Here is a 72,089-nt window from a genome sequence, read left to right as displayed (position 1 = left end):
ACAAAAGATCATCTGGAGGCAACTCCATCCCCGATCTCAAACTAAACTAAAGAGAAATACTATTAAAAACAGCATGGTATTGGCATAGAAATAGACTAGTGGATCAATGAATCCTAATAGAAGATTCAAAAATAAATGCACATACCTAGGAATATTTGATTTTTGACAAAGAAGACAACATCATTCATTGGAAAAAAAGAGAGCATCTTCAACAAATGGTGATGGTCCAAATGAATGTCTACATGCAGAAAAATGAAAATAGATCCATACTTATGACCCTGCACAAAACTAAAGTCCAAGTGGATCAAAGACTTCAACATAAAACAAGATACACTTAATTGATTAGAAGAAAAAGTGAGTAAGACATTGGAACTCATTGGCACAGGAGACAACTTCCTGAACATAACACCAACAGAACAGGCTCTAAGAGCAACAATCAATAAATCAGACCTCCGGAAACTGAAAATCTTCTGTAAAACAAAAGACATAGTCATCAAAACAAAACTACAGTCTTCAGACTGGGAAAGAAACTTCACCAAACTTATATCTGACAGAGAGCTGATACCCAGAAATTATAAAGAGCTAAAGAAGTTTTAAAAAAGCAGCAAATAAAGCAATCTGTTTAAAAATTGGGGTACAGAGCTAAACAGAGAATTCTCAGTAGAAAAATACAGAATGGCAGAGAAACAATTAAAGAGAAACAATTACATCTCTCTGATGACATCATTAGCCATCAGAGAGATGTAATTCAAAACGACACTGAGATTTCACTTTACACCCACCAGAATGGCTAAGATTAATAACTCAAGTGACAACACATTCTGGAGAGGTTGTGGAAAAAGGGGAACCCTCCTCTATTGCTGGTTGGAATGCAAACTTGTACAACCAGTTTGGAATTCAATCTGGTGCTTTCTCAGTCAATTAGGAATTGGGCTTCCTCAAGAGCCAGCTATAGCACTCATAGGCATATATACAAAAGAGTCTCAAGTACACAAGGACATTTGCTCAACCATGTTTATAGCAGCTTTATTCCTAATAGCCAGAACCTGGAAAAAACACAGATGTCCCTCAGTTGAGGAATGGATACAGAAATTGTGGTACTTTTGCAGAATGGAATATTATGCAGTAATTAAAAATGAGGAAATTTGCAGGCAAATTGTGGGACCTAGAAATGATCATCCTGAGTAGGGTATCCCCAAAGCAGAAAGAAACACATGGTACATACTGACTTATATATTTCTATAGGATAGGATAGGATAAACATAATGAAATCTATACACCTAAGGAAGATAAACAAGAAAGAGTACCCAGGGTATGATGATCAATACTCACTTAGAAAGACAAATGGGATGGACATTGGATGTAGGAACAAACAAGTAACAAGACAGGAGCCTACCTCAGAGGGACTCTGAAAGACTCCACCTAGCAGTGTATCAAAGCACATATTAAGAATCATAATCAAACCTTCAGCAGAGTGCAGATAAGAAAAAAAAAAGTTAGGGGGGAATTCATATAACTTGGAGAGGACAGTAGTTCCACAAGGACCAAATATATTTGGGTGCAGGGGTCTTTTATGAGACTGTTTCTCCAAACAAGGACCATGTATGGATGCAACCTATAACCTCTGCTCAGATGTAGCACTTGGTATCTCAGTATCTAAGTGGGTACACTAATAAGGGGAACAGGGAATGTTTCTGACATGAACTCAATGGCAGGCTCTTTGAGCTCCCCTCCACTAGAAGAGAAGCCCTGCTTGGCCACAGAAGAGGACTTTACAGCCATTCCTGAAGACACCTGATGAACCAGTATTAGATAAAAGGGGATGAGGTTCTCCCCTATTATTAGACTTGTAAAGGGGCAGGGAGGAGATGAGAATAGGAGGATAGAATTGGGAGGGAAAGAAGGAGGAAAATACAGAAGGGATACAATGTTAACAAACTGTAAATATTAAAAAATAAAAATTAAAAAAAACAAACAGAAAAAAAACTGAGTTCATCATTGTTGCACCCTGACACCATCCCTAAGAAGAAGCCAGCAGTCCTAAAGAGATATACTTCATCACCTTGATCACAGTTTTTCTTATGTATTTATTTATTATGATTTGTTTACATTGTATCCCTGCTGCTGTCCCCTCCCTCTTCTCTTTCCAGTGCCACAGGCCCTCCTTCTACGCCTATTCCTTCTCTCTATTTCCCTGATAGGTGAGGTCCAACTTTTCTTTCTGACCCTAGTTTATCAGGTCTCAACAAGGCTAGCTGCATCTTCTTCTTCTGCAGCCTATTTCCAGGGCATTGTTCTCCTGATATCCTCAATTCCTTCTACTTATGACACTCTACCTGCCTCTTTTTCCTGCAGGCTTCCCAGAGCTCTGAGGGGATGGAGAATTTCAGAGGGAAATCTTATTTAGAGCTTGGTGTCTTAAGTTCTCTCTCTCTGCATAGTATCAGACTGTGGGTCTTTATATGCAATTCCATGTAATGCAGAAGGATACATCCAAGACATGACACTGATCTATTATTTGAGGGCACAAAGCAAACAGAAATTTGCTTTTATTTCTTTTGTTGTAATAAAATATCCTGTCAATAAACAACTTATGGGAGAAAGTGTTTATTTATCTTATAATTTCAAGTCATTGACTATGATTGTGTGGAAGTCACAGATGTAGGAGTCTGAGGCATCTGCTCAGATTCACAGTTGAGAGCAGAGAAAGATGATCAATCATCCTCACTTTCTTGCTAGTGATCAGATTTAATTTTCCATTTGTATAAATCTCAAACCCCCTGATTTGGGAATGCTATTACTCTCAGTGGATTGAACCTTCCCACATCAATTACCTTGTCAGTCTCCCCTAGATTTGTCTATGGGTCAATGCACTGTAAGTAATCCCTCAAGATGGTCCTAGGCTGTGTCATGTTGACAAGTAAAGCCAATCCTCTCAAATACAAAGTCTGAAAATGGTGTGTGTTTTATTCCCCTTGTTACACCTTAGGTACATTGAAGTATTTACAGTGTCAATATGAGGGAAATGACCAATGTCATTATTTCTTAAATAATACTTGAATTAAACTTTTCTTGTTGGAACATTAAAAGGTAAATTAAATATTTCATGAAAATTAGTTAATTAGTAAATTTAAAATTTTATAAGTAATTATTTATAAGTACATTTCACTGGAACTTTCCTAATCTTATGCTTAGATTTTCTAAGACTGAGAAATTGTGTATATTATTTCAGTTAATTTGTGTTTTTTTTAATTTTTATATTTTATATTACAGTTTATTTACTTTGTATCCCAGCTGTAGCACCCTTCCTCATTCCTTCCCAATCCTACCCTTCCTCCCTCATCTCCTCTCTACACCTCTCTAAGTCCACTGATAGGAAAGGTTCTCCTTCCCCTCCATCTGACCCTAGCTTATCAGGTCTCATCAGGACTGGCTGCAATGCCTAAAAAGCATTTGACAAAGTCCATCACCCATTCAAGTTTAAAGTTTTGGAGAGAGCAGGGATACACGGCACATACTTAAACATAGTAAAGACAACAAGCCTATAGCCAACATCAAATTCAATGGAGAGATACTTAAATTAATCACATTAAAATAAGGGACAAAACAAGGCTCCCCACTCTCTCCATATCTCTTCAACATAGTACTTGAAGTCCTAGCTAAAGCAATAAGACAATTTAAGAAGATCAAAGGAATACAAACTGGAAAGAAAGAGTTCAAAGGGTCACTATTGGAAGATGATATGTTAGTCTACATGATTGACCCCAAAAATTCAACCAGAGAACTCGTTCAGCTGATAAACACCTTCAGCAAAATGGCAGGATACAAAATCAACTAAAAAAAATGAGAAGCCATCCTGTATACCAAAGAAAAAAGGGCTGAGAAAGAATTCAGGGAAACAACACTCTTCACAATAGTCACTAATAACATAAAATACCTTAAGGTGACACTAACCAAGCAAGTGGAAGACCTGTTTGAAAAGAACTTCAAGTCTCTGAAGAAAGAAATTGAAGAAGATATCAGAAGATGGAAAGATCTCTGGTACTCATGGGTTGGCATGATTAACATTGTGAAAAAGGCCATCCTGCCAAAAGCAATCTACAGGTTCAATGCAACTCCCATCAAAATGCCAACTCAATTCTTTACAGATCTTGAAAGAAAGATTCTCAGCTTCATATGGAAAAAAACAACAAACAAACAGAATCTCCAAAACTATCCTGCACAACAACAGATCATCTGGAAGTATCTCCATCCCAAATCTCGTGCTGTACTACAGAGCAATAGTAATAAAAACTTCATGGTATTAACATAAAAACATAAAGGAGGATCACTGGAACCAAATAGAAGACCCAGAAATAATCCCACACACCTATCAATACTTAATTTTTGACAAAGAGTCCAAAACCATTCAATGGAAAAAAGACCGCATCTTCAACAAATGATGCCGGTCCAACTGTCTACATGCAGAAAAATGAAAATAGACCCATATTTATCACCCTGCACAAGACAAAGATCCAAGTGGATCAAAGATCTCAACATAAAACCAGATACTCTAAATCTGTTAGAAGAAAAAAGTGGAGAACAGCCTAGAACTCATTGGGACAGGAGACAACTTCCTGAACAGAACACCAACAGCACAGGCTGTAAGATCAAAAATCAATAAATGAGACATCCTGAAACTGAAAATCTTCTGTAAAGCAAAAGACACTGTCATTAGAACTAAATGACAGCATACAGATTGGGAAAGGATCTTCACCAATCCTATAACTGACAGAAAGCTGATATTCAGCATATATAAGAACTGAAGAAGTTAAACAGCAACAAATCAAGTAATCCAATATAAAAAATGGAGTACAGAGCTAAACAGAGAATTCTCTGTACAGGAATATAGAATGACAGAGAAACACTTAAAGAAATGCTCAATGTCTTTAGCCATCAGGGAGATGGAAATCAAAACGACCCTGAGATTTCAATTTACACCCATCAGAATGGCTAAGAGAATAACTCAAGTGACGACACATGCTGGAGAGGTTGTGGAGAAAGGGGAACACTCCTCCATTTCTAGTGGGATTGGAAACTCGTACAACTACTTTGGAAGTCAATCTGGTGCTTTCTCAGACAATTAGGAATAGAGCTTCCTCAAGATCAAGCATATACCCAAAATTTGCTGAACTACACAAAAAGGACATTTGCTCAACCATGTTTGTAGCAGCTTTATTTGTAATAGCCAGAACATGGAAACAACCCAGATGTCTCTCAATGGAGGAATGGATACAGAAATTGTGGTATTTTTACACAAGGGAATACTACTCAGCAATCAAAAACGAGGAAATTCTGAAATTTTTAGGCAAATGTTGGGGATCTAGAAAAGATCATTCTGAGTGAGGTATCCCAGAAGGAGAAAGACACACCTGGTATATCCCCACTCATATAGTCCTATTAAGATAAGATAAACATAATAAAATCTATACACCTAAAGAAGATAAACAAGAAAGAGGGTCCAGGGTGAGATGATCAATCCTCATGTAGAAAGACAAATGGGAGGTGCATTGGACGTAGGAGAAAACAAGTAATAGGACAGGAGCCTATCACAGAGGGCCCCTTTAAGACTCTACCTAGCCATGTATCAAAGCAGATACTAAGACTCATAACCAAACCTTCAGCAGAGTGAAGGGAACCATATGAAAGAATGGGGAGTTTGTATGACGTGCAAAGGATAGGAGCTCCACAAGGACCAAATATATCTGGGCATAGGAGTCTTTTCTGAGACCAACACTCCAACAAGAACCATGTAGGGATATAAACTAGAACCTCTGCTCTGATGAAGTCCGAGTTAGCTCAGAAACCAAATAATTGCCCATAGTAAGGGGAACAGGGACTATTACTGACAGGAATTCAATGTCAGTCTCTTTAACCTCCCAACCTGCAAGAGAGAAGCAGTCTTGCTAGGCCACAGAGGAAGACTTTGCAGCCAGTCCCAAAGATAGCTGCTAAAACAGGGTCAGATGAAAGGGGAAGAGGTCCTCCCCAGTCAGTGGACTTGGAAAGGGCCAGGGAGGAGATGAGGGAGGAAGGGAGGGTTTGGGAGGGAATGAGAGAGTGGGATACAGCTGGGATACAGTGTTAATAAAATGTAGCTAAAGAAAACAAAAGAAAGAAAGAAAGAAAGAGAGAGAGAGAGAGAGAGAGAGAGAGAGAAAGAAAGAAAGAAAGAAAGAAAGAAAGAAAGAAAGAAAGAAAAAGTAAGTAGGAGAAAAGAAGAAACAGGACAGGAGTCTACCACAGAGGGCCTCTGAAAGACTCTACCTAGCAGTGTATCAAAGCAGATGCTGAGACTCATAACCAAACTTTGGACAGAGTGCAGGGAATCATATAAAAGAAGGGGGAGTTAGTAAAACCTGGAGAGGACAGGAGTTCCACAAGGACCAAATATATCTGGACGCAGGAGTCTTTTCTGAGACCAAGGACAAAACATGGATACAACCTAGAACCCATCTCAAGGGTAGCCCATGGCAGCCCAGTTTCCAAGTGGGTTTTTCCTAGTAAGGGGAACAGGGACTCTCTCTGACATGAACTTAGTGGGTGGCTCTTTGACCTACCTCCTCCCCCACAAGGGAGGAACAGCCTTACTAGGCTACCTAGGAGAGAAATATATTTTAATAACAACAGCTTGGGTTGCTTGAAAATTTCAATAAGATGGCCTGGCCCAACAACTCAATTAACTGCCACAAAACCCCCCTATTGGAATATGGACCATATTTGTCTTTCTGCATTTTAGTTACTTCACCCAGGATGATCTTTCCGGGTTCCATCCATTTGCCTGAAAATACCATGATGTCATTTCTTAGCTGAATATTTCTCCAATATGGAAATCCAAAGGATAGTGTCAGTCCTGTACTTTATATCTTGGAAGTTGATGGGACTTTAATCATTGTATTTAATTACAAACTGTAAGGATAACTAAATTCTTTTACCCTAGAAACCCCTGCATCTTCTTCTACTTACTGGTGATTTGAATTGCAAAGTCCTCTTGAAGATCATTTATTTACATTTATTGTCCCTAGAAAGGAAATGTCTGGGAAGGGTTAGGTCGTATGGCCTAGCTAGATAATAAAATTTTGAATTGAGTTATATCATAGGAGAGTGTAGTATGTGGTTGATATGCCAAAGAAAGTGACCAGACAGAATGGAGTCTCTGTCTCTCTGTCTCTGTCACTTTATATCTTTGTTTCTGTCAGTCTTGGTCTCTCTATTTCTGAATCTTTCTCTCTAGAACTTTCTCCCCAGTGAGTAAATGTCTGGTAATGTAAGATTAAGGGGAATGTACCGAATCACAAGGTGGTCTCCTACTGTGGTCTTGGATCTGAAATTTCCTAGGTTGTGACCTTGAACTGAGCAGTTACTGATATTATGACTAAATGTACTTTCACATTCTTTTTGATATACTAGTCTGGCAGGGTCTAGGGTTCCCTGGGGTATCCAGTTTTTATAAGCAGGGAAAAGAGAAGGTAACCTGACAGTCCTGCAGGCTAGTCTAACAGGGTTCACCTGAAAGAAGGAGTGTAAATGGGGGGATAGAGACTATAAGAATGGAGACAAGACAGAATCCTGTTCAAGTCTCAGTTTACTGAAAGTGCAAACAACACTTAAAAAGCAAAGGGTACAAGCAATTTTTTTTTCACAATAGCAACACATCTGTGCCCCCTGGCAAGGAATTCACTCAAGGTTACACCAAGTTTGCAGTCTGGTTTCCAAGTTTTCCGGGAGCTTGCTATCTACTTCTCAGGCTCAGAAGAGCCCACTTGGATAGAATGCCAAGTACAGTCTCTGAGACATGGAAGTTAGATAAGACCTGCATTTGGCAATGCCATGAGGTAGAATGTCAGTTACCAGACTCCTTCAGTTCCTCCTTCTTTGTTTTAGGGAGAGCCTGTCTTAAGTTGTCAAAATATGCATTTTTCATTACTCATAATCAAGGTCTTGGATGTGAATTTTACAAGCCTCTGTCTTAGGTTGGAAAAACCACAATTTTACTCTTACACATCATTGACTTACCTCCATATCAAATTGGGTTGTTAGAGATCTTTAATTCAAATTTATGTGACTGTACTTGCATGCATTCAATTTGTTGATGAAGGAACTGTAGCACACAAGGAAGGCAGGCACAGTCCAACAAATCTATAACCACCAGGCCTACAAGTGTCAATCCCCACTTAAGTACCGAGTCAAAAGATGAAAATGCCTCTTGAGGTTAGGAAATATATCCCAGGCTGTACTGGCCAATTCTAACCTAGGTTTCTTAGCAGATTCTATGTCATGGATCATATTTCTCATTTTTAACATCTCCAATGATAAGTCTTTGCTATACCAAATTCCAGCAAGGTGATTATGAACCTGACTCCAATTAAATTCTGTTTCATCATATCAAGAATCAGAAACCCTAACAGGAATCATAACAAAAGCAGGTTGCTTAACAACTAATTCTGAAAATGCAATAAGAATAAGAATCATTGAATTGAATAAGAATCATTGTTCTTAAAATGTCCTCCTACAATGTTTCCAATTAGAAATAAATAAGGAGAATTAACACATACCAAAACAGAAGCATACTTGATTAATTTAGGAAAGCTATTTGCTTTCCCAGAGAGAATGCCTATATACCCCAATGAAGCCACACGTTTCCATACATAGTTTTGCCAATTTTCATTAGAAGTTCTCCAATATCCAGCAAGCACAAACTCCTTTTCCTAAAACAAAGAAAGTTTGACTGACTTTAACAAAAGTCAAGTTCTTAATACAGTTAATGATAGACCAGTCCAGTCCACGAGTGCAAATGCATCATCATTGTCCCAGGAATAGATGGTGGGCATTTCTCCTATGTATCTTGTTCAAGGAACAATCAGTTGAGGACAACTGCATTGATCCCCTTTCTCACAGGGTGGGTAACTCATTAGAGATGTAAGACTGTCATTCTTAACTCCCTTAGGAATGGACAATAACATCCCTCCAACGTTCCACTATGCCTGGTTTCAAAGGGAGGCTTCACCTGCCACTCCAACTTTAGAGTAGTAGGCATTCCAACCTATGACCTGGAAAGGGGAGACTTGTAAACTGTCCTGATGAATACTCACTCTCGTATTGATGACCTCTTTCTAGTCCTGAAAATTTAAGAGTCTGTTTAACTTGCATTCCTTTAAAAGCAGGAAAACCCAGCAACCAAGTATTGTTGACATAAACAAGGGCTTCTGCATCATCCCATGAAGCTGGATGCAGTAGAGGTGAATAAGGAATGTAATCCCACTTAACAGTCATCTTAACCAGAATGGTCTTCATTGACATTATTATCATTGTCAGAAGAAAACTCTTCAACCACTTGTCAGACCAGACTTTCATGTAGCCATGAAGCTACATCATTTTCCTATGGAAAATCACAGACAGATCCTCATCCCCATATGACTACAGGGTTGGGTCCATGCCATTGATTTGTTAAAGGATCCCTCCATTTTATTTAGCAAAACTTTTCTTGGGTTCTGTATGCCAAAATATATCTACTGAAGATTTACTATGCTTATCCAAATTTTAAAAATTCCAAATAAAAAGAACATGATTAAGATTAATCTTAGGTGTCCAGGGAAGTAGCTCCCCATCTTTGTTTTTTGAAAATAAATCTTAATTGTTAAGTGGACATGCTTTGCTATGTCTTGTCCTTGAGGATTGTAAGGTATTTTAGTTATAAGAGAAGCTTGAAAATGTTGACAAAATCTTTTAAAAGACTTGCTAGTATCTTTTATCATTGTAAGTTTTATATTAGTTAGAAATTCCTAGAACATTAAAAGCCTGTAGACAAGGAGCAATAACATTCCTTGCAGCTTTTGCCAGTTGAGGAGTGGCAAAAATAAATCCAGAATAGGTATCTATGCAAACATGTATATATGTGAATTGTTTACATTCAGTAATATGAGTAATATCCATTTGTTAAATATGATTTGGAGCCAATCCTAGAGGATTGACTCCCACATGAGGAACAAGCTGAAACTGATGACAAGTACTGCAAGCTTTGACTATGCTATGGGTGTGTTCCTTAGTCAATCCATATTTAAGTCTCAAAGTTTTACTGATAAGATGATGCATATTATGGGCATTCTGGGCTCTTTTTAACTGTGAGCAGTAAAATTTGGTGATTTTATCTGCCAATGCATTACCTTTAGACAGGGGTCCTGGCAAATTAGAATGAGCCCAAAAATGTCCGATAAAAAAGAAACAGCTTTTTTTTTTGTATCAAAATTTGAATTTGTAAAGATAAAATTCAAGCTGGAGAAGATGTCTGAATTTGACCTGCAGTCTGTAACCCAGGCAAAGACTGAGCTACATACTCACTATCTCTAAAAATGTTCAAAAGACTGTTTATTAAAACTTTGAAACACAGCCAATACTGCAGATAACGCTACTATTTGCACAGATGTGTTAGACACTTGAAAAGATATTGTTTTTTTTATAACCATAGGCAGCAACAACAGATAAAGAACCATCAGTAAATACTCTGAAAGTATCATCCATTGGGATAACTTTTGTTTTAAATGGAAAAACTGTAGTTTGAACTTATAAAAACTAAATTATTTTTTTTGTGTCCCAGCAGGTTGGACTCTTTTAATAAGCTTACACATGTTAAAAATCCACATTTATGAGATATCTGACTAAGTCTGAGGGTCAGCATATTTGAGCTATATTTTGTCTACCTTCATCATCTGCTCTGAATTTCATCCTATTAAACAGGATGTTATAGTCACAATTTTGGCATATTTTTCAAATCTATGTTTTAGAAACAAATTTTAGGTAGATCTATACAGGTAACTTCATGGTTTCCAACTTTAGATTAAACCTTAAAATAATAAATAACCTAAACAAAGAGTCTAGGTAAAAATCAATCTTGTACTCAACTATAATCTTTAGCATAAGGTTAAATCTGCTCTTTTTAAACTGAAATCAAAGCAAAGCTTTTAATTAAACATAATTTATAAAGTGGCTAACAAATCTTATTAATCCTTCCATATTGTATTAAAACTTAAGAGCAAAAAATCAAACGACAAAAGTTTTATTTAACATTAAACATAGAAGTAAATATAGCCTATAGCCCTCAGCAAAAAAAAAAAAAAAAAAAAAAAAAAAAAAAAAAAGGACTATTCTGGCCATCACAAATCTATAGGCCAGAAAGAAATAGCATTAAATCATTTATTTAGGTACTAGCAGCCAAGCATATATTTTATATAATGGTCAACAATGAACTGAATATAACCCTGCATAACCCAGGGCAAACATGGAACTATAGTCCTTTTTTTCCCCTGTAATATAGCATAAGCAAACATTTTGCACTGAAAAGTCTCCAGCCTTTGAAAATGAAGAACAACATAGATTTTTTACATGATATATTGTAATAACTACAGTTTTTGTTTAATTGCCTTAAACAGCATGGTTTGGTTTTACTTTGTAAAATTAGTAAAATAAATACCAAGATTTTTTTCTTCCCCCAAAGGGTTGAGAAACTGTTTTAAGTTCTTTGTTAATCTACCCAAGTGTTATTATTTTAAAATACCAGCTAATTTTTTAAATGTTTTATAGAATTTAACTCTGATTGTCCAGAACGAAACTCAGAGGTATTGATTCAAATTGTCTGATGTCTAAACATATCCAAGTCTACAGATAAACATACAAACACAGAGAGATACTTAAGGAACATAGAAATACAACACTGTCACCTTGGAATAACCAGAATACCCAAATACAAGGACTTAATCAGCCTCTTCTGGACACAAGGCCTACAGATTCCAGAAGGATTGAACCACCTCATGGGTCTCCTCCACACACATAGATTCTAGAAGGAACAGAACCCCCACAGCCTTTTCCACAGCTTCCAGATGAAGAGCAGGCTCCAGCAGCCCTCTTATTACACAGAATAGGGTCCTAGAGACCCTCTCTCCTGGTTGCAAATGGAGTTGAACCTTAAGGGGCCTCTTCTGAGGAATTAGAGCATCCTCCAGATTCCCTCCACCATATTGGAAACATTCCAAGTTTCTCAGACCTTGGGAGCAAAAACAAAACCAGAAACCAAAACAGAAGCCAGCAGACAAAAACAAACAAACAAACAAACAATAAAACAGAGACAAAGATAATAAACAACCACATCTTCATAGAATGAGTTTAGTAGTTTTCCTTCTTCTTCTACTTTGTGTGTGTGTGTGTGTGTGTGTGTGTGTGTGTGTGTGTGTATGTGTGTGTATGGAATAGTTTGAAGAGTATTGGTGTTATTAGTGTTAGGTCTTCTTTGAAGGTCTGGTAGAATTCTGCACTGAAATCATCCGGCCATGGGCTTGTTTTGCATGGAAGACTCTTGATGACAGCTTCTATTTCCTTAGGAGATATAGGACTATTAAATTGGTTTACCTGGTCTTCATTCAGCTTTGGCATGTATAATCAGTCAAGAAAATTGTCCATTTCATTTAGATTTTCAAATTTTGTAGCATATAGACTTTGGAAGTAAGACCTAATTATTATTTGGATTTCTTCAGTGTCTGTGGTTATGTCCCCTTTTTCGTTTCTGATTTTATTGACTTTGATAGTTTATCTCTGCCTTTTAGTTAGTTTGACTAAGGGTTTGTCTATCTTGTTGATTTTCTCAAAGAACTAGCTCTTTCATTGATTCTTTGATTTGTTTTATTTGTTTCTAATTGATTGATTGTAGCACTGAGTTTGATTATTTCCAGCTGTCTATTCTTCTTTGGTGTGTCTGCTCCTATTTTTTCTAGGGTTTTTAAGTGAGCCATTAAGTTGCTTGCATGAGATGTTTCGAATTGCTTCTTGAAGGCCCTTAGTGCTATGAACTTTCTTCTTTGTACTGCTTTCATTGTGTCCCACAAGTTTGGGTATGTCATGCTTTCATTTTCATTTAATTCTAGGAAAACTCTAGTTTCTTTATTTCTTCTTTGACCCAGCTGTCATTTGTTAGCAAGTTGTTCAGTTTCAATGTGTGTGTAGGCCTTTTGCTATTTTTGTAATTGAGGTCCAGCTTTATTCCATGGTGATCAGATATGATACAAGGGATTATTTCATTCTTCTTCTATATGTTGAGTCTTGCTTTGTGACCAACTATATGGTCTCTTTTGGAAAAGGTTCCCTGAGGTGCTGAAAAGAAGTTAAATTGTTTTGGTGAAAGGTTCTGTAGATGTCTGTGAGGTTCATTTGATTCATGAATTCTGTCAGAGTTATTGTTTCTTTGTTTAATTTCTGTTTTGTTGACCATTCTTTTGTTGAGAGTGGAGTGTTGAAGATTCCCACTATTAATGTGTGGGGGTCTATGGGTGTTTAAGTTTTATTAAAGTTTTGTTTACAAGTGTGGTTGCCCTTGCATTAGGGGAATAGATATTCAGGATTGTGATATCGTCCTGGTGGATTTTTTCCTTGATGAGTAGGAAGTGTCCTTCTCTATTTCTTTTGATTAATTGTGGTTGAAAATGCTCAACCTCATTAGCCATCAGGGAAATGCAAGTCAAAACAACCATAAGATTTTACCTTATACTGACCAGAATGTCTAAGATAAAAAACATAAAAAAAACCATATTGTGGTATATCTTCACAATGGAAAATTACTCAGCAATAAATAAATAAATAAATAAAGGAAACCAGGCAGGGCAAGATGGCAGTGCCGGGAGGACTCTCATTCTGAACAGCAGCACAGCAGGACAGGCATAGTGACCAGCAAGCAGAACTCGCGGCCATAAAACACAAATGATTGTGTTTCTCAGGTGAGAGGATACCCCATGGTGGGGGATTCAATCAGCTTTAACTCACCCAGTTAAACCATGGAAGAGACCCTGGTTCCTCCAGGTGCTTGTTCCCCAGCCCAGAGCTACACACCAGCATGATCTGGTCACTGTCCCAGACTGAACTGTGGGCCCACGACATCACAGACTGAATTTTCCAGTCGAGAGATAACCCCACAGAGCAGGAAAGAGTTGGTACCGACCTTAGGTCACCCAGATATCCCCTGGAAAAGACTCCAGTTCCAGTGGCACCCCAGAAGCCAGCCCGGAGCCAGACCTGGGGACCCAGGTGCCAGCACAGAGCCCTGTCAGCACGCCTGATTCGCCACCTCATAGAGAACTGTGGGCCCCAGGGCACAAGAGACTCAGTTTCACCATTGGGTGCAAACCCACAGGGAGGAAAACAGCTGGTCTGATCTCAGAGTACCCAGCTGATACCACCACCACAAAAAGGTCTCGGGAAAATTACCAAGTTTAGGCAGATGGCCAGGATCGCAATGGCCAGAAAGATGGAGCCACAGGCAGGCGTCTGTGCCTGTGGGTTCTACTCGCTGCCACCCCAGACAGAACGGCAGTCCCCAAAGCAAAGACTGGGTGTCCCTGGCAGGAGGAAACCCCCATCAGGGGGATCATTAGGTCTAACACTCAGGACACCCAGCACCAAAAGACTTTTTCGATTCACGCAGACTCTAGGCTCTAGCTTTCTAATGCAGGCAGGAGTGCTGTGCTCAGCTGCCATTATTGAGTACCCCTAGGGCACTGGGGCACACAACTGCATCCTCAGACTTACAAAAGCCAGAGAGCCATTACAGCAGCCCTAAGATACTGTGCCAAGGATGAACCAGTTACCCCTAGTTAGACTGACAAAACTGTGGGAACCCCTGCTCCTTCAAGAGGGATGTACCCATAGCATCTGGACCAGAGCAGTGCCTGCAGCCGACATCTCAGACAGGGACACACAGCTTCTGATACAGACTGAGGAACCCAGCCTCCAGACCAGAGCAGCACCCCCAGGTGCCAACTCAACCTAGGTGCACATTCTCCAGGCCCAGAGCACAGCACTCAGCCTCTGGCCAAGAGACTTACTGGGTGCTCCTCTCACTTTCCTGGACAGAACTGTGTGCCCCAGGATAACAGACTGAGTTTCCCTGTTGGGAGAAAACCCCTCAGCTAGGGAATCAGCAGGTTCTTCAAGAGGACTGTACCTGGAAAACTGTAACAACAGCAGCAGCTCACTAAATTTATAATTAGGAACCCAGCAGTGGGGCAGCTGTCTTAAAAACTTCTATGGGTAAGAGAAGAGCCCCCTGCCTAACAAAGACCACAGCTACTACTCAGGGATATACACCTGAGGTGAGCAGTGGAAATCCCTGAGAAACAATGGCCATACAGTGACAATAAACAAAAAGCAGAGGAGGACTCCTTCAGGAAAAATAATCTTCTAGCCAAGGGGATTCTCCCTACCTCAAGACTCCAGGAAGCACAGAAATTAACAGCCAACACCTAAAACAGCCCAATGGGTAGAGGTCAGCATAAAATCTCAACCAACAAAATACAGAGCAATATGGGATCTCCAGAACCTAGCCATCCAGGGGCAAACAGCCCTGGACAATGCAGCATAATAGAAAATCAAGAAGATGACCTTACATCTATGCTGATGAAGAGGATAATAGAGGATACAAATAAAATACATAAAGAATTAAAGGAAGATGAAACCAAACAGATCACGGCTAATTGTAAGAAATGGAGGAAGTTAAAGACAAGCAGATTTTGGCCATCCGTGTAGAAATACAGGAAGATGCAGCCAAACAGTTTGCAGCTTTCAGAGAACAAATAAATAAATCACTGAAAGAAGTAAAGGAAATAGAGTTGAAGGAACTAAAAGAAAAAGAGGAAAATACAATCAGACAGGTAAAGGAAATAACAAAAAAAATCAAGATCTGAAGATAGACTGGAAAAATTAAGGAAAACAAAAATGGAGGAAATAATGGAAGGGAAGAATCTAGGGTAGAAAACAGGAACTACAGAGGTAAGCATAACCAACAGACTACAAGAGATGGAAGAATCTCAGGTGTAGAAGATACAATGGAAGAAATCAATGTATCTGTCAAACAAAATATTAAATCCAAAAAATTCCTGACACAGACATCCAAGAAATCCAAGACAATATGAAAAGACAAAACCTAAGAATAATAGGTACAGAGGAAAAAGAAGACTCCCTTCTCCAAGGCCCAGACAATATTTTCAAAAAAATCATTGAAGAAAATTTTCCCAACTTAAAGGAGAAGCCAATAAGAATACATGAGGCCTACAGAACACCCAACAATTTTGACCAGAAAAGAAAATCCACCCGCCACATAATAATCAAAACAGTAAGTATACAGAACAAAGAAAAAATACTAAAAGCTGCAAGGGAAAAAGCCAAGTAACATATAATGGCAAACCCATTAGAATCATACCTGACTTTTCAACAGAGACTATGAGAGCCAGAAGGGCCTGGACAGATATCATGCAGACTCTAAGAAACCACAGATGTCAGTCCAGGCTACTATACCCCGCAAAACTCTCAGTCCTCATAGATGGAGAAAACAAGATATTCAATGAAAAAAACAAATTTTAACAATACCTACGCACAAATCCAGCATTACAGAAGACACTAGAAGGGAAAATACAACCCAAGAAAATTAGCTTTTATCAAGAAAACACAGGAAATAATTAACCTTAGTACAGTAAAACAAAAAGCAACCAAGCCCACAAACTTATGACCACAGCCAACATCAAACTCAAAGGATCTAACAGCCATTGGTCATTAATCTCTCTCAACATCAATGGAGTCAACTCTCCAGTAAAAAGACACAGATTAACAGAATGGATACATAAACAAAATCAAGGGGATACAAATTGGAAAGGAAGAAGTCAAATTATCACTATTTGCAGATGATATGATAGTTTATATGAGTGACCCCAAAAAATTTACCAGGGAACTCCTACAGCTGATAAACACCTTCAGCAAAGTGGCTGGATACAAAATTAACTCAAAAAACTCAGTAGCACTCATGTATACAAAAGAAAAAAGGGCTGAGAAAGAAATTAGAGAAACCACACCCTTCACAATAGCCACAAATGACATAAAGTACCATGGTGTAACCATAATGAAGCAAGTCAAAGACTTGTATGAAAAAAAATTCAAGTCTCGGAAGAAAGAATTAGAAAAAGATATTAGAAGATAAAAAGATCTCCCATGCTCATGGCTTGGCAGGATTAACATAGTAAAAATGGCCATCTTACCAAAAGCAATCTACAGATTTAATGCAATTCCCATCAAATTGCCAACACAATTCTTTACAGACCTGGGAAGAAAAATTCTCAACTTAGTATGGAATAACAAGAAACCCCGAATTGCTAAAACAATCCTCTACAATAAAATATCTTCTGGAGGTATCTCCATCTCTGATCTCAAGCTGTATTATAGAGCAACATCCAAAAAAAACTGCATGGTACTGGCATAGAAACAGAATGGTGGATCAATGGAACCAAACAGAAGACCCAGAAATAAACTCACACACTTATGGACACCTGATTTTTGAGAAAGATGCCAAAACCATGCAATGGAAAAAATAGAGCATCTTCAACAAATGGTGCTGGTCTAACTGGATGTCTACATGTAGAAAAATGAAAATAAATCCATAGTTATCACCCTGCACAAAACTGAAGTCCAAGTGGATCAAAGATCTCAACATAAAACCAGACACATTAAATCGGCTAGAAAAAAAAAGTGGGGAATACCCTAGAACTCATTGGTACAGGAGAGAACTTCCTGAACAGAACACCAACAGCACAGGCTCTCAGAGCAAAAATCAATAAATGGGACCTCATAAAATTGAAAAGCTTCTATAAAGCAAAGGACACAGTCATCAAAACAAAGCGACTGCCTACAGATTGGGAAAGAATCATCACCAACCCTTTAGCTAACAAAGGACTCATATCCAGTATACATAAAGAACTAAAGAAGCTGAAAAGCAGCAAACCAAGTAATTCACTTAAAAAATGGGGAACAGAGCTAAACAGAGAATTCTCTGTAGAGGAATACCGAATGGCAGAGAAGCACTTAAAGAAATGCTCAACCTCACTAGCCATTAGGGAAATGCAAATCAAAACAACCCTGAGATTTCACCTTACACCCATCAGAATGGCCAAGATCAAAAACACATGCTGGAGATTGTGGAGAAAGGGGAACCCTTCTCCACTGCTGGTGGGAGTGTAAACTTGTACAACCACTCTGGAAATCAATCTGGCGCTTTATCAGACAACTAGGAATAGTGCTTCGTCAAGATCCAGCCATACCACTTCTAGGCATATACCCAAAAGAGGCTCAAGTACACAAAAAGGACATTTGCTCAACCATGTTTGTAGCAGCTTTATTTGTAATAGCCAGAAGCTGGAAACAACCCAGATACCCCTCAACTGAAGAATGGATGCAGAAACTGTGGTACATCTATACAATGGAGTATTACTCAGCAATGAAAAATAAGGAAATCAGGAAATTTGAAGGTAACTGGTGGTTCCTGGAAAGGATCATCCTGAGTGAGTTGTCCCAGAAGCAAAAAAACACACATGGTATATACTCACTCATATAAACATACAACATAGAATTAACCCACTAAAAGCTGTACATCTAAACATACTAAGCAAAAGAGAGGACCCTAACTAAAATATTCAATCCCCATCCTGAAAGGCAAAGAGGATGGATATCAGAAGAAGAAAACAGGAAACAACCTAGGAACCTGCCACAGAGGGCCTCTGAAAGCCCCTGCCATGCAGACTGTGAAAGCAGATACTGATCCTGATGGCCAACTGATGGGCAGAGTGAATGGAATTTTAGGTAAGAACTGGGAAATAGTAAGAGCTGGAGAGGACAGGCACTCCACAAGGAGAGCAATAGAACCAGAAAATTTGAACACAGGGAACTTCCCAGAGACTCATACTCCAACCAAGGACTATTCATGGAGATAACCTAGAACCCTGACAATGCAGCAACAGAAAATCTGAGCAGCGGGGTTTTTCCTGAGACTGATACTCTAACTAAGGACTATGCATGGAGATAACCAAAGACCCCTGCACAGATGTAGCCCATGGTAGTTCAGTATCCAAGGTTGTTCCATAGCAGTATGAACATCGACTGTCTCTGACATGAACTTATTGGCCTGCTCTTTAGTTACCTCCCCCTGAGGGGGAAGCCGTATTACCAGGCCACAGAAGAAGACAATACAGCCACTCCTGATGAGACTTAATTGAGTAGGATTAGAAGGAAGGAAAAGAAGACCTCCCTATCAGTGGACTTGGGGAGGGGCATGCATGCAGAGGGTGGAGGAAAGGAGAGATTGGGACTGGGATTGGAGGAGAGAGGAAGCCACAGGGGGGATACAAAATGAATAAAGTGTAATTAATAAAGAATTACAAAAATAAACAACCACAGTATCTGCTTTTTAAATATTTAAATATTTTCTTAAAACCTGATTTTCTAATATTAAAACAAAATTATCCTCTTCCAGAGTGAAATCATAAAGCACATTTATAATTTTAAAAGTCAAAACTAGACTTTAAAATTTACCAGTGCAAACAATACAACTTTCTTCTTCTTCTTCTTCTTCTTCTTCTTATTTTGTAATTTTAATTTCTCTAAGTCCCTTAATAACTGAACTTGTTCTCTTCCTAATTGATCTTTTTCGGATAACAGTAATATCCTCCTGCACTGGTCCCTTATCTCCTGCGCATGTGGCCATTGGGACAGAGGGTGCAGAAGGCCAGTCTGAGACTTGGCTGTTTTTTCCTCTGACTCTGTTTCATCCTCACTATCTAGCTCTGAAATTATTTTCTAATGTCAAATTACACAAATCTGTTTGAGCTCCTTTATGAACATTTGAAATAACATTAAAAGTACTTTTTTCTGCCTGTTTGGCTACGCTTATTTCCCTGAGGAAGTCTTTAGCTTGTGAGATTCCTTTTCTCAAGTTGCCAGCAACAAACTTCATTTACAAACTAAAGGGGATAAGGGCATTTCTCCCAACTCCTCCCTTTTATTAGCATTGACTTTAAAGTCTTCATTAACATCTCCCTGCTATTTATCTGTCCCATGATTTCATTGTCTGCCAACCTTTTCTTTCTCTCTGTAACAGGGGGTCAACATGAAGCACATTTTTTTCTTAGGTATCTAGAGCTCCAAAAACCAGCTTTTCTCATGTTGCCCTTCCTTTTCAAGGTCCCTTGTTCAGGAGCCAACTGACCCATCTTTTGGGCTTGTTGAAAAGTGTTGTATGTGAGATTAATAATTACTATTGATTTATCTTCTGTTAAAGCTGCTGTTATTCCTAAACAGCTGTGTAACCAAATCACCACACAGAACCTGGGTTTATTTAGTTAACCTAGAACACAGTGCTGGGCAATAGTTACTCCCTCCTAAAGCTCCAGGCCCTCATAGTTTCCTAACATTTAGATTTTACCCATTATACTTGCTTTGTTGTAAAATATTATATATGTTCCATCTCCACATAGTTCTAAGATCTGTCCTCCAGCTCTCTCTCCAAGCTCACTCTCACCCTTCTCTCCCACTCATTTCCTGAACACTGGCTCCTTCACACCTTCCTGTCCTCTGGTTCCTCCCTTTGCAAAACATTGTGGCTAGTTGTGTTATTTTGGCCTGTTTATCAGAATGCAATAATTGGATTGAAATCAGAGACTGGAGTGGAGGATTTGAATGAACAAGAGTAAGGTGTATACATTTTAAAAGAACATTATATCAACAGAGAAGTGATTACTTGAAAGAATGAGTGTAAATGGGGGCACATAGAAACAAAGAATAGTGACAAGACAGATTCCTGATCAAGTCTCACTTTACTGAATGAGCAAACAACACTTATAAAGCAAAGGGTACAAGCATTTTTTTTTCACAGTAGCCACACATCTGTGCCATGTGGCAAGTCATCCAGGAATTCACTCAAGGTTATACACAGTTTGCAGTCTTGTTCTCAAGGTTGCAGGAAGTTTGTTATCTACTTCTCAGACTCAGAACACCCCATTTGTAGATACCACCAAGGAAATTCTCTGAGATATAGAACTTAGATAAAACCAGCATCTGCCAAGTCCAGGAGACAGAATTCCAATTACCAGACTCCTTCAGAAACCAGACAATTCCTGCGATTGGATTGGCTGAAAAAGAGAAAATCTCTGAGTATAAAAGGATAATTGTGTTTCCCAGGTGAGAGGATACCCCACGGTGGGGGATTCAATCAGCTTTTAACTCACCTGGCTAAACTGCAGAAGAGATCCTGGTTCCTCCAGACATTTGGCTGCCGGGCGCCAGCCCCAGCCCCAGCCCAGAGCCACAAGCCAGTGTCTCTGGTTACGGTCCGAGACTGAACCATACGCACCACACTATCAGAGACTGGAATTTTCAGTCGAGAGATAACCCCAGGGTACAGGAAACAATTGAGACCGGCCTTAGGTCACCCAGACATCCCCTGGAAAAGACTCAGGTTCCACGGGCACCCCAGGAGCCACCCCAGAGCCAGAGCTGAGGACCCAGGCTCCTGCACCACAGAGCTCTGCCTGCCTGCACGCCTGATTCGCTGCCTGAGATAGAACTGTGGGCACCAGGGCACCAGCGAATGAGTTTCACTTTCTGGTGCAAACACATAGGGAGAGAAATGGCTGATTTGATCTCAGAGCACTCAGCTGACACCCCCAGCCTGAAAAGGTTCCCGGAAAATTACCCAGTTTAGGGAGGCACCCAGGCTCCCAAAGGCCGCTAAGGCAGACACAGGCAGTTTCTGTGCACCAGACAGCTGGCAGAGACTGAGCCGTCATCACTCAGCTGTGCTCCAGGCACAGGCAGTCTCTGCGGTCAGCCAGCTGGTGGACACTGAGCAGTGTGCACCCCAGCAAAAAAAGACACTGGGAGTCCATGTCTTCAGAGAATCCACAGGGAAGGAAGGAAACTATACTGACTTAAATCACCCAATCCTTCCCTAGAAAAAGTCTAGCAGACCAGTGGGGCCGAGGCACAATCATTCAGCTGTGCTCCAGGCACAGGCACAAACAGTTGCTGCGTGCCTGCTGTCCAACTGGGTCACAGCAGCTGATCATTAAATTTACAACAAGAAACCCAGAAACAGGGCAGCTGCCCTCAGGATTTCCCTGGGTGAGAGGAGAACCCTCTCGACTAACAAAGACCACAGTTACCACTCAGGTCTATATCACTGAGGTGAGCAACTCATGATAAAGCACCAGCCATCCAGGGACTATACCCAAAAAGCTGAGAAGACATCCTTCAGGAAAAACCAACTTTCTGCAAAGGGGATTCTCTCCACCACAGGATCCCCAGGAACCACCAGAAAATAACCCCAAACACCTAAGATAGCACAATGGGTAGAGGCCAGCATAAAAGTTCAAGCAACAAAAGACAGAGCAATATGGCATCTCCAGAACTCAGTTACCCAGGGGCAAGTAGCCCTGGACACCCCAGAATAACTGAAATCCAAGAAGATGACCTAACAACTATGCTCATGAAGATGATAACAGAGGAAACAAATAAGATATGTAAAGACATAGAGGAAGATAAACTCAAACAGAATATTGCCATCCATAAAGAAATAGAGGAAGCTGCAGCCAAACAGTTTATGGCCTTTAGAAAGGAAATGCTTAAAGCACTGAATGAAATAAAAGAAACAGATTTGAAGGAACTAAAAGAAAAACAGGAAAGTACAATCAGACAGGTGAAGGAAGTAAACAAAACAACTCAATACCTGAAGATACAATTGGAAAAATTAAAGAAAACACAAATGGAAGAAATAATGGAAAGGAAGAATCTAGGGAAGAAAACAGGAACTACAGAGGTAAGCATAACCAACAGACTACAAGAGATGGAAGAAAGAATCTCAGGTGTAGAAGATACAATGGAAGAAATTGATGTATCTGTCAAAGAAAAATGTTAAATCCAAAAAATTCCTGACACAGATTGTCCAAGAAATCCAAGAAAATATGAAAAGACAAAACCTAATAATAATAGGTATAGAGGAAAAAGAAGACTCCCTTGTCCAAGGCCCAGAAAATATTTTCAACAAAATCATTGAAGAAAATTTCCCCAAGCCAAAGGAGAGGCCTACAGAACACCCAACAAATTAGACCAGAAAAGAAAATCCACCCGCCACATAATAATCAAAACAGTAAGTATACAGAACAAAGAAAAAATACTAAAAGCTGCAAGGGAAAAAGGACAAGTAACATATAATGGCAAACCCATTAGAATCACAACTGACTTTTCAACAGAGACTATGAAAGCCAGAAGGGCCTGGACAGATATCATGCAGACCCTAAGAGAACACAGATGTCAGTCCAGGCTACTATACCCCGCAAAACTCTCAGTCCTCATAGATGGAGAAAACAAGATATTCAATGACAAAAATAAATTTCAACAATACCTACAAACAAATCCAGCATTACAGAAGACACTAGAAGGGAAAATACAAACCAGGAAAACTAGCTACATTCAAGAAAACACAGGAAATAAGTCACCTCACTTCAGTAAAACAAAAAGCAACCAAGCACACAACCTGATCAAGCCAATATCAAGATCAAGGGATCTAACAGCCACTGGTCATTAATCTCTCTCAATATCAATGGACTCAACACTCCAATAAAAAGACACAGATTAACAGAATGGATATGTAAACAAAACCCAGCAATCTGTTGCATACAAGAAACACACCTAAGACACAAAGATAGGCATTACCTGAGGGTAAAGGGTTGGAAGACGACTTTCCAAGCAAACGGAACCAAGAAGCAAGCAGGAGTAGCCATTCTAATATCTGATAAAATAGACTTTCAACCAAAATTAATAAAAAGAGATGGGGAATGACACTTCATACTCATCAAGGGAAAATTCCACTAGGAAGACATCACAATCCTGAACATCTATGCTCCAAATACAAGGGCACCCATATTTGTGAAAGAAACATTGATAAAATTTAAAGCACATATAGATCCCCACACATTAATAGTGGGAGACTTCAACACCCCAATCTCAACAAAGGCCAGGTCAAAGAAACAGAAATTAAACAAAGAAACAATGTCTCTGACAGAGGTCATGAATCAAATGGACCTAACAGACATTTACAGAACTTTACACCCAAACACAAAAGAATTTACTTTCTTCTCAGCACCTCATGGAACCATTTCCAAAATAGACCATATAGTGAGTCACAAAGCAAGCCTCAACAGATACAAGAAGATTGAAATAATCTTTTGTATCTTGTCTGATCACCATGGAATAAAGCTGGACCTCAACAATAACAGAAATAACAAAAAGCCTACACACACATGGAAACTGAACAACTTCCTACTAAAAGACAGCTGGGTCAGGGAAGAAATAAAGAATTTAAAGTCTTATTAGAAATCAATGAAAATGAAGACACAACATACCCAAACTTGTGGGACACAATGAAAGCAGTGCTAAGAGGAAAGTTCATAGCACTAAATGCCTTCAAGAAGAAATTCGAGACAGCTCATTCAAGCACCCTAATGGCTCACTGAAAAACCCTAGAAAAAGAAGAAGCAGACACACCAAGAAGGAGTAGACGGCTGGAAATAATCAAACTCAGGGCTGAAATCAATCAATTGGAAACAAATAAAACAATTCAAAGAATCAATGAAACCAAGAGCTGGTTCTTTGAGAAAATCAACAAGATCGACAAACCCTTAGCCAAGCTAACTAAAAGGCAGAGAGACACCACCCAAATCAACAAAATCAGAAATGAAAAGGGGAGATAACTACAGACACTGAGGAAATCCAAACATTCATTAGGACTTACTTGAAAAGTCTATATGCCACAAAATTTGAAAATCTAAATGAAATGGACAATTTTCTTGATCGATTTGACTTACCAAAGCTGAATCAGGACCAGGTAAATCAACTAAATAGACCTATATCCCCCAAAGAAATAGAAGCAGTCATCAAAAGTCTCCCATCCAAAAAAAGCCCAGGACCAGATGGCTTCAGCGCAGAATTCTACCAGACCTTCAAAGAAGAGCTAACACCAATTCTCTTCAAACTATTCCACAAAATCAAAACAGAAGGAACATTACCAAACTCATTCTATGAAGCCACAGTCACCTTGGTACCTAAACCTCACAAAGACTTAACAAAGAAAGAGAATTTCAGGCCAATCTCCCTTATGAACATTGATGCAAAAATACTTAATAAAATACTTGCAAACCGAATCCAAGAACACATCAAAGATATTATCCACTATGAGCAAGTAGGCTTCATCCCAGGTATGCAGGGGTGGTTCAATATATGGAAATCCATCAATGTGATCCACCATATTAACAAACTGAAAGAAAAAAACCACATGATAATCTCCCTAGATGCTGAAAAAGCCTTTGACAAAATCCAACATCCATTCATGTTCAAAGTATTGGAGAGATCAGGGATACAAGGCACATATCTAAACATAGTAAAGGCGATATACAGCAAGCCTATAGCCAACATCAAACTGAATGGAGAGAAACTTAAAGCAATCCCACTGAAATCAGGGACAAGACAAGGCTGCCCACTCTCTCCATATCTCTTCAACATAGTGCTGGAAGTCCTTGCTAGAGCAATAAGACAGTTGAAGGAGATCAAGGGGATACAAATTGGAAAGGAAGAAGTCAAATTATCACTATTTGCAGATGATATGATAGTATACGTGAGTGACCCCAAAAACTCTACCAGGGAACTCCTACAGCTGATAAACACCTTCAGCAAAGTGGCCAGATACAAAATTAACTCAAAAAAATCAGTAGCCCTCCTGTATACAAAAGACAAAAGGGCTGAGAAAGAAATTAGGGAAACAACATGCTTCATAATAGCCACAAATGACATAAGGTACCTCGGAGTAACCCTAACCAAGGAAGTCAAAGACTTGTATGAAAAAAATTTCAAATCTCTGAAGAAAGAATTAGAAGAAGATATGAGAAGTTGGAAAGATCTTCCCTGCTCATGGCTTGGCAAGATTAACATAGTAAAAATGGCCATCTTACCAAAAGCAATCTACAGATTCAATGCAATGCCCATCAAATTATCAACACAATTCTTTACAGACCTGGAAAGAAAAATTCTCAACTTCATCTGGAATAACAAGAAACCCAGAATTGCTAAAACAATCCTCTACAATAAAAGATCTTCCAGAGGTATCTCCATCCCTGATCTTAAGTTGTAGTATAGAGCAACTGTTTTAAAAACTGCATGGTACTGGCATAGAAACAGAATGGTAGATCAATGGAACAGAGGACCCAGAAATAAACCCACACACTTATGGACACCTGATCTTTGACAAAGATGCCAAAACCATACAATGGAAAAAAGATAGCATCTTCAACAAATGGTGCTGGTCTAACTGGATGTCTACATGTAGAAAAATGAAAATAGATCCATACTTGTCACCCTGCACAAAACTGAAGTCCAAGTGGATCAAAGACCTCAACATAAAACCAGACACATTAAATCGGCTTGAAAAAAAAGTGGGAAATACCCTAGAACTCATTGGTACAGGGGAAAACTTCCTGAACAGAACACCAACAGCACAGGCTCTAAGAGCAACAGTCAATAAATGGGACCTCATGAAACTGAAATGCTTCTGTAAAGCAAAGGACACCGTCATCAAAACAAAGCGACCACCTACAGACTGGGAAAGAATCTTCACCAACCCTTTATCTGACAGAGGACTCATATCCAGTATATATAAAGAACTATAGAAGCTGAAAAGCAGCAAACCAAGTAATCCACTTAAAAAATGGGGAACAGAGCTAAACAGAGAATTCTCTGTAGAGGAATACCGAATGGCAGAGAAGCACTTACAGAAATGCTCAACCTCACTAGCCATTAGAGAAATGCAAATCAAAACAACCCTGAGATTTCACCTTACACACATGAGAACGGCCAAGATCAAAAACTCAAGTGACAACACATGCTGGAGAGGTTGTGGAGAAAGGGAAACCCTTCTCCACTGCTGGTGGGAATGTAAACTTGTACAACTACTCTGGAAATCAATCTGGCGCTTTCTCAGACAACTAGGAATAGCGCTTCCTCAACATCCAGCCGTACCACTACTGGGCATATATCCAAAAGAGGCTCAAGTACACAAAAAGGACATTTGCTCAACCATGTTTGTAGCAGCTTTATTTGTAATAGCCAGAAGCTGGAAACAACCAAGATGCCCCTCAACTGAAGAATGGATGCAGAAATTGTGGTACATTTGCACAATGGGATATTACTCAGCAATGAAAAATAAGGAAATCATGAAATTCGCAGGTGGGATCTGGAAAGGATCATCCTGAGTGAGTTGTCCAAGAAGCAAAAAGACACACATGGTATATACTCACTCATATAGACATACAACATAGGACAAACCCACTAAAACCTGTGCATCTAAAGAAACTAAGCAAGAGAGAGGACCCTAACTAAAATGTCCAATCCCCATCCGGAAAGGCAAAGAGGATGGACATCAGAAGAAGAAAACAGGAAACAACCTAGGAACCTACCACAGAGGGCCTCTGAAAGCCTCTGCCCTTTAGACTATCAAAGCAGATGCTGAGCCTGATGGGCAACTGTTGGGCAGAGTGAATGGAATTTTAGGTAAGAACTGGGAAATAGTAAGAGCTGGAGAGGACAGGGTCTCCACAAGGAGAGCAACAGAACAAGAAAATTTGAACACAGGGAACTTCCCAGAGACTCATACTCCAACCAAGGACTATTCATAGAGATAACCCAGAACCCCTGCACAGATGTAGCCCAGGGCAGTTCAGAGTCCAATTAGGTTACATAGTAATGTGAAGAGGGACTGCCTCTGACATAATCTGATTGGCCTGCTCTTTGATCACCTCCCCCTGTGGGAGAGCAGCCTTACCAGGCCATAGTAGAGGACAATGCAGCCACTTTTGATGTGAACTGACAGACTAAGATCAGAAAGGAGAGGAGAACCTCCCCTATCAGTGGACTTTCGGAGTGGCATGCAAGCAGAGGGAGGAGGGAGGGTGGTATTGGGAGGGGAGGAGGGAGGGACTTATGGGGGGATGCAGAATGAATAAAGTGTAATTGATGAAAAATTAAAAAAAAACAGTAAGGACATAGTATCTATCATTAAGAAAAAAGAACTTACAGGGTCACCTTCAGGAAAATTTTGTCATTTTGAATCTTAGACTATCTCTACAAGTGGCTAAAGAGCAGTAGTTGCCATCCAGGCTTTCATTATGTAAATTAGGCTGATCAGTGACTCACAGATCTGCTTGTTTCTCTTTACTTTGTCTTGGGAGTAAAGGCATGTGCCATCAACAACTTGTTAATTTTTTTTCTCAAATCAATATAATTATAACACAAAGCCTTTAAATGAAAATAAAACAAAAAGACAAGAAAATTTTAAGTTTTGGGTCATTTGTTACTCTGTAACAAGTAAAGCCCAGTTGGTTGGTTTTTGGAATTCACTTGATGTTTTAGTGAATTGGTGGACCCTTACTAGATAGAGCTGACAAGTATCTTGCAGCCAGAGAACTTTGAATTTTAGCTGTTATTAATCTAATTTTTATTAGGAAGAGTGCCCTTTCTATTGTCTGTAACTTAATATACCATTCCTTGGTTGTTTTCCCCATCTTCTTCTTGCACTTTCTTGGAGAAGTCCTCCAGAAGAGCCAGCACCATTAAATATATTGCAAACAGATCCATGACTATGACAAATAAAACAAATCCAAAGTGTTTTAAGACACCATCTGCCATGGCATTTCTTTAAATTTTAAATGCTGTTTTAGGCCAAGCTTTGTCTAGATTTCTGAGTGCCTCCATCCTTTCTTTCCAGACATGGCTGCTGAGTTGAACTCAGCTGAGCCACCCACAGTATAAGTGTGCCATGTTTGTGTTTACTCCTGTAGCAGCAGCCAGTTTTGTTATGTTAAATCTCAGGTTTGTCCACATAGGCTGTATTTTCCTCCTGGGCCTGTTTAAGACTTTCTCTTAAAGAGACAGTAATTGACCTGGGAGTGGTTAGTTTTAAGTTTGGGTTATTGGGCTTGTATTACTGTGAGCTTATTCCCCCCACCAAATTATGTTAAAGTATGATTTAAAGGGTGTGGATACTTAGATTACTTGGTGGCCATTTATTGTACAGTCAGGTTAGCTAACCTAACTGTTGATAATTATTAATATTGTTGATAATTATTAATATTTACCATTGAAATATCTTTTAATTAAGCAATGGTTATTCCTAAACCAGCTCTATATCCCAACCATGACACAGAGAATGGGATTTATTTAATTAACCTAGAACACAATGCTGGGCAATAGTTATTCTGTCCTAAACCTTCCAGACTGCATAGATTCCTAACATTCAGATTTCACTCATTTTGTGTGCTTTTAGTCATATCATAGGTACGGCCCATCTCTCCACGTGGTTTCAAGCCCTCTCCTCCTGATTGTCCACATCTCCTCCCATGATTCCTTCCTCTTCCTCCCACTATGGACCAGGATGTCCCACCATATTCCTCTTTATTGCTCAGCATTGTAGCTGGTTGTTTTATTGAAAATACAGAGAAGAAATGGTGGCATGTTTGGACAAGCATGAGACAGGTGATGTGTAGGATAAGCATCACAGTGCAATTTGTGGATTGACATCAGAGAGTGGGGGGCAGAAATATGCATTTGAATGAACAAGGGTTAATTGTATACATTCCTAAAGAATATTGTACCAAAATTCATTTACTTATTTATTTTACATACATATAATATGTATGTATTGTATATGCAGTGTTCTGCCTGCATGCCAAAAGAGATAACCAGATCTCACTGTAGATGGTTATGAGCTACTGTGTGGTTGCTGGTTGCTGGGAATTGAAGAAAGGACTTCTGTAAGAGTAACCCATTCTCTTAACCTCTGAGGTACCTCTTCAGCCCTGGTCCCAATTTTCTTTAGTTCATATTCCTTAAAATTTCAGTGAGATAATAACATTGTTATATCATAATAGCATTGTGATGTTATAATATCATGCTGAAATCATAATACATTTGTGATGTCATAATATTAATGTAATGTCATAATAACATTTTGATGTCATAGTACCATTGTTAAATTATAAAACCATTGGGATGTCATGATACTAATATGTTGTAATAATACCATTGTGATGTCATAATAACATTATGAACTCATAAAAACACTCTAATATGATATCATTTTGATGTCATACTTGCATTGGGATCTCATGACAACAATGTGAGGTCATATTACCTTTGGGATGGCTTAATAAAATTGTGATATCATAATACCAATGTGATTCATCATAGAATTGTGATGTGATACAATTGTGGTATCATAATACAAGTTTGATGTCATCATTGCATTCTAATATCATAATAGCATGGTGATATCATGAAACTATTGTGATGTCATAATTCCATGTGATGTCATCATAATATTGTGAAGTGACAATACCATTGTGAAGTCATAATAACATTGTGATATCAAAAAGCTTTTTGTTTGATAAAATAACATTGTGATGTCATTATACAATTGCGATGTCATTATACAATTGTGATGTCATAATTGAATTGTTACTAAATGATATGATGTCATCATTGCATTGTTATGTCATAATAGCATAGTGATATCAAAATAGCATTGTGATGTCACCATAGGATTGAGATGTTCTAATATAATTGTAAAATCATATTGTTGTGAAGTCATAATAGTATTGTGATGTTGTAATAATATCGTGATGTCATTATATCATTGGGATGTCAAATTCCCTTGTGATATCATACCACAATGATATCATAATAGCATTGTGATGTCACATACATTGTGATGTCATAATTACATTCTGAGGTCATAATATTGTGATGTCAGAATACTATTGTGAAGTTATAATACTATTGTGATGTCAAAAAGCATTTTTTAAGATAAAATAACTTTGTGATATCATTAAAGCATTGTGATGTCATAATTCCATTGTGATATTATAAGATATGGTGTAATCATTGCATTGTGATGTCATATTAGTATGGTGATATCAAAATAGCATTGTGATAATATCATATAAATTCGATGTCCTAATATCATTGTGAAGTCATACTGATGTGCAGTCATAAAAGTGGCTGGATACAAGATTAACTTGTATCCAGGGGTTTAAAAAACATCAGTAGCCTTCCTGTATACAAAAGACAAAAGGGACAAGAAAGATATTAGTGAAACAACACCCTTCACAATAGGCACAAATGACATAAAGTACTTTGGTGTAACCCTAACCAAGCAAGTCAAATACTTGCATAATGCCATTCTTAAGTTGGAAAACCATTGTGAAGTCATAATAGCATTGTGTGGTCACGTGGTCATATCTTTGTGATATAATTATAGCACTGTGATGTCATAGTACCATTGTGATGTCATAATACCATTGTGATGTGTCAAGAGCATTGGGATGTCCTATTGTTGTGAAGTCACCAAATTATTGTCATATCATAACATTATGATGTCATAATAGCATGAATTGTCATTAGAGTATTTTGATGTCATAATACCACTTTGAGATTTTAATACTATTTTGATGTCAAAGCAGCATTGTAATGTCATATTACCATTTTGATATGATAATACTCATGTGATGTCAGGATACCATTGTGATGTCATAATTGCATTGTTACATTATATTATTACTGTGATGTTATAATTCCATTGTGATATCATACTATATGATGTTCTAATAGCAGATGTCCTAATAGCATTGTGAAGTCATAATAGCTCTGAGATGTTATAACACAATTGAGATGTAGTAACACCACTGAGATGTCCTAAAGAAATTGTGATATCATAATACAATTGCAATATCATAATGCAATTGTGATATCATAATATATTTGAGATGTCATATAAGTATTATGATGTCATATCACTGTGTTGTCATGACACCGTTGATATATTATACACATTTACTCCTGTTTATCTTTGTGACAATGTCAAGTGGGAAATGAAACTTTAATGTTTTTTTTTTAGTTGGACATCTTACTAAGTAGGAAGCTTTAAAGTGATGTCAGATTAAAGGGAATGTACCAAAAGACAAGGGAGTCTCCTACTGTGGTCTTGGATCTGAAATATCCTTGGTTGTGACTTTGAACTGAGCAGCTACTCATGGTCTCACTAAATGTGAATTTACATTCTTATTGAAATAATAACCTGTCAGGGTTTTGGGTTCCCTGGGACATTGAGTCTTTAAAAGCAGGAAAAGAGAAGCAAACCAGAACATACCTGGGAATTGTTAGATGAAACAGAAAAGATCAGAGTGTGTAAAAGGAGAACTAAGGGGCAATAAACTATTTGACAGCTGGTGATGTTTCACACTATTGTTGACAACCCTTTATGAGTATGATTGCTTTGGCTGACTGACTGTATTGGCAGCTCTGTCCTACTCAGTAGTCAGTAAGCAATCATCCTTATCCAGGGGTTTAAAGTTAAAACTGGGCCTTTAGTACAGATAAATGTGTTAATGTTATATGTCTTGGACACAAGAGCAGAGGTGTTTATTAATGTTATCCTCCACACAAACCATCTAAACATAGTGTTAGTGCTAGGAATGCTTGATCTGAGATGCCTCCTATGCTCATGAGGTTTGAGGTAGCTGGGTAACACTAGTTCATGGCTAGTATTCTCTGCTACATAATGAGCTCTTGGAAAGCATGCCTTACAAAGTCAAACACTGCACTCCTTGAGAGGAATCTTTTCTCCTTTTTAAAAGTCATTATAAAAGTTGTTAACTTGTTAGTTTTACTGATTATGTGGGAGATTCATGTATTATATGGGAGATTCATGCTCCCAGTTTCAAATTCCTTCCCACATGTCAGAGTAAAAAAAAAATCTTTAAAATATGTCAATTCAAATATGTGTTTTTCATCTACTCCTTGGAAAATGATCAGAGTGTCAGTGCCAAGTCCCTTAAAGAAACCTGAGTCCATCCTTGCCACCTCCAAGAAACCATTAATCCTGAAAAGCTCTATACTTCATCCCCTTGATCACAGTTTTTCTTATGTTATTATTTATTAAGATTTCTTCACATTGTATCCCCTCTGCTGCCCCTTCCCTCTTCTCCTTCCAGTAGCACTTACCATCCTTCTTTTAACAAGATAATCTTTCTCTAGTTCCCTGATAAGGAGGTCCTCCTCCCCCTTCTACCTCACCCTAGCTTATCAGGTGTCATCAAAACTGGCTGCATCATCTTCCTCTGCGGCCTGATTCTCAGGGCATTGTTCTTGTGTTCTCAACTCCCTATGCTTATGAAACTCTTTCTTCCTCCTCTCCTGCAGGCTTCCCAGAGCTCTGAGGGGAGGGAGAATTTCATAGAGAAATCCTTTTTAGATCTGGGTATTTTAAGGTCTCTCTGTGCAGACTGTGGGTCTCTTTATGCTATCCGATTTGATGCACAAGGAAACATCTCTGTGGACTCAAGAACACGACACTCATCTATCAGTTGAGGAAAGAGAGTAACCTATTTTAATAACAATAGCTGGGGTTGCTTGAAAAATTCTGTAGGATGCCCTGGCACAATAACTCAATTCATTGCCACCCAATCCCCTTAGTGGAAGACTGCTTTTTTCAAAATACATGACCTATGAGAAATTATCCCCTACTATTAGGAGACCCCCTAATAAGTGAGTACATACCATATTTGTCTTTCTACATTTATTTACTTCACCCAGAATGATTTTTCCTGGTTCCATCCATTTGTCTGAAAATATCATGATGTCATTTTATTAGGTGAATAATAATCCGTTATGCAAATATTCCATATTTTCTCCAAAGAAGATTGTCAGTCCTGTTCTTTAATGCCTGAAAATTGCTCGGACTTTAATCATTGTATTGAATGACAAGCTATCAGCATAACTATGTTCTTTTAGCTTATATGTCTCTCCAATTTCTTCCATTTCCTGGTGATTTGAATATTAATGTCCCTTTGAAACTCATCTATTTACATGTGGAATCCCCATGGAAATGTCTGGAAAATGTTAAAAGTTATGAAGTTGTTAGATAATATAATTCCTATTCAAGTTATATTATAGGGGTGTGTGCTTTGAGGTTGATATGCCACAGAAAGTGACCAGATAGAATGGAGTCTTTGTCTCTAGTTCTAGATCACTTTATATCTTTGTTTCTGTTGGTCTTGATCTCTGTTTCTGAATCTGTCTATCTAGCTATTTCTTTCTCTGTTTCTCTCAGTCTCTCTCTCTGCCTGTTGATTGTGGTTCAGTATGAAAAGCTCTCAGTTTTGCTGAAGGACTACAACAAGATAATTGCTTGCTGATGTTTAGTCCTGGATGGTCTCTGTAAAAAATATAAGCAAGGTCCCAGTTTTATATATTTTTTTCAAATATCTGCCTTGGTAAGGAAGCATTTTCATAGTAAGTAATTCACTGACTGGTGCCTTATTTGTGCATTTAACAAATAATGGAATCAGTGATAATGTGAATATAACATGTCAAGGGAAGTGACTTTATTAATGAACACTTGAAAGAAATATGTGACACTTTTCTTGAACTAAGAATTTTCGACACAGGAATTGTCATCTCTGGGTTCTGTGCTTTCAGCTGCTCAGATTGATTCATGTAGGGCTATTCAGCCTTTTCTCAAACAGGCTGTCCACTTGGATTTTAATAACTTTCTCGTGAAACTCTCACAGGCTTTCACCTGTTTCATGACATCATTCTCCTTCTCAGCCAATCAACAACTGAGAGAATCTTGAGGTTTCCATGGAGATGAGTATGCAAACTTTTCTCAGTTTCCAGTATCTCTAATACTATGAATACCTCACATTGTCTTATGAAACCCAGCAAGCCTTTATATCATCCCTTTATGCAGATCCCACAACTTTACTCCTGTTTATTTCTGTGACAATCTCAAGTAGGAAATGAAACTTTAATGTTTATTTATTGGACATCTTAAGTAGGGAAGCCTCAAAGTGATGAGGGACTAATGGGAATGTACCGAATGACAACGTGGTCTTCAAGTGTCCTCTTGGATCTGAAATTTCCTAGATTGTAAAACTTAGAACTGAGCAGTTACTTGCATACATACTAAATGGACCTTCACATTCTTATTGATATAGTAGGCTGGCAGGGTTTCTGTTTCCCTGGGGTATTGAGTCTTTAAGAGCAGGGAAAAGAGAAGGAAAACAGATAATTCCTGAGACTGGTTTTGCTGAAACAGAAAAAGACCATTGAGTGTAAAAGGAGAAATGATGGGCAATAAACTATTTGATATCTGGTGCTGTTCCTTAAATGTTGGCAAACTCTATGATCAGGGTTGCTTTGGCTGTCCTGGCTGGTTCAGCATCTGTGTCCTACTCAGAGATAGGTGAGCAAGCCTCCTGGTACTGGTGTTTAATGTTAAAAATGGTCCTTCAGGATGAATAAGTGTTTCTATTTACATGCCTATCACACAGAACAGCTGTTTTTTTTTTTTTGTTTGTTTGTTTTCTGTCATCCTCCAGAAAAACAGTCTAAACGTAGTGTTAGTGACAGGACTGCTTGTTGTGAGGTGCCAACTGAGCTCATGCTGTGTCAGGTAGCTGGGTAACCACTAGTTCATGGCTATGATTCTCTGCTACATAATGAGTTCCTGGAAAGCATGCCTTACAAAGAAAAACTCTGCCCTCCATTAGCAGACTCTTTTCTCCATGTTAAAAGTCATTGTAAATGTTGTCAACATATTATTTTTATTGATTATGTGGGAATTTTATATTACATATATTACACTCTTTACCATTGCTCAAAGTTTGAAATTCCTTCCCATGTGATACAGTAATTTATTTTTCATATACTCATTGCAACATGATCAGATTCTCAGTGCCAAGTCCCTTAAATAAAACTGAATTTATTCTTGTTGTATGCTGGTACCAACCCAAAAAGATGTCATCAGTCCTGAAGAGCTCTATACATCATCACCTTGATCACAGTTTTCCTTATGTCCGCTCTGATTTTTTTCCTTTGTGTCCTTTCTGCTGCCCTCTATTGCTTCTTTCAGTCCTACCTCCCTTCCTTCTTTTTCCCCTATGCCCCTTCTCTAGTTCCCAGATAGGGAAGGTCTTCCTCTCCCTTAAATCTGACCTTTGCTTATTAGTTCTCACAAAGGATGGCTGCATCACCCTCTTAGGGGGCCTGATTCTCAAGGCATTAGTTTTCCTGTGTCCTAAATTACCTGTACTTATAACACTCTTCCTGCCACCTCTCCTGTAGGCTTCCCAGAGCTCTGAGTGGAGGGAAAATTTCATAGGGAAATCACACTTAGAGTTGGGTATTTTAACATCTCTCTCTGCATGATATTGGACTGTGGGTCTCAGTATGCAATCCCATTTGATGCCGAAGGAAGCATCTCTGTGGATACAAGAACATGGCACTGATCTATCAGTTGAGGGCAGAGAGCAACATATTTTAATAACAACAGACAGGGTTGTTGAAAATTTCCAAATGATGCCTTTGCCCCAAAACTCAACTAATGGCCACCTATTAGTTGTAGAATGGGTTGGTCACAATAAATGTCCTAGTGGAACTTTATCTACCACTATTTGAAGACCTCCTAATAAGTGAATGCATTCTGTATTTGTCTTTCTGCAATTTAGTTATTTCCCTCAGGATGATTTTTTTCTGGTTCCATCCATTTGCTTGAAAATATCATGATGCCATTTTCTAAGCTGAATAATACTTCGTTATGGAAATATTTCACATTTTCTCCAAAGGAGATTGTCAGTCCTGTTCTTTAGTCCTTGGAAGTTGCTGGAACTTTGATCATTGTATTGAATGACAAACTATCAGGATAACTATGTTCTTTTAGCATAGAAGTCCCTCCATCTTCTTCCACTTTCTGGTGATGTGAATTGCAATGTCCCCTTGAACCTTTTCTATTTACATGTTTAGTCCCAGTGAGGGAATGTCTGGAATGTTTGGAGGTATGGTCTTGTTAGATAATATAATTCCTTTTTTACCAAATTTTTTACTTGATATTTTGTCTTTTGAATACAGGAAGTGTACCTATTTTTTTAGTTAATTTTTTATCCAGCCACTTTGCTAAAGTTGTTTATTAGGTGTAGGAGTTCCCATGTAGAATTTTTGGGGTCACACATATATACTATCATATCATCTGCAAACAGTAATGCTTTGACTTTTACCTTTCTGGTTTGTATCCTATTGATCTCTGTAAATTGCTCTAGCAAGGATTTCCAGAACTATGTTGAGAAGATATGGAGAAAGTGGACAGCCTTGCTTTGTCCCTGATTTAAATGGGATTGCTTTAAGTTTCTCTCTATTTATTTTGATGTTGGGTATAGGCTTGCTATATCTTGCCTTTACTATATTTAGATATGTACCTTGTATCCCTGATCTCTCAAATACTTTCAACATGATGAGATTTTGGATTTTCTCAAATAATTTTCAGCATCTAAGGAGATTATCATGTATTTTTTTTCCTTTAGTTTGTTAATATGTTGGGTCACATCAATGGAAATCCATATATTGAACCTGGAAAGAAACCTCCTTGGTCATAGTGAATGATATCTTTGATTTGTTCTTGTATTCATTCAAAGACATAAAGTACCTTGGTATGACCCTAACCAAGCAAGTAAAAGACTTGTCTGAAAAACAAAAATTCATGTCTCTGAAGAAAGAATTAAAAGAAGATATCAGAAGAAGGAAAGATCACCCATGCTCATGGCTTTCAGGCTTACCAGTGTAAAAATGGCCATCTTACCTAAAGCAATCTACATATTCAATGAACTTCCCATTAAATTACTAACACGATTCTTTTATAGAGCTTGAAAGAAAAATTCTCACCTTCATATGGAAAAATCAGAACCCAGAATTGCTAAAACTAAATCCTCTATTATAAAAGATCTTCTGAAAGTATCTCCATCCTCGATCTCAAGCTGTACTATAGAGCAACAATAATAACAACTGCATAGTACTGGCATAGAAACAGAATGGTTGATCAATTGAACCAAACAGAAGACCCAGAAATAAAACCACAAACTTATGGACACCTGCTCTTTGGCAAAGATGCCAAAACCATACCATGGAAAAAAGTTAGCATCTTCAACATATGGTGTTGGTCTAACTGGATGTCTACATGTAGAAAAATGAAAATAGATCCATACTTATCAGCCTGCACAAAACTAAAGTCCAAGCAGAAGAAAAAACCCAAAATAAAACCAGAGACTTTAGATCAGTTAGAAGAAAAGCTGGGGAAGAGCTTTGAACTCATTGGCACAGGAGATAACTTCCTGAAGAGAACACCAAAAGCACAGGCTCTAAGAGCAACAATCTATAAATAAGACCTCATGAAACTGAAAAGCTTCTGTAAAGCAAAGGATACTGTCATAAAACAAAACAAAACAAAACAAACAAACAAGCAAACAAAAAACCACAAATGCCTACAGATTGGGAAAGACTCTTCACCAAGTCTCTATGTGACAGAGAACTAATGTCCAGTATATACAAAGAACTCGACAAGTTGATAAGCATCAAAAGAAGTAATCCAATAAAAAAATGGGGAACAAAGCTAAACAGAGAATTCTCAATAGAGGAATATTAAAAGGCAGAGAATCACTTAAAGAAATTCTCAACGTCATTAGTAATCAGGGAAATGGAACGCAAAAACAACCCTGTGATTTCACTTTTACACTTATAAGAATGGCCAAGATCAAAAACTCAAGTGACAACACATGCTGGAGAGGTTGTGGAGAAAGGGAAACACTCCTCCACTGCTGGTGGGAATGTAAACTTATACAACCACTCTGTAAATTAATATGGAGCTTTATTAGGCAAGTAGGAATAGGGATTCCTCAAGATCCAGCTATATTACTCCTAGGAATATATCCAAAAGAGGCTTAAGGACACAATAAAGAAATTTGCTCAACCATGTTTGTAGCAGCTTTATTTATAATAGCGTGAACCGGGAAACAACCAGATGCAACCCAACTGAAGAATGGATACAAAAATTATGGTACATCTTCACAAAGGAATATTACTCAGCATTAAAAAAATATGGAAATAATGAGATTTTCAGGTAAATTGTGGGAACTGAAAAGATCATTCTGTGTGAGCTGTCCCAGAAGCATAAAGACACACACTGTATTATACACTCAGTCATATAGACATATGATATAGGATACACCTACTAAAATCTGTACACCTAAAGAAACTAATCAAGAGGGAGGACTCTGGACAAAATGCTCAGTCCCCACCCTGAAAGGTAAAAAGGATGGAAATGAGAAGAAGGAGAAAACAGGGACCAAGTTAGGAATCTGCAACAAAGGGCCTCTGAAAGGCTATGTCCTGCAAACTATCAAAGCAGATGCTGAGACTTTTGGCCAACTGTTGGGCAGAGTGCAAGAAATCTAATGAAAGAAGTAGGAAATAGTAATATTTGGAAAGGACAGGAGCTCCAAAAGGAGAGAAACAGAACCAAAAAAATCTGAGCACAGGGTTTTCTCCTGAGACTAATATTCCAACCCTGTAATATGCATGGAAGTAACCTAGAAATCCTGCACAGATATGGTACTCCTTTGTCCAAGTGGGCATAGTAATGGGAACAGGGACTGCCTCAGACATGAACAGATTTGTCTGTTCATTAATCATCTCACCCTAATGTGGGAACAGCCTTACCAGGTCACAGAAGAACACAATGCAGCCATTCCTGATGAGATCTGATAGACTAGCATCAGAAGGAAGGAGAAGACAATCTCTACTATCAGTTGTGTTTGGGAGCAGCATGGTGAAGGGGGCAGAAGGTGGGTTTGAGAGGGGCAAAGGCGTTATTGTGAGATACAAAGTGAACAAAGTGTAATTAATAAAAAATTAAAATAAATATTAAAGGTGGAGGGGGCAAGGTGGTGGCTCCAGGAGGACTCTCATTCTGAGCGACAGCACAGCAGGATGGGCAGAGTGAACAGCAATCAGAATTTGCGGCAATAAAACACAGGCGATTCTGTTTCCCAGGTGAGAGGATACCTTAGGTCACTCAGACATCCTCTGGAAAAGACTTGGGTTCTGCCTGTGTGCCTGATTCGCTGCCCCAGACAGAACTGTGGGCTCCAGGGCACCAGAAACTGCATTTCACTGTCTGATGCAAACACAGACAGAGAGAAACTGCTGGTCTGATCTCAGAGCACTCAGCCGACACCCCCACCCCGAAAAGGTCTCAGGAAAATTACCCAGTTTAGGCAGAAGCCCAGGATCCAAAAGGCCAGAAAGGCAGACACAGGCAGTTTCTATGCGAAGCTAGCTGGCAGAGGTGGAGCAAAAAAGAGATTGGGAGACCCTGTCTCCAGAGAATCCACAAGGAAGGAAGGAAACTGTACTGACTTAAATCACCCAATCCTTCCCTGGAAAAAGCTCGCAGACCAGCAAGGCTGAGCCGCCATCACTCAGCTGTGCTCCAGACAAAGGCACAAAGGGTTGCTGTGTGCCAGATGTCCAACTGGGTCACAGAAGCTGATCCTTAAATTCACAGCAAAAAACCCCAGAAACAGGGCAGCTGTCTTCAGGACTTCCCTGGGTGAGAGGAGAACCAAAGACAAAGTCTCTATCCCTGAGGTGAGCAGCAGCAATTCCTGAAAATGTAACTTAAATCCAAGAAGATGACCTAACAACTATGCTCATGAAGATGATAACAGAGGAAACAAATAAGATTCGTAAAGACATAGAGGAAGATAAACTCAAACAGAATATGGCCATCCGTAAAGAAATAGAGGAAGCTGCAGCCAAACAGTTTATTGCCTTTAGAAAGGAAATGCTTAAAACACTGAATGAAATAAAAGAAACAGAGTTGAAGGAACTAAAAGAAAAACAGGAAAGTACAATCAGACAGGTGAAGGAAGTAAACAAAACAACTCAAGACCTGAAGATAGAACTGGAAAAATTAAAGAAAAGACAAATGGCGGAAATAATGGAGAGGAAGAATCTAGGGAAGAAAACAGGAACTACAGAGGTAAGCATAACCAACAGACTACAAGAGATGGAAGAATCTCAGGTGTAGAAGATACAATGGAAGAAATCTATGTACCTGTCAAAGAAAATGTTAAATCCAAAAAATTCCTGACACAGACTGTCCAAGAAATTCAAGACAACATAAAAAGACAAAACCTAAGAATAATAGGATTAGAGGAAAAAGAAGATTCTCTGCACCAAGGCCCAGATAATATTTTCAACAAAAATCATTGAAGAAAATTTCCCCAACTTAAAGGGGAGGCCAATAAGAATACAAGAGGCCTACAGAACAACCAATGAATTAGACACCCACAACATAATAATCAAAACCGTAAGTATACAGAACAAGAAAAAATACTAAAAGCTGCAAGAGAAAATGGCCAAGTAACATATAATGGCAAACACAATAGAATCACACCTGACTTTTCAACAGAGACTATGAAAGCCAAAAGGGCCTGGATGGATATCATGCAGACCCTAAGAGAACACAAATGTCAGCCCAGGCTACTATATCCTGCAAAACTCTCAGTCCTCATAGATGGAGAAAACTAGATATTCATTGACAAAAACAAATTTCAACAATATCTACAAACAAATCCAGCAATACAGAAGACACTAGAAGAAAAAATAAAACCCAAGAAAACTAGCTACATTCTGGAAAACACAGGAAATAAATTACCTCACTACAGTAAAAAAAAAAAAAAAAAAGTAACCAAGCACACAACCTGATGACCACAGCCAACATAAAATTCAAAGGATCTAACAGCCACTGGTCATTAATCGCCCTCAACATCAATGGACTCAACTCTCCAGTAAAAAGACACACATTAACAGAATGGATACGTAAACAAAACCCAGCAATCTGTTGCATACAAGAAACACACCTAAGGCACAAAGATAGACATTACCTGAGGGTAAAGGATTGGAGGATGACTTTCCAAGCAAATGGACCCAAGAAGAAAGCAAGAGTAGCCATTCTAATATCTGATAAAATAGACTTTCAACCAAAATTAATCAAAAGAGATGGGGAAGTACACTTCATACTCATCAAGGGAAATTCCACCAACTAGAAATCACAATCCTGAACATCTATGCCCCAAATAAAAGGGCACCCACATTTGTGAATGAAATATTGATAAAACTTAAACCACACATAGATCCCCACACACTAATAGTGGGAGACTTCAACGTCCCACTCTCAACAAAGGACAGGTCAACTAAACAGAAACTAAACAAAGAAACAGTATCTCTAACAGAGGTCATGAATCAAAGGGACCTAACAGACATTTGCAGAACCTTACACCCAAACAAAAAAGAATTTACCTTCTTCTCAGCACCTCATGGAACCTTCTCCAAATTAGACCACATAGTTGGTCACAAAGCAATCCTCAACAGATACAAGAAGATTAACATAATCCCTTGTGTCCTGTGTGATCACCATAGAATAAAGCTGGACCTCAATAACAACAGAAATAGCAAAAAGCCTACACATACATGGAAACTCAACACCTTGCTACTAAAAGACAGCTGGGTCAGGGAAGAAATAAAGAAAGAAATTAAAATATTCCTAGAACTCAATGAAAATGAAGACACAACATACCCAAACTTATGGGACACAATGAAAGCAGTGCTAAGAGGAAAATTCATAGCACTAAGTGCCTTCCAGAAGAAATTCTAGACAGCACATTCAAGCAACTTAATGGCCCACTTAAAAACCCTAGAAAAAGAAGAAGCAGACACACCAAAAGGAGTAGAGGGCTGGAAATAATCAAACTCAGCTGAAATCAATCAATTAGAAACAAGTAAAACAATTCAAAGAATCAATGAAACCAAGAGCTGGTTCTTTGAGAAGATCAACAAGCTAGACAAACCCTTAGCAAAGGTAACTAAAAGGCAGAGAGACACCATCCAAATAAACAAAAGCAGAAATGAAATGAGGGACATAACTACTGACACTGAGGAAATCCAAACAATAATTAGGACTTACTTCAAATGTCTATACACAACAAAATTTGAAAATCTAAATGAAATGGACAATTTTCTTGATCGATTCCACTTACCAAACCTAAATCAGGACCAGGTAAATCAATTAAATAATCCTATATTCCCCGAGGAAATAGAAGCAGTCATCGAAAGTCTCCCATCCAAAAAGAGCCCAGGACTTGATGGTTTCAGCGCAGAATTCTACCAGACATTCAAAAAAGAGCTAACTCCATTTCTCTTCAAACTATTCCACAAAATAGAAACAGAAGGAACATTACCAAACTCATTTTATGAAGCCACAGTCACCTTGGTACCTAAACCTCACACTCAACAAAGAAAGAGAATTCCAGGCCAATCTCCCTTAAGAACATTTATGCAAAAATACTCAACAAAATACTTGCAAACTGAATCCAAGAACACATCAAAGATATTATCCACTATGACCAAGTAGGCTTCATCCCAGGTATGCAGGGGTGGTTCAACATATGGAAATCCATCAATGTGATCCACCATATAAACAAACTGAAAGAAAAAACCCACATGATAATCTCCCTAGATAATGAAAAGCATTTGACAAAATCCAACATCCATTCATGTTTAAAATATTAGAGAGATCACGGAAAAAAGGCAAATATCTACAAATAGTAAATGCGATATACAACAAGCCTATAGCCAACATCAAACTGAATAGAGAGAAACTTAAAGAAATCCCACTGAAATCAGGGACAAGACAAGGCTGCCCACTTTCTCCATATCTCTTCAACATAGTGCTAGAAGTCCTTGCTAGAGCAATAAGACAGTTGAAGGAGATCAAGGGGATCCAGATTGGAAAGGAAGAAGTCAAATTATTACTATTTGCAGATGCTATGATAGTATACCTGAGTGACCCCAAAAACTCTACCAGGGAACTCCTACAGCTGAGAAACACCTTCAGCAAAGTGGCCAGATACAAAATTAACTCAAAAAAAATCAGTAACACTCCTGTATACAAAAGACAAAAGGGATGAGAAAGAAATTAAGGAAACAACACCATTCACAATAGCCACAAATGACATAAGGAACCTTGGAGTAACCCTAACCAAGGAAGTCAAAGACTTGTATGAATAAAATTTCAAGTCTCTGAAGAAAGAATTAGAAGAAGATATGAGAAGATGGAAAGATCTCCCATGCTCATGGCTTGGCAGGATTAACATAGTAAAAATGGCCACCTTACCAAAAGCAATCTATAGATTTAATGCAATTCCCATCAAATTGCCAACACAATTCTTTACAGACCTGGAAAGAAAAATTCTCAACTTCATATGGAATAACAAGAAACCCAGAATTGCTAAAACAATCCTCTACAATAAAAGATCTTCTGGAGGAATCTCCATCCCTGATCTTTAATTGTACTATAGAGCAACAGTTATAAAAACTGCATGGTACTGGCATAGAAACAAAACAGTGGATCAAAGGAACGGAACAGAAGATCCAGAAAAAAAAAAAACCCACACACTTATGGACACCTAGTATTTGACAAAGATGCCAAAACCATACAATGAAAAAAGATAGCATCTACAACAAATGGTTCTGGAACAACTGGATGTCTCCGTGTAGAAAAATAAAAATAGATCTGTACTTATCACCCTGCACAAAACTGAAGTCCAAGTGGATCAAAGACCTCATCATAAAACCAGTCACATTAAATCAGCTAGAAAAACAAGTGGGAAATACCCTAGAACTCATTGGTACAGGAGAAAACTTCCTGAACAGAACACCAACAGCACAGGCTCTAAGAGCAACAATCAATAAATGGGACCTCATGAAACTGAAAACTTCTGTAAAGCAAAGGACACTGTCATCACATAAAAGTGACTGCCTACAGATTGGGAAAGAATCTACACCGACCCTTTATCTGACAGAGCACTCATATCTAGTATATATAAAGAACTAAAGAAGCTGAAAAGCAGCAAACCAAGTAATCCACTTAAAAAAATAGGGAACAGAGCTAAACAGAGAACTCACTGTAGAGGAATATAGAATGGCAGAGAAGCATTTAAAGAAATGCTAAATCTCATTAGCCATTAGGGAAATGCAAATCAAAACAACCTTGAGATTTCACCTTACACCCATCAAAATGGCCAAGATAAAAAACTCAAGTGACAACACATGCTGGAGTGGTTGTGGAGAAAGTGGAACCCTCCTCCACTGCTGGTGGGAATGTAAACATTTACAACCACTCTGGAAATCATCTGGTGCTTTCTCAGACAACTAGGAATAGCACTTTCTCAAGATCCTGCCATACCACTCCTAGGCATATATCCAAAAGAGGCTCAAGTACACAAAAAGGACATTTGCTCAACCATGTTTGTAGCAGCTTTATTTGTAATAGCCAGAAGCTGGAAACAGCCCAGATGTCCCTCAACTGAAGAATGGATGCAGAAACTGTGGTACATCTATACAATGGAGTATTACTCAGCAATGAAAAATAAGGAAATTATGAAATTTGCATTTAAATGGTGTGACCTGGAAAGGATCATCCTGAGTGAGTTGTCCCAGAAGCAGAAAGACACACAGGGCATATACTCACTTATATTAACATACAACATAGGATAAACCCACTAAAATCATTACATCTAAACAAACTAAGCGAAAGGGAGGACCCTAACTAAAATGCTCAATCCCCATCCTGAAAGGCAAAGAGGATGGACATCAGAAGAAGAAGAAAACAGGAAACAACCTAGGAACCTGCCACAGAGGGCGTCTGAAAGCCTCTACCCTGCAGACTATCAAAGCAGATGCTGAGCCTGATGGCCAATTGTTGGGCAGAGTGAATGGAATTCTATGTAAGAAGTGGGAAATAGCAAGAGCTGGAGAGGACAGAAACTCCACAAGGAAAGCAACAGAACAAGAAATTTGAACACATGGAACTTCCTAGAGACTCATACTCCATCCAAGGACTGTTCATGTAGATATCCTAGAACCCTTGCACAGATGTGGCCCACGGCAGTTCAATGTCCAAGTGGGTTACATAGTAATGGGAAGAGGGACTGCCTCTGACATAATCTGCTTAGCCTGCTCTTTGATCACCTCCCCCTTTGGGGGGAGAAGCCTTACCAGGCCACAGAAAATGACAATGCAGCCACTTCTGATGAGAACTGATAGTCTAAGATCAGAAAGAAAGAGAGGAAGACCTCCGTTATCAGTGGACTTGGGGAGGGGCATGCATGCAGAAAGAGGAGGAAGGATGGGAGCGGGAGGGGAGGAGGGAGGGTCTTATGGGGGTATACAAAATGAATAAAGTGTAATTAATAATAATAAAAATTTAAAAAATAAATATTAAAAAATATAATTCCTTTTCAAGTTACATTATAGGAGGGTGTTCTTTGAGGTTTATAACCCAAGGAAATGGAAAAGACAGAATGGGGTCTCTATCTCTCATTTATGTCAATTTATATCTTTGTTTCTGTTGGTCTCAGTATAACTCTTTCTGATTCTCTCTCTTTCTCTCTCTCTGTCTCTCTCAGTCTCCATCTTTTTGCCTGCCAGTTGTAGTTCAGTATGAAAAGCTCTAAGTTCTGCTGAAGGAGTACAAGATGACTCTTTGTAAAAATATAAGCAAGGTACAAAGTAAATGCTTTTTGTTCAAAGAGTTGCCTTGGTCAGAGAGTGTTTTCCCAGTAAGTAATTCACTGACTGAGGTCATATCTGTGCATTTAACAAATAATAATGGGATCAGTGATAATGTGACTGTAACATGTCAAGGACCCATGACTTTGTTAAAAATCACTTGAAAGAAATATGTGACACTTTTCCTGAACTCAGAGACTTGAAACAGGAATTGTCATATCTGAGTTCTGTACTTTCAGCTGCCCAGATTGAGGCATACAGGGCTGCTCAGCCTTTCTCAAAAGCAGGCTATCCACTTGGCCCTTTTATTAACTGGCTCCTAAAATTCTTACTGGCTCTCACCTGTTTCATGACATCAATTCCCTTTTGTCCAATCAGCACCTGAGAGAATCTTGAGATTTCCCTGGAGATTAGTAAACAGAATTTCCTCATTGTACAATATCTCTAATCCTGTCCATGTGACTTGTTTCTGTGAAACCAAAGAAGCCTTTATCTCATCCTTTTATCCAGATTTACCTCTGTGACAATGTCACCTAGGAAATGAAACTTCAATGTTTATTCATTTGGACAGCTTTCTAAGTAGGGAAGCTTCAACATGATGTGGGATTAAGGGGAATGTACCAAATGACAAGGTGGTCTCCTATTGTGGTCTTGGATCTGAAGTTTTCTAGGTTGTGAATTTGAATAGCAGTTACTTGTGTACTCACTGAATGTACCTTCACTTTCTTATTGATATAACCATCTGGCAGGGTCTAGTGTTCCCTGTAGTACTGACTCTTTAAGAGAAGGAAAAAGAGAAGAAAACCAGACAATTCCTTAGACTGGTTTGGCTGAAACAGAGAGGGATACGTGAGTGTAGAAGATGAACTGAGGGGCAAGATATAATTTCACAGGAATAACATCACTAATGTGGTGTTATTCCACACTAGTTTTGCCACCCTTTATGAACAGGGTTGCCTTTGCTTACCTTGTTGGATCCGCAGCTGTGTCCTACTCAGTGGTCAGTGAGGAACCCTCCTCATCCTGGGGTTTACAGTAAAAACTGGGACTTCCTGACAGAGAAATGGGCCCATGTTATATCCCTAGGACATAAGTGCAGCTGTGTTTCCTGCTGTGGTCCTCCAGACAAACTCTATAAATGTACTGTTAGTGCCAGGACTGGTTGTTCAGAAGTGCCACTTGATCTCATGGGGTCTGAGGTAGCTGGCTAATCACTAGTTCATGGCTAGGAATTTCTGCTGCATAATGAGTTCCTGGAAAGCATGACTCACAAACTCAAAATCTCCCTCCTTAGCTTAATCTGTTCTCCATTTCAAAGTCATTGTAAAAGTTGTCAACATATTATTTTTATTGCTTATATGGGAATTTCATATGCTATACACATTGCTCCCAGGTTCAAATTCCTACCCATGTTTCACATTATTATTATTATTTTTACTTTAAGGTTGATCAGTTCAAGTATGTGACCTTCATAAGCTCACTGGAATATGATCAGAGTCTCAGGGCCAAGTCCCTTATTGAAAAAAAGTTCATCCTTGCCAAACCCTCAAACTACTCCCAAGAAGGAGCCATCAGTCCTGAAGGGCTCTATACTTCATCACCTTGATCACAGTTTTCCTTATGTATTTATTTATTATGATTTGTTTACATTGTATCCCCTCTGCTACCCCCTCACTCAATTCCAACCAGACCCACCAAGCTTCTTTCCTCTTCGCCTTTATAATTTCTTATTTTTAATTTATTAATTTAAAAAATTAATTATACTTTATACTTTGTATGCACCCATAAGCCCTTCCCACCTTCCCTCCTGATTCCACCATTTCTCCTTCTTCTTTATGCATACCTCTCCCCAAGTCCACTGATATGGGAGGTCTTTCTTATATTTCTTCCAATCTTAGTCTATCCGATCTTAGTCTATCAGATCTCAGCAGGAGTGGCTGCATTTTCATCTTCTGTGGTCTGGTAAGGATGCTCCCCCACAGGGTGAGGTAATCAAAGAGTAGGCTAAACAGATTATGTCAGAGGCAGTCCCTCTTCCCATTACTGTGGAATACCCTTGGACACTGAACTTCCATGGGCTTCATCTGTGCAGGGGTTCTAGGTTATCTCCATGAATAGTCCTTGGTTAGAGTATGTGTCTCTGGGTAGTTCTCTGTGTTCAAATTTTCTGGTTCTGTTACTCGCCTTGTAGAGTTCCTGTCCTCTCCAGATCTTACTATTTCCCACTTCTTACAAAAGATCCCATGCACACTACCCAAACAGTTGGCCATAAGTCACAGCATCTGCTTTGATAGTCTGCAGGGCATGTCCATTCATAGGACCTCTGTGGCAAGTTCCTACACATGATTCCTGTTTTCTCCACTTTCTGATGTTCATTGTCTTTGCCAACTGGGATGAGGATAGAGCATTTTAGTCAGCATCCTCTCTCTAGATAAGTTTCTTTAGATGTACAAATTTTAGTATTTGTATCCTATATGACATGTCTATATGAGTGAGTATAAACAGTTTGTGTCATTATACTTCTGGGAAAGCTCACTGAGGATGATCCTTTCCAGGTCCCACCATTTACCTGCAAATTTCATGATTTCCTTATTTTTCATTGTTAAGTAATGTTCAATTGCGTAGATGTACCACAATTTCTGCATCCATTTTTCAGTTGAGGGGCATCTGGGTTGTTTGCAGCTTCTGGCTATTACAAATAAACATGCTACAAATATGGTTGAGCAAATGTCCTTATTGTGTACTTGAGCCTCTTTTGGATATATGCCCAGTAGTGGTATGGCCGGATCTTGAGGAAGCATTATTCCTGGTTGTCTGAGAAAGCACCAGATTGATTACCAGAGTGGTTGTACAAGCTTATATTCCCACCAGCAGTGGAGGAGGGTGCCCCTTTCTCCAGAGCTTCTCCAGCATCTGTTGTCACTTGAGTTTTTCACCTAAGCCATTTTGATGGATGTAAGGTAAAATCTCAGGGTTGTTTTGATTTGCATTTCCCTAATGGCTAATGATGTTGAGCATTGCTTTAAGTGTTTCTCTGTCATTCAATATTCCTCTATTGAGAATTCTGTTTAGCTCTGTTCCCTATTTTTTTTAATTGGATTACTTGGTTTGTTGCTTTTCACCTCCTTTATTTCTTTATATATACTAGATATTAGCCCTCTGTCAGATAAAGGGTTGGTGAAGATTCTTTCCCAACCTGTAGGCAGTCATTTTTTTAATGATGGTGTCCTTTGCTTTACAGAAGCTTTTCAGTTTCATGAGGCCCCATTTATTGATTGTTGCTCTTAGAGCTGTGCTGTTGGTGTTCCGTTCAGTAAGTTGTCTCTTCTACCAATGAGTCCTAGGGCCTTCTCCAATTTTTCTTCTAACTGATTTAATGTCTTGTGGTTAATATTGAGGTCTTTGATCCATTTGGACCTTAGTTTTGTGCAGGGTGATAAGTATGGATCTATTTTCATTTCTCTACATGTAGACATCCAGGATTACCAGCTCCATTTATTGAAGATACTGTCTTTTTTTATTGTTTGGTTTTGGCATCTTTGTCAAAGATCAGGTTTCCATAAGTTTGTGGGTTTATTTCTGGGTTGTCTGTTGGGTTACATTGATCCACCATTTTGTTTCTATGCCAGTACCATGCATTTTTTATTATTGTTGCTCTACATTATAGCTTAAGATCAGTGATGGAGATACCTCCAGAAGATATTTTATTGTAGAGGATTGCTTTAACTATTCTGGGTTTTTAGTTATTCCATATGAAGTTGAGGATTTTTCTTTCCAGGTCTGTAAAGAATTGTGTTGGTATTTTTGTGGGAATTGCATTGAATTAGTAGATTGCTTTTGGTTAGATGGCCATTTTTACACTGCTAACCATGTCAAGCCAAAAGGATGGAAGATCTTTCCATCTTCTGATATCTTCTAATTTTTTTTCAGAGACTTCAAATTTTTTTATGTACAAGTCTTTGACTTGCTTAGTTAGGGTTACACCATGGTACTTTATGTCATTTGTGGCTATTGTGAAGGGTGTTGTTTCCCTAATTTCTTTCTCAGCCCTTTTTTCTTTTGTATACAGGAGGGCTACTGATGTTTTTTAGTTAATCTTGTATCCAGCCACTTTGCTGAAGGTGTTTATCAGCTGTAGGAGTTCCTTGGTAGAATTTTTGGGGTCACTCATACATATTATCATATCATCTGCAAATAGTGAAAATTTGACTTCATTCTTTCCAGCTTGTATCCCCTTCATCTCCTTCAACTGTCTTATTGATATAGCAAGGATTTCTGGAACTATGTTGAAGAGATATGGAGAGAGTGGGTATCCATGCCTTCTGCCTGGTTTCAATGGGATTTCTTTAAGTTTCTCTCTGTTTAGTTTAATGTTGGCTATAGGCTCACTGTATATTGCCGTTACTATAGTTAGTTATGTGCTTTTTATCCCTGATATCTCCACTACTTTAAACATGTTTGATTTTGGCAAATGCTTTTTCAGTATCTAAGGAGATTATCATGTGATTTTTTTCTTTCAGTTTGCTTATATGGTGGATAACATTGATGGGTTTTCACATATTGACCACCCCTTCATACCTACAATGAAGGCTACTTGGTCATAGTGGATGATAGCTTTGATGTATTCTTGTATTCAGTTTGCAAGTATTTTGTTGAGTATTTTTGCACCAATGTTCATAAGGAACATTGGCCTGAAATTCTCTTTCTTTGTTGTGTCTTCGTGTTGTTTAGGTACCAAGGTGACCTTGGCTTTATAGAATGAGTTTGGTAATGTTCCTTCTATTTCGATTTTGTGGAGTAGTTTGAAGAGAATTAGAGTTAGTTTTCTTTGAAAGTCTGGTAGAATTCTGCACTGAAACCATCTGGTCCTGGGCTTTTTTTTTTTTTTTTTTTTTTTTTTTTTTTTTGCATTGGAGACTTTCAATGACCACATCTATTTCCTTGGGAGATATAGGACTGTTTCATTAATTTATCTGGTCTTGATTTAGTTTTGTTATCTGGAATCAGTCAAGAAAATTGTCCATTTCATTTATATTTTCAAATTTTGTGGCCTATAGTCTTTTGAAGTAAGTCCTATTGATTGTTTGGATTTCCTCAGTGTCTGTAGTTATGTCCCCCTTTTCATTTCTGAGTTTGTTGATTTGGATGGTGTCTCTCTGCCTTTTAGGTAGCTTGGCTAATGGTTTGTCTCTCTTGTTGATTTTCTCAAAGAACCAGCTCTTAGTCTCATTGATTCTTTGAATTGTTTTATTTGTTTCTATTTGGTTGATTTCAGCCCTGAGTTTGATTATTTCTAGCCATCTACTACTTTTTTTTGTGTCTGCTTCTTCATTTTCTACTATTTTTAGGTGAGCCATTAAGTTGCTTGAATGAGCTGTCTCAAATTTCTTCTTCAAGGTACTTAGTTCTATGTACTTTCCTCTTAACACTGCTTTCATTCTGTCCCACAAGTTTGGGTATGTTGTGCCTTTATTTTCATTGAAATCTAGGAAGACTTTAAATTCTTTCTTCATTTTTTTCCTGACCCAGATGTCACTTTTTAGCAAGTTGTTCAGTTGCCATGTGTGTGTAGGCTTTTTGCTTTTTCTGTTGTTGTTGAGGTCCAGCTTTATTCAATTTTGATCAGTTAGGATACAAGGGATTATTTCAATCTTCTTATATTTGTTGAGGATCACATTGTAAACAACTATATGGTCTATTTTGGAGAAGGCTCCTTGAGGTGCTGAGAAGAAGGTAAATTTTTTTGTGTTTGGGTGTAAAGTTCTGAAAATGTCTGTCAGGTCCATTTGATTCATGACCTCTTTAGAGACATTGTTTCTTCGTTTAATTTCTCTTTTGTTTACCTGACCTTTGTTAAGAATGGGGTATTGAAGTTTCCCACTATTAATGTGTGGAGATCTATGTGTGGTTTAAATTTTATCCATATTTCTTTTACAAATGTGGGTGCCCTTGTGTTTGGGGCACAGATGTTTAGGATTGTGATGTCTTCCTGGTGGAATTTTCCATTGATGAGTATGAAGTGTCAGCTTTCCCCATCTCTTTTGATTAATTTTGGTTGAAACACTATTTTGGGTCCATTTGCTAGGAAAGCTGTCTTCCAACACTTTATCCTCAGGTAATGTCTATCTCTGTGACTTAGGTGTGTTTCTTGTATGCAAGAGATTGGTGTTAGTCTGTCTTTATTGGAGAATTGATTCCATTGATGTTGAGTGAGATTAATGACCAGTGGCGGTTAGATCCTTTGTGTTTGATGTTGGCTGTGGCAGTAAGTTTGTGTGCTTGGTTGTTTTTTGTTTTACTTAGTAAGGTTAATTATTTCATGTATTTTTCTTGAAAGTAGCTAGTTTTTTTGGGTTGTAGTTTCCCTTCTTGTGTCTTCTGTAACACTGGACTTCTGTATAGGTATTGCTGAAATTTGTTTTTGTCATTGAATATCTTGTTTTCTTCGTCTATGAGGACTGTGAGTTTTGCAGGGTATAGTAGCCTGGGCTGATATCGGTGTTCTCTTAGGGTCTGCATGATATCCGTCCAGGCCCTTCTTGCTTTCATAGTCTCTGTTGAAAAGTCAGGTGTGATTCTAATGGGTTAGCCATTATGTGTTACTTGTCCTTTTTTACCTTGCAGCTTTTAGTATTTTTTCTTGTTCTGTAAACTTACGGTTTTGATTTTTATGTGGTGGGAGGATTTTCTTTTCTGGTCTAATTTATTGGGTGTTCTATAGCCCTCTTGTATTCTTATTGGCCTCTCCTTTCAGTTGGGAAAATTTTCTTCAATGATTTTGCTGAAAATATTTTCTGGGCCTTGGAGGAGGGAATCTTCTTTTTCCTCTATTCCTATTATTCTTAGGTTTTGTGTTTTTATGTTGTCTTGAATTTCTTGTATAGACTGTGTCAGGAATTTTTTAGATTTAACAATTTCTTTGACAGATACATGGATTTCGTCCATTGTATCTTCTACACCTTAGATTTTTTCTCCCATCTCTTTTAGTTTATTGGTTATGCTTTCCTCTGTATTTCCTGTTTTCTTCCCTAAGTTTTTCTCTCCACAATTTCCTCCATTTGTGCTTACTTTAATTTTTCCAATTCTATCTTCAGGTCTTGAGCCATTTTGTTGATTTCCTTCACCTGTCTGACTATATTTACCTGTTTTTCCTTCTATTCCTTTAGCTGTTTGTTTGAACAATCCTCTGTTTCTTTTATTTCTTTTAGTGATTTAAGTATTTCCTCTCTAAAGGCCACAACCTGTCTGACTGCAACTCCCTGTATTTCTTCATGGATAGCCATAATCTGTTTGTTTTTATCTTCTTCTGTTTCTTTACAAATGGCCATAAACTGAGTTTATCTTCCTCTAGGTCTTTACACATATTATTTGTTTCCTCTGTAACCTCTTCATAAGCATAGATATGAGGTCATCTTCTTGAATTTTAATTATGCTGGGTTGTGGAGGGCTACTTGCCCCTGGATAATTGGATTCTGGAGATGCCATATTGCTTTGTCTTTTGTTGGTTGAGCTTTTACCCTGGCCTCTACCTACTGGGATATCTTAGGTGTTTGGAGTTAGTTTCTGATGGTTCCTGGAATCCTGTGGTAAAGAGAATCCCCTTGGTGGGAAGATGGTTTTTCCTGAAAGAAGCCTCCTCAACTTTTTGGGTATTGTCACTGTGTGTCCAGTGTTTTTCAGGAGTTGCCACAGCTCACCTCACTCATAGATACCTGAGTGGCAACTCTGGTCCTTGTTAGTCAAGAGTGCTCTCCTCTCACCCGGAGAAGTCTTAGAGACAGCTGCCCTGCTTCTGGGTTTCTTGCTGTAAATTTAATAAGCTGCTGCTGAAACTTGTGTGTCCCATGGTTTGGTCAGTTTTGTTAGGGATAAATGGTTGCCCCTTGGAGCAGTATCTGGGGGTTGATCTCAGGGATCCCGGGCTTTTGTAGGTCTGAGGTTGGGGCTCTTTGCCCCACTACCCAACCAATAATCTGTGGTGGGTCAGTAATGGCCTCTTGGTAACAGCAGGCTTTCTGATGCACAGCAGGTCCCTGGGTTGGGCCAGTCTGTGGGACTTTTTCCAGGGATATATGGCATAGACAAATCCATCCTCTTTGCTTCATTCCCTGTGAGGATTTCTCCCAATAGTGACTCCAAGTCTCTGGTGTCCTGGGGCACAAAGTTCTGTCTGTGAGGAATAGTTGGTACAGAGCAGGTTTCCTGCCTGCCCTTTGCTGTGAGGGATCTTTTCCAGGGATATAATGGATGACCTAATTTGGGTCCCCGTTTCTTTTTTTTTTTTCCTGTGGGGTTTATTCCTGACAGGGATTTTCAGTCTCTGTTGCACTGGGGCACACACCTCTGTTTGTGCCTGAGAGCTGGGTGTGCAACAACTCTCTGTGCTTGTGGCTTGAATCCAGGTCAGTGATGGTGGCTCATACCAGCCAATCTGTGAGAACTTTTCCAGGTAAAGACTGGGTGACCCTTGGTCAGTCCCGCTGCCTTTCTTCCCTGTGGGTTTTTCAAGCAACTGGGACTCCCAGTCTCTGGTGTTTTTGTACCCACTGTTCAGCCCAGGAATGTGAGAAGGACACACAGGCATATGGTTCTGGTCTGGTGACCTAGTGCCTGGGCGACCCGGGATCTCTTCACAATTTTGGCTGGGTGACTTGAGAGTGGACCCAACTGATTCCCATACAGTGTTTCCTCTCACCAGGGAAACATGATAGCTGTTGTTTTGGGGCCCAGAGTTCAGTTTCTTGGTCACTGTACTGAAAATGTCCTACTCCTGAGATGCAGTGTTCTTCTGGCACCACCATCATGTCCCTCCCACATTTATAATTTCTAAAATTCCCCTAACAGTGGAGGTATTAATTCCAATTCTATCTGACCCTATCTTATCAGGTCTCGTCAAGGCTGGTTGTATCATCTTTTTCTGTGGCCTGATTCTTAGGGCATTGTTCTCCTTGTGTCCTCAATTCCCTCTACTTATGACATTCTTCCTGCCTCCACTCCTGCATGTTTCCCAGAGCTCTGAAGGGAGGGAGAATTTCATAAGGAAATCTCATTTAGAACTGAGTGTTTTAAGGTCTCTCTCTTTATAATATTGGATTCTGGGTCTCTATAAGCAATAACTTTTCATACAGAAATAAGCATCTCTGTGCATTCAAAAACATGGCACTGATGTCTCAGTTGAAGGCAGAGAACAACATGTGAGTATTAATAACAGCCTGGGTTGCTTGAAAATTTCTGTGGGAGACCCTTGCATAATTCACTACCACCCAATCCTTTTAGTAGAAGACTGGTATGGTAACAATTAGATTGCCTATTGGAACTTAATCCCCCACTATTAGGAGACATCTTAATAAGTGAACACATACCATATTTGTCTTTCTGCATTTTGCTTACTTCACCCAGGATGATTTTTTCTGGTTTCATCCATTTGCCTGAAAATATCATGATGACATTTTCTAAGTTGAATAATATTCTGTTATGGAAATATTTCACATTTTCCCCAAAGGAGATTGTCAGTCCTGTTCTTTAGTCCTTGGAAGTTGCTGGAACTTTGATCATTTTATCGAATAACAAACTATCAGGATAACTATGTTCTTTTGGTCTAGAAGTCCCTCCACCTTCTTCCACTTTCTGGTGATTTGAATTGCAATGTCCCCTTGATGCCCATCTATTTACATGTTTAGTTGCCAGTGAGGAAATGCTTGGGAAGGGTGAGGAGGTATGGCTTTGTTAGATAATATATTTCATAATGGAGAAATAGTATAGGAGGGTGTGCTTCGAGGTTGATATGCCAATGAAAGGGACCAGACACAATGGACTCTGTGTCTCTCATTCTCTTACTTTATAAATTGTTTTTTGTCAGTCTCGATATCTCTATTTCTAAATCGGTCACTCTAACACTTTTTCTCTCTGTCTTTCTCAGTCTTTCTCTCTCAGCCTGCTGCTTCTGGTATATTACAATAGAATATTACTCAGAAATAAAAACCAGGAAATCATAAAATTTGCAGGTAAATGGTTGGAACAGGGAGTGAGCTATTCCAAAAGCAGAAAGAGAGATATGATATAAACTCACTCATAGTGACATATAATATAGAATACACCTACTAAAATCTATACATGTAAATAAAATAATCAAGAGGGAGGACACTAGCTAAAATGCTCAATCCCCATCCCTAAAGGCAAAGAGGATGATATCAGAAATAAAAGAAACTATGGAACAAATTAGGAGCCTGCCACAGAGTGCCTCTGAAAGGGTCTGTCCTGCAGAGTATCAAAGAAGATGCTGAGACTTATGGCCAACTGTTGGGCAGAGTGCATGGAATCTAATGAATAAAGTGGGAAATAGTAAGATGTGAAGAGGACAGGAGTTCTACAAGGAAAGCAACAGAAACAAACAAACAAACAAACAAACAAAACAGAGCACAGGGGTCTTTCTTGGGACTTATACTCTAACCAAGTACCATGCATGGAACAGCCTTTCCAGGCCATAGAAAGTACAGCCACTCCTGATGAGATATGATAGACTTGTATCAGGAGGAAGAAGAGGAAGACCTCCCCTATCAGTGGAATTAAGTAGAGGCAAGAGTGGATAAGCAGAAGAGATGTTGGGATTGGGAGGGGAGGAGTTTAGGGGGTATACAAAGTGAATGAAGTATAATTAATAAAAATTAACATGAAAAATATTAAAAAATACAATTCCTTTAGGTGCTATATTATAGGAGGGTGTGCTTGGAGTTTGATATTCCAATAAAAGTGAGTAAAGAAAATGGGGTCTCTTTCTCTCCATCTATGTCATTTTATATCTTTGTTTCTGTCAGTCTCTGTGTTAATATTTCTGAATCTGTTTCTCTGGCTTTTTGTCTCTCTTGCTCTCTGTCACCCTCTGTCTTCCTGCTGCTTGTGGTTAAGTTTGAAAAGCTCTCATTTCTGCTGAATGATGACAACTGCTTGCCAACATGATATCCTAGATGGTATCTATAAAACTATAAGCAAGATCCCAATTAAACACTTTTTGTTCAAAGATTTGCCTTGGTAAGGGAGCATTTACCAGTAAGTAATTCACTGACTGAGGACATATCTGTGCATTTAACAAATAATAATGGAATCTGTGATAATGTGAAACTCACATGTCAAGGACTGCTGACTTTCTTAAAGACCACGTGAAGAAATATGTGACAGTATGTGATAGTCTTAGGTACAGGAACTGTCATCTCTTGGTTGTGTGCTTTCAGAATGCCAAATTGAAGCATGAAGTGTGTTTCAGAGTTTCTCTCAAGCATGCTCTTCACTTGGTCTTTTTAATAACTGGCTCCTGAAACACTTTCACCTGTTTCATGACATCATTCTCCCTCTCAGCCAATCAGCACCTGAGGGAATCTTGAGGTTTTCATGGAGATGAGTAAACAAACCTTCCTCAGTGTCCAGTATCTCTCATCCTGTGCCATTATCTTGTGAATCCCAACAAACCTTTATCTCATCCCTTTATATAGACTCCACACCTTTACTAATGTTTACCTCTGTGACAATGTCAGCTAGGAAATGAAATTTTAATGTTTATTTTACTGGACAGTTTCCTAAATAGGCAAGCTTGGAAATGAATTGGGATTAAGGGGAATATACCAAATAAAAAGTTGGTCTCCTACTGTGGTATTGGATCTGAATTTTTCTAGGTTGTGACTTTGAACTGAGCAGTTACTCATGTACTCACTAATTTTACCTTCACATTCTTATTGATATAATAGGCTGGCAGGGTCTAGGGTTACCTGGGGTATAGAGACTTTAAGATCAGGGAAAAGAGAAGGAAACCATAAAGTTCCTGGGTCTGGTTTGGCTGAAAGAGAGAAACATCAGTGTATGTAAAAAAGAACTGAGATGCAATAAACTCTTTGACAGCTGGTGGTGGTCCACACTAGTTTTGCCAAACCTATATGTGCAGGGTTGCCTTTGCTAACCTGGCCTGATTGGCAGATATGTACTACTCCATGGTCATTGTGGAACTCTACTGGTCCTGGGGTTTACAGTTAAATCTGGGCCTTCAGGACAGAGAAATGGGTCTGAGTTATATGCATAGAATAAAAGAGCAGCTGGTTTCTTGCAGTTGTCCTCCAGACAAACACTCAAAAGATAGTCTTAGGACCATGACTGCTGATTCAATGGTGCCACCTTTGTTCATGGGTCTGAGGTAACCACTAGTTCATGGCTAGGATTCTCTGCTACATATTGAGTTACTGGAAAGCATGCCTTATAGAGTCAAACTCTACCCTCCTTCAGTGAAATTTTTTCTCCATTTTAAGTCTTTGTAAAAGTTGTCAACATATTATTTTTATTGATTAAGTGGGAATATTATATAATATTCATTGCATTCCTTTTCCATTGCTCCCAGGTTCAAATTTCTACCCATGTGTCACACTAAAATTTTTTTGTCTTTAAAATACATCAGTTGGGGGCTGGTAAGATGGCTTAGTGGTTAACAGCACTGTATAGTCTTCCAAAGGACCCAGGTTCAATTCTCAGTACCCACATGACAGCTCAGCACTGTCTGTAACTTCAGAGATATGACATCTTTACACTAATGCACACAAAATAAAAAGTAAATAAATTATTAAAAAAATAAAATAAAATACATCAATTGAAGAATGTGTTGTTCATATATTCATTAAAACATGGTCAGAAACTCAGTGCCAAGTCCATTAAAGAAAATTCAGTTTATTATTGCTGCATGCTGGTATCATGCAGAAGAAGCCATCAGTCCTGATGAGCTCTATAATTCATCACCTTGATCACAGTTTTTCTTATGTATTTATTTATTACAATTTATTCACTGTGTATCCCCTCTGCTGTCCCCTCCCTCTTCTCCTTTCAGTCCAACCTACCCTCCTTTTTCTACCCTAATGCCCTTTCTCTAGTTCCCAGATAGGGGAGGCCCTCCTTGTCCTTTAATCTGAACCTAGCTATTCAGGTCTTATCAAGTTTGGCTGCATCTCAAGACATGATTCTCAAGACATTTTTCTCCTTGTGTAATCAGTTCCCTGTACTTATGACAGTTATCCTTCCACTTTTTCTGCAGGCTTACCAGAGCTCTGAGGGGAGGGAGAATTTCATAGGAAAATTTATAATTGTGTGTTTTAAGGTCTCTCTGTGCTTAATATCAGACTGTGGATCTCTGTATGCAATTCCATTTTGATACATAAGGAAGCATCTCTGTGGGTCCAAGAATATGGCAATGATCAATCATCTGAGGGCAGAGAGCAACATATTTTTATAACAACAACCTGGTTGCTTTACAATTTCCGTAGCATGTCATGGCCAGACAACTCAATTAACTGCCAGTCAATACCCCATCTGGAAGACAGGTTTGGACACAGTGCATGGCCGATTAGAACTTTATCCCCAAGTATAAATAGACCTCCTTGTAAGTTAATACATATTGAAATTTTCTTTCTGCATTTTAGTTGCTTCACCAGGGTTATTTTTCCTAAGTCCATCTATTTGCCTAAAAATATCATGATGTAATTATCTTGGGTGAAGAACCCTCTGTAATGGAAATATTCCACACTTCCCCAAAGAAAATTGTCAGTCGTCTTCTTTAGTCTGTGGATGTTGCTGGGATTTTAATCATTGTATTGAATAACAAAATATCAGGTAACTATTATATTTTAGCCTAGAAGTCCCTTCATCTTCTTCTACTTCCTGGTGATTTGAATTGTAATGTCTTCTTGAAGCCCATCTATTTATATGTGAAGTACCCAGTGATGAAATGTCTGGTTATGGTTAGGAGATATGGCCTTATTAGATAATATATTTCCTATTGGAGTTATAGTATAGGAGGGTATGCATTGAAGTTGATATGGCAATGAAAGTGACCAGACATAATTGAGTATCTGTCTCTTTGTCTATGTCACTTTATATATTTTTTCTGTTGTTCTCCATCTCTTTATTTGTGAATCTGTCTCTTTAGCCATTATCTATCTCTGTCGCTTTCAGTCTCCCTCTTTTGGCCTGCCATTTGTGGTTTTGTATGAAAAGCTCTCGGTTCTGCTTGGAGACTACAACAAGGTGACTGCTTGCTGACCTGACATCATGGATGGTCTCTGTAAAAATATAAGCAGGGTCCCAATTAAAAGCTTTTTGTTCAAAGAGTGTCCTTGGTCAGGGATCATTTTCCCAGTAACTTATTTACTGACTGAGGACATATCTGTGCATTTAACAAATAATAATGGAACTGTGATAATGTGAAACTTACATGTCAAGGACTGCTGACTTTCTTAAAGACCACTTGAAGAAATATGTGACACTTTTTCTTATCTAAGAGTCTTGGACACAGGGACTGTCATCTCTGAGTTGTGTGCTTTCAGTTGCCCAGATTGAGGCTTATAGGGCTGCTCAGCATTTCTCTCAAGCAGGATGTCTACTTGGCCCTTTTAATTATTAGATCCTGACACTCTTACTGGCTTTTACCTGTTTCATGACATCATTCTTCTTCTCAGCCAATCATCACCTGAGAGAATTTTGAGGTTTCCATGATGATAAGTAAACACATTTTCCTTAGTGTCCAAGATCTCTGATCCTTTGCACATGACTTTTTCTTTGAAACACAACAAGCCTTTATCTCATCCCTTTATCCAGATCCACACCTTTACTCCTGTTTACCTCTGTGACAATATTAGGTAGGAAAGGAAACTTTAATGTTTATTTAATTGGACAGTTTCCTAAGTAGGGAAGCTTAATAGTGATGTGGGATTTAGGGTAATGTAGTGAAGTAAAAAGTGGTCTCCTATTGTGGTCTTCAATCTGAATTTTCCTAGGTTGTGACTTTGAGGAGTTACTGGCATACTGAATAAATGTACCTTCATATTCTTATCGATATAATAGGATGGCATGGTGTAGGTTTCCCTGGAGTGTTGAATCTTTAAGAGTAGGGAAAAGGAAAGCTAACCTGACAGTCCTATAGTCTAGTCTAACAGGGTGCAATGAAAAGAGGGATTGTAAATGTGGGGAGAGACATGGGAAGAATGGATACAAGACAGTTTCCTGTTCAACTCTCAGTTTACTGAACATGCAAACAACATTTATAAAGCAAAGGGTACAAGTAAATTTATTTTATTTTTTTTAAATATGCAACATAACTGTTCCACCTAGCAAGTCATTCAGGAATTTACTCAAGGTTACACAAAGTTTGCTGTCTGGTTCCAAAGATTGCAGGGAGCTTGCTTTCTACTTCTCAGACTCAGAACACCTTGCTTGCAGAGACCAGCAAGGACAGTCTCTGAGACATGGAACTTTAATAAAACCTGCATCTGCCATGGCCATGAGACAGAATTCCAATTACCAGACACCTTCAGTTCCCCTTTCTTTGTTTTATGGAGAGTCTGTCTTAGGTTGGTGAAATGTGCACTTTTCGTTATTTGTCATCTAGGTCTCAAATGTGATTTTAACGAGACTCTGTCTTAGGTTGAAAAAAAAAACCTACAATTTTACTCTTATGCATCATTTACTTACCTCCATATCAAATGGGGTTGTTAGAGATCTTTAATTCAAATTTATGCAACTGCACTTGCATGTATTGAAGTTGTTGAAGAAGGAAATTTAACATACAAGGAAGGCAGGCACAGGCCAACAAACCCATACCTGCCAGACCTGCAAGTTTCAGTCCATAATTAAGCACAGAGTAAAAGGATGGAAATCACCTCCTGAGGCTAGTAAATATATCCTAGGCTGTATTGGCCAATTCTAACATGGGTTTCTTGGCAAATTCTATATCATGGATCTTATTTCTCATCATTAACATGTCCAATGATAATTTTTTTGCTAGACCAAATACCTGATTCTGAACCTGAGTCCAATTAAATTCTGTTTCATCATACCAAGAGTCAGAAACCCTCACAGGAATCAAAACAAAAGCAGGTTGCTTAACAACATATACATAATAAGGAGCATTATTATCAGCACTAACACAGCGCTATTCACATTCAATTGAATAGGTATCTTTGTTCTTATAATGTCTTACTACAATGTTTCCAATTAGCAGTAAATAAAGAGGATTAACACAAGCAAAAACAGAGGTATACTTGATTAATTTAGCAAAGCTACTTGCATGCCCAGAGAGAAAGCCTTTATATATCCCAATGCAGCCACCAATTTCCATATATAGGTTAACCAGTTTATATTTGAATTCCTCCAAAGTCCAGCACTAACAGCTGTTTCTAAAACAAAGGAATTTTGACTGCCTATAATAGCAGCCAAGTTTTTAATACGTTTAACAATAGACCAGTCTAGTCCACGACTATAAATGCAGCGTCATTTTCCCAGGAGTAGATGGTGGGCATTTCTCCAAAGCATCTTGTCCAAGAAACCATCAGTTAAGGAGGAGTATGTTGATCCCCTTTCTCATAGGGTTCTTAACTCATTGGAGATGTAAGACTGTCATAATTAACTCCTGTAGGAAAGGACAATAATATCCCTCTAATGTTCTACATTTTCTGGTTGCAAAGGGAGGCTTATTCCTGATGAATACTTTCTCTGGCAAAGCCAAGAGGATGACTTTCTTTCTATTCCTGAAATGTTGAGTGCCTGTTTTACTTGTGTTTGTTCAAAAGCAGGAAAACTCAGCAACCAAATGTTGTTGACATAAACAAGGACTTCTGGATCATCTCAGGACACTGGATATAGTAGAGGTGGATTAGCAACATATGCCCAATAAACAGTCATATTGACTGAAAGGATCTTCATTGACATCATTATCATTGTCAGGAGAAAATTCCTCATCCACTTGTCGCACCAGATGTTCCAGTAGCCATCAAGCTGCAACATTTTCCTGCAGAAAAACACAGACAGATCCTTGTTTGCATATGAGTACAGAGTTGGGTCCACGTGATTGACATGTTAAAGGATCTCTTATTTTTACTTTAGCAAAAGTTTTCTTGGTTTCTGATTTCCCAAATATACCTGCAGCAGATTTACCATGCTCATCTAAATTTTTAAAAATTCTGAATGAAAATTACATGATTAAGGAGAAACAGGACAGCACTCTCCATGCAGCAAACAGGAGACTGAACTCTGGGCCCTAAAACTACATTGATCATGTTTCCCATGTGAGGGGAGGCTCCCACAGCATGGGAATCAGTCCAGTACACTCTTGGGCTGCCCAGAACCCGGAAGAAATCCCAGGTAACACAGGCACTGGGTCTTGGACCAGAGCCACATGCCTTCTTGTCCCGATCACTTTCCCAGGCTGATTGATAGACAAAAGGGTACCTGAGACTGGGAGTCCCATTCACAAGAAAACCCCACAGGGAAGCAAAGTTGCGAGTCTGATCACAGGTCACCCAGTCTTTCCCTGGAAGGTCTCCCTGACTGCTGGTACCCACCACCATCACAACTGAGCTTCCGCCACTCAGAGAGCTGCATGCCCAGCTCACCTGAACAGATGAATGGCTCTTCCCAGTGCAACAGAGACTGAGAACCCCTGTCTGGAGAATGCCCCACAGGGAAGGAAGAAACCATGCTGCTGGGGTCACCTAGGCTTGGCCTGGGAAAAATCTTGCAGTCCACAGATCACAAACAGAAGAGTTCACCCAGCCTTCACAGATCTGGGCCCAAGCAGGGAGCACAGAGTTATGGGGAACCCAGCTCCTGCAGACTAGCAGCCGGGCCCACGCTCCACAAGCCCAGAGGCCTGCTTTGTACCAACTACTCCTTACAGACAGAACTGTGTGCCCAAGATACTAAAGTCCAAGAGTCACTGTCTGGAGAAACCCTCACAAGGAACAAGGGAATGGAATTAGGCAACCCAGTATATCCCCAGAAAAGGTCCCACAGACTGGCCCAAACAAGGGAACTGCTGTGCTCCAGATAGCCTGCTGTTACCAGGAGAGCAGTACTCACCCCCCAGAGATTACCTCTTGGGTTCTGGGGCACAGAGCCCCAACAACAGATCTACAAAAGACAGGGAAGCCTGACATCAACGCCCAGATACTGCTCCAAGGGGCAACCAGTTATCCCTAACAAAACCAAACAAACAACAGGACACACAGGTTACAGCAGCTGATCACTAAATTTACAGCAAGAAAACCAGAGGAGGGCAGCTGTCTCCAAGAATTCTCCTGGTGAGAGGAGAGCCCTATCCACCAATCAGGACCACAGTTACCACCCAGGTCTCTATGCCTGAGGTGAGCTGTAGCAACTCCTGAAAAACACCAACCATCCAGTAACTATACCCAAAAAGCTGAGAAGGCTTCCTTCAGGAAAAAACAACAACAACAACAACAACAACAACAAAAAACAAAAACAAAAAAACCCATCTTCCTGCTAAAGGGTTCGCTCAACCACAGGAGTCTAGGAACAACCAGAAACTAACTTCAAACACCTAAGATAGCCCAGTAGACAGAGGACAGCGTAAAAGTTCAAGCAACAAAAGCCAGAGCAATATGGCATCTCCAAAACCCAGTTATTCAGGGGAAAATAGACCTAGACACACGAGCATAATTTAAATTCAAGAAGATGACCTAACATCTATGCTTATGAAGAAGATAACAGAGGAAACAAATAAAATATGAAAAGAAATAGAGGAATCTGCAGCCAAACAGATTGTGGCCTTTAGAGAGGAAATGCTTACGTCACTGAATGAAATAAAAGAAACAGAGGACTGTTCAAATAAACAGCTGAAGGAATTGATGGAAAAACATGAAAATACAGTCAGACAGATGAAGGAAACCAACAAAATAGCTCAAGACCTGAAGATAGAATTGGAAAAATAAAAAAAAAAAACACAAATGGAAGAAATTGTGGAGAGAAAGAACTTAGGGAAGAAAGCAGGAACTACAGAGGATAGCATAACCAATAGGCTACAAGAAATGGAAGAAAGAATCTCAGGTGTGGAAGATACAATGGAAGAAATAGATATATCTGTCAAAGAAAATGTTTAATCTAAAAAAATTCCTGACAGACTGTCCAAGAAATTCAAGACAATATAAAAAGACAAAACCTAAGAATAGTAGGATTAGAGGAAAAAGAAGATTCTCTGCACCAAGGCCCAGATAATATTTTCAACAAAATCATTGAAGAAAATTTCCCCAACTTAAAGGGGAGGCCAAAAAGAATACAAGAGGCCTACAGAACACCCAATGAATTAGACCAGAAAAGAAAATCCACCCACAACATAATAATCAAAACCGTAAGTATACAGAACAAGAAAAAAATACTAAAAGCTGCAAGAGAAAATGGCCAAGTAACATATAATGGCAAACACAATAGAATCACACCTGACTTTTCAACAGAGACTATGAAAGCCAAAAGGGCCTGGATGGATATCATGCAGACCCTAAGAGAACACAAATGTCAGCCCAGGCTACTATATCCTGCAAAACTCTCAGTCCTCATAGATGGAGAAAACTAGATATTCATTGACAAAAACAAATTTCAACAATATCTACAAACAAATCCAGCAATACAGAAGACGCTAGAAGGAAAAATAAAACCCAAGAAAACTAGCTCCATTCAAGAAAACACAGGAAATAAATAACCTCACTACAGTCAAAAAAAAAAAAAAAAAAAAAAAGCAACCAAGCACACAACCTGATGACCACAGCCAACATAAAATTCAAAGGATCTAATAGCCACTGGTCATTAATAGCCCTCAACATCAATGGACTCAACTCTCCAGTAAAAAGACACACATTAACAGAATGGATACGTAAACAAAACCCAGCAATCTGTTGCATACAAGAAACACACCTAAGGCACAAAGATAGACATTACCTGAGGGTAAAGGATTGGAGGATGACTTTCCAAGCAAATGGACCCAAGAAGAAAGCAAGAGTAGCCATTCAAATATCTGATAAAATAGACTTTCAACCAAAATTAATCCAAAGAGATTGAGAAGGACACTTCATACTCATCAAGGGAAAATTCCACAACTAGAAATCACAATCCTGAACATCTATGCCCCAAATAAAAGGGCACCCACATTTGTGAATGAAATATTGATAAAACTTAAACCACACATAGATCCCCACACACTAATAGTGGGAGACTTCAACGTCCCACTCTCAACAAAGGACAGGTCAACTAAACAGAAACTAAACAAAGAAACAGTATCTCTAATAGAGGTCATGAATCAAAGGGACCTAACAGACATTTACAGAACCTTACACCCAAACAAAAAAGAATTTACCTTCTTCTCAGCACCTCATGGAACCTTCTCCAAATTAGACCACATAGTTGGTTACAAAGCAATCCTCAACAGATACAAGAAGATTAACATAATCCCTTGTGTCTTGTGTGATCACCATAGAATAAAGCTGGACCTCAATAACAACAGAAATAGCAAAAGGCCTACACATACATGGAAACTCAACACCTTGCTACTAAAAGACAGCTGGGTCAGGGAAGAAATAAAGAAAGAAATTAAAATATTCCTAGAACTCAATGAAAATGAAGACACAACATACCCAAACTTGTGGGACACAATGAAAGCAGTGCTAAGAGGAAAGTTCATAGCACTAAGTGCCTTCCAGAAGAAATTCTAGACAGCACATTCAAGCAACTTAATGGCCCACTTAAAAACCCTAGAAAAAGAAGAAGCAGACACACCAAAAGGAGTAGAGGGCTGAAAATGATCAAACTCAGCTGAAATCAATCAATTAGAAACAAGTAAAACAATTCAAAGAATCAATGAAACCAAGAGCTGGTTCTTTGAGAAGATCAACAAGCTAGACAAACCCTTAACCAAGCTAACTAAAAGGCAGAGAGACACCATCCAAATAAACAAAATCAGAAATGAAATGAGGGACATAACTACAGATGCTGAGGAAATCCAAACAATAATTAGGACTTACTTCAAAAGTCTATACACAACAAAATTTGAAAATCTAAATGAAATGGACAATTTTCTTGATTGATTCCACTTACCAAACCTAAATCAGGACCAGGTAAATCAATTAAATAGTCCTATATCCCCCAAGGAAATAGAAGCAATCAAGGAAAGTCTCCCATCCAATAAAGGCCAGGATCTGATGTTTTTGGTGCAGAATTCTACCAGACATTCAAAAAAGACTCCAGTTCTCTTCAAACTATTCCACAAACTGGAAACAGAAGAACATTACCAAACTCATCTTATGAAGCCACAGTCACCTTGGTACCTAAATCTCACAAAGACCCAACGAAAAAAAGAGAACTTCAGGCCAATCTCCCTTATGAACATTGATGCAAAAATACTCAACAAAATCTAGCAAACCTAATACAAGAACACTTTAAAGATATCATCCACCATGACCAAGTAGGCTTCATCCAAGGTATGCAGGGGTGGTTCAATATATGGAAATACATCAATGTGATCCACTATATTAACAAACTGAAAGAAAAAAAAAACACATGTCAATATCTCTAGATGCTGAAAAGCATTTGACAAAATCCAACATCCATTCATGTCTAAAGTATTAGAGAGATCAGGGATACAAGGCACATATCTAAACATAGTAAAGGTGATATACAGCAAGCCTACAGCCAACATTAAACTGAACGGAGAGAAACTTAAAGCAATCCACTGAAATCAGGGACAAGACAAGGCTGCCCACTCTCTCCATATCTCTTCAACATAGTGCTAGAAGTCCTTGCTAGAGCAATAAGACAGTTGAAGGAGATCAAGGGGATACAAATTGGAAAGGAAGAAGTCAAATTATCACTATTTGCAGATGATATGATAGTATACATGAGTGACCCCAAAAACTCTACCAGGGAACTCCTACAGCTGATAAATACCTTCAGCAAAGTGGCCAGATACAAAATTAACTCAAAAAAATCAGTAGCCCTCCTGTAAACAAAGACAAAAGGGATGAGAAAGAAATTAGGGAAACAACACCATTCAAAATAGCCACAAATGACATAAGGTACCTCGGAGTAACTCTAACCACGGAAGTCAAAATCTTCTATGAAAAAAATTTCAAGTCTGTGAAGAACGAATTAGAAGAAGATATCAGAAGATGGAAAGATCTCTCATGCTCATGGCTTGGAAGGATTAACATAGTAAAAATGCCATCTTACCAAAAGCAATGTGCAAATTTAATGCAATTCCCATCAAATTACCAACACAATTCTTTACAGACATGGAATGAAAAAATTCTCAACTTCATATGGAATAACAAGAAACCCAGAATTGCTAAAACAATCCTCTACAATGAAAGATCTTCTGGAGGTATCTCCATCCCTGATCTTAAGTTGTACTATAAAGCAACAGTTTTAAAAACTGTGTGGTACTGGCATAGAAACAGAATGGTGGATCAATGGAACTGAACAGAGGACCCAGAAATAAATGCACACAATTATGGACACCTGATCTTTGACAAAGATGCCAACACCATACAATGGAAAAAGATAGCATCTTCAACAAATGGTGCTGTTCCAACTGGATGTCTACATGAGGAAAATGAAAATAGATCTATACTTATCACCCTGCACAAAACTGAAGTCCAAGTGGATCAAACACCTCAACATAAAACCAGACACATGAAATCGGCTAGAAAAAAAAAGTGGGGAATACCCTAGAACTCATTGGTACAGGAGAAAACAGGCTCTAAGAGCAACAATCAATAAATGGGACCTCATGAAACTGAAAAGTAAAGGACACCATCATCAAAACAAAGCGACTGCCTACAGATTGGTAAAGAATGTTCACCAATCCTTTATCTGACAGAGGACTCATGTCATGTATCTATAAAGAACTAAAGAAGATGAAAAGCAGCAAATCAAGTATTCCACTTAAAAAATGGGGAAAGAGCTAAACAGACAATTCTCTGTAGAGGAATATCGAATGGCAGAGAAGCACTTAACGAAATGCTCAACCTCCTTAGCCATTAAGGAAATGCAAAGCAAAACAACCCTGAGATTTCACCTTACACCCATGAGAATGGCCAAGATCAAAAACTAAAGAGACAACACATGCTGAAGAAGTTGTGGAGAAAGTGGAACCCTTCTTCTCTGCTGGTGGGAATGTAAACTTGTACAACCACTCTGGTTATCAATCTGGTGCTTTCTCAGACAGCTAGGAATAGTGCTTCCTCAAGATCCAGCCATACCACTCCTAGGCATATATCCAAAAAAGGCTCAAGTACACAAAAAGGACATTTGCTTAACTATGTTTATAGCAGCTTTATTTGTAATAGCCAGAAGCTGGAAACAGCCCACATTCCCTTCAACTGAAGAATGGATACAGAAATTGTGGTACATCTATACAATGGAATATTACTCAGCAATGAAAAATAAGGAAATCCTGAAATTTGCAGGTAAATGGTGTGACCTGGAAAGGATCACCCTGATCAAGTTGTCCCAGAAGCAGAAAGACAGACGATAATATAATCACTCATATAGACATACAGCATAGGAGAAACCCATTAAATCTGTCCATCTAAAGAAACTAAGCAAGAGAGAGGACCCTAATTAAAATGCTCAATCCCCATCCTGAAAGGCAAAGAGGATGGATATCAGAAGAAGAAGAAAACAGGAAACAACCTAATAACCTGCTATAGAGGGCCTCTGAAAGCCAAAAAAAGAAAAAAAAAAAAGAAAACAGGAAATAAATTAGGAACCTATCATAGAGGGCCTCTGAAAGCCTCTACCCTGCAGACTATCAAAGCAGATGCTGAGCCTGATGGCCAACTGTCAGGCAGAGTGAATGGAATTTTCTGTAAGAAGTGGGAAATAGTAAGAGCTGGAGAGGACAGGGTCTCCACAAGGAGAGCAACATAACAAGAAAAATTGAACACAGGGAACTTCCCAGAGACTCATACTCCAAACAAGGACTATTCATGGAGATAACCTAGAACCCCTGCACAGATGTAGCCCATGGCAGTTCAGTGTCCAAGTGGGTTACATAGTAATGGAAAAAGAAACTGCCTCTGACATAATTTGATTTGCCTGCTCATTTATCACGTCACCCTGAGGGGGGAGCAGCCTTATGAGGCCACAGTAGAGGACAATGTAGCCACTTTTGATGAGAACTGATAGACTAAGATCAGAAAGAAGAGGAGAACCTCCTTTATCATTAGACTTGGGGAGGGGCATGCATGCAGAAAGGGGAGGGAGGGTGGGATAAGGAGGGGCTTATTGGGGGATACAAAATGAATAATGTGTAATTAATAAAAAATAAAAAAGTACATGATTAAGATGATTATCAGGTGTACAGGGAAGTATCTCCCCCATTTTTTTTTTTACAAATGAATTTTAATTTTATAATGGGCATGCTCTACCATACCTTTTCCTTGAGTATTGTAAGGCACTTTATTTATATGTGAAACTTGAAACTAATGGCAAAATATTTTATAAGATTTTTTAGGATATCCTATTCCATTGTCAGTTTTCAATTGCTTAGGAACTTCTAGAACACTCAAAGCCTGTAGACAATGAGCAATAGCATACTTTGTAGCATTTCCTAGCTGAGGAAAAGCATAAATAAATCCAGAATAGCTATCTATGCAAACATATTCATATTTTAATTGTTTAAATTCAGGAATATGAGGAATATCCATTTGCCAAATTTGATTTTGAGCCAATCCTCCAGGATTGACTCCCAAATGAGGAACAGGCAGAAATTGAGAACAAGTACCGCAAGTCTTGAATATACTACAGGTCTGTTCCTTAGTAAATCCATATTAAATCTCAAGGTTTGACTATTAAAATGATGCATTTTATGGGCATCCTTTGAATCTTTTTAAATGTGAACGATAAACTTAAGGGACTTTATCTGCCAATGCATTTCCTTTAGACAGGGGTCCTAGCAAATTAGAATGAGCCCTAAAATGTCCTATAAAAAAAGGGAAAGTGTTTTTTGTATCAAATTTTGAATTTGTAAAAATAAAATTCCAGCAGGTAAAAATGTCTGAATTTGACCTGTAGTCTCTAACCTTGGCAAAGACTGAGCACTATCTGTATGCACTCTCTGTACATGTTCAAAGACTGCTTATTCAAACTTTGAAGCACAGCCAATACTGCAGATAACTCTGCTCTTCGCACAGATATGTTAGACACTTGAAAAAATAATGTTTTTCTTTTATAAGCATAGGCAGCAACACCAGATAATGAACCTTCAGTAAATACCATTAAAGTTTCAACAATTGGGCTGCCTTTTCTTTTAAATGGGAAAACTGTAAGTTGCACTGATAGAAACTGAATTATTTGTATTTTTTTTGTGCCTCAACAGGTTGGACTTAGTCATAATAAGCCTACATATGTTAAAATGCTATATTTATCAGATATCTGACAAGTCTGTGGTCCACCATTTTTGTTACTCTTTGTCTACCTTTATCATCTGCTCTAAATTTCATCCTATAAAACACTGTGTTATAATCTCAATTTTGGCATATGTTTCAAATGTATGTTTTACAACAAAATTTTAGGTAGATCTATATAGTCAATCTTTTTGGGTACCAATTTTAGATTTAACCTTAAAACAAAACAACCTAAACAAAAAGACTAGGTAAAACTCAATCTTGTACTCAACTATAATAATTAGCATAACTTCAAACCTGCCCTTTGGAAACTGAAATCAAAGCAAAAACTTTTAATTAAACCTAATTTTTAATGGGACTAGCAACTATTATTAATCCTGTCATACTGTATTAAAACTTCATAGCAAAAAATTAAAGGACAAAAGT

This window comes from Meriones unguiculatus (genome assembly GCF_030254825.1).
Source record: "Meriones unguiculatus strain TT.TT164.6M chromosome Y unlocalized genomic scaffold, Bangor_MerUng_6.1 ChrY_unordered_Scaffold_23, whole genome shotgun sequence".
NCBI classification, from domain to species: Eukaryota; Metazoa; Chordata; class Mammalia; order Rodentia; family Muridae; genus Meriones; species Meriones unguiculatus.
Note: the sequence above shows the minus strand (reverse complement) of the source record.